Genomic DNA, 62108 nt, shown 5'->3' on the forward strand with positions numbered 1-62108 from the left:
AGTGGTTTTTCTTTGTCATATGTCACCAATCAAGCGTCAATGGCACGGGCGTCGATGGCGTTATTTCGCACACAATGCCGTATACGCCCTTCAGGTCTCGCAAAACAATCCAAGTCACTCCAGGCACTGTGCGACTTTGCATTGAAAGCCTCGCCGGGGTGTTTACATTACGCCACACTACGTAGATGTGCCGAAGGTTCTGGTTTGCTTGAGTTCTTCATAAAATACGAAGTGATAGTTGTAGTAATTATTTTATGAAGCCCCCTACGTCATCGTTCAAATGGCAGCGTCAAAAACTACGTGAGATGAGTGCTTTGCGGAGCTTGATTTGTCAGTAATCATTTGCACTGCTTTCAACAAATTAACTCAAGGTTTCCCTGTTTGCCATTTCAAACGAGTATATTACTTCCTGTGTTTACTGTTCTCAAACAAAAGTATTATCTAAAGTCATTATTTGTTAAAGTTACCCCCTCTTTTTTTTATTCGAAGCGCAGGCCATTACGCCGGAGACGGGTTATGACCGAGCCACAAAGTGCGTGGAGGCGCTGGCCAGTGTCGGCTACCACGTTCGGGAGGGGTGGCTTTCCTGTATAGCGTGGACACCTCGGTAGGTAGATGATGGCGCTTTGCGCAACTCCGCTACCTAAAGCTATAAATACACCTAGCTATAAAAACACCTAGCTATATATACCCGGGTGCTATAAATACCTTAAATTTGTGGTGTAAAGAACACATAGAAGACACACGAAAAAAGACAAAAAACACTCGAGTAATTAAGGAGAACCATTGGCAAGACCACTAAGGAAATTAAAATGTTGGCGTACAAAACTTACGTGCGACCCACTCTGAAATACGCGTCTGCTGTATGGGACCCTCACACATAAGCAAACATTAAAAAAATAGAATCCGCACAAAGAAAATTCGTAACGTTTATTTACAACGCTTACAGTAGAGGCACGTCCCCTTCAGCCCTCCTGGAAAGTTCTAAATTGGAAAACTTAGAGCGCAGTCGCGTCTGCGAAAGGCTGCAAATATTTTGGCAGACCTATCACAATAGCCTAAGCATCGATGGAAGGAGATATACTCAACCATCAAAATCGCGAGCAACACGGTCGCAACACAGCAAGAAAGTTCAAGGATTTTCATGTAAAGCAACTACTTTCCGAAAATAATTCTTTCTTCGAACATTACGTAGCTGGAACGCCACGTCCGATGAAATGGCATCATCCCCAAGTGTTCCTTCATTCATGAATGCGATAGCGAATCTGCCTTCCATCTTTTGATTCCCGTGTTTTCGTTAATAATAATGTAGCGAAGCCTCCGAACTATGAAATGGGTCGAACTCTTGAGTACCTTCTCGTGGGAATAGTCAACAAGGATGCCGCTCGCGTTGTAAGTCCGTGCTTGGCCGTGACTGTCGCCACAGCGTATGATCGCTGGTTGCCGGCTAATAAACGCCTTAACGAATTGGTGGAGAGTGCTGCGTTCGCTTTCGATGCCCTTGGAGCTTCGATCACGTACCCTACCATCTACTATGCCCCACAACACATCTCAACAAACGCCTCCTACCATGCCAACCCCTAGTCCCGGTGTCTACTCATCTTCACTGACGCCGATGGCACTGGCGTGAAGGACTGGCTCGCCATTTACGAGCGCGTGAACGTTCCCAACAAATGGGACGAGGATGGCATGTTGGCGAACTTGGTGTTCTACCTTGCGGGCACAGCGAGTGTGTAGTGCAACAACCACGCGTCTGATTTTGCAACCTGGTCCTATTTTAAGACAGCTGTAATCAACGTTTTCGGCCGCCCTGACGTTCGTAAGCGGCAAGCCGAGCAGCGCTTATGTGAACGCTCTCAGCAGGCTGGTGAGTCATACACCAGCTATATTGAAGATGTCCTGGACTTATGCAAGAAATCCAGTCACACTATGTCCGAGTCTGACAAGATCCGAAACATCATGAAATGCATTGACGATGATGCCTTTACGATGCTGCTCACCAAAAACCGCAGCACATTGGTTCAGGTCATCACATTGTGCCAGAACTACGAGGAGCTCCGCCGACAGCGTTGGATGACCTGTAGCTCCCCACCACGAGCTGCCACGCTTGCTGAGTTGGAGGTCAGAGTTGTGGTCAAGTCGCATTGACGGCAGACCTCAAGTTTTTCATCCGTGAGGAAATCACGCGCCAGTTCTCTCTCCTGCCCTGTGCCAACCCACCGGCTGTTCAACAATCACCCACTCCCCTTCTCCCTCCCATCCGCCGAACAAATGAGCAGGAGATAGTAGAGGTCATGCGTGCGTATTACCCCCAACAACCTCCGGCTCCTGCGCCTCTGAGTTACGCCCAAGTGGTCAACAGGCCGCCTCAAGTCGTTCCAGCAACCACCGCTCTGACTTACGCCGAAGCTGCCACTCGACCTCCGTCCTTTGCAGCGGATATGCCCGCTACGTATGTTGACGCGACCCCTCAGCCTCAGCTTCAGTCCACCATGCAGCCTCTCCAGCCACCATTCTGTCCATCGGCTCTTGTGACATGGGTGAGACGTAACCCGGCGAACCGATGGCGCACATCCGACAACCGGCCCATTTGCTTTGCCTGCGGTTACGCCGGCCACGTAGCACGTTATTGCACTCGCGTACAGACGCCCCATATCTCGTCGCCTGTTGCTGGCCAGATTAGGCGTACCTATCACGAGGAAACGCCGTCTATGCCACCGCCAACTCGCCTAGCTTCATCTTCTCGTAGGTCACCGTCTCCACGACGTCGTTCCCCGTCCCCCATGCGACCAAGTTCAGCTGCTCATGAGCGGGAAAACTAGTCGTCGCTGTCACAGAGGCAAGTACTGCGATGCTATCGCAATGTGAAAGCCCTCAGAGCAGCCCCTCGAATGTCAATGACGTGCTTGTGGACGGTGTTTTTTCATCGGCTGTTATTGACATTGGAGCTGCCGTATCAGATATGGACGAAGAAATTTGCCGCTTACTTTGAAAAGTGACGACGCCACTTTCTGGGTTGTCCCTCTGTACTGCTAGTTCGCATCGTATTCATGCTACAGCAGGGTGCACAGCTCGCGTTGTCATTCAGGACGTTCTGTATGTCCCCCAGTTCATAATCCTTCCGGCATGCTCCCATGACGTCATCCTGGGATGGGACTTTTTCTCCCGCCACGACGCCGTCATCCATTATGCCTCCGCCGAAATTGAACTCTCACCCTTCTCGCGTTTGACGCCAGAAGACAGTCTCTCGACACTGAGCAAGATTCCTATGAAAGACGATACTACAGTGCCTTTAAACTCGACGACGGCTGTGTCGGTGTACTGCACTTATCTTTCTTACACAATTGCACTCGTTTCGCCATCCGACCGCGCTTGTAGCAGGAAAGGGTTGCTAGTATCTTGCGTGACCGTGCAAGTCTCCCAGGGCAACGCCGATATTTTTGTAACCAACCCATCCCCGTAAATTGTTACATTGCTTCGAGGGGAATGTCTCGGCAGAGTGGAACCAGTCGACGACACACAATTCCTGGACGTACCCGATGACTCGCGTTGTCTCAGTTCGCATACCATCAATGCTGTTTCCACTTCTGATCCGTCATCTGCTGATGTATTTTGCCTCTCCATTGCTGAAAACCTTACGGTGGTACAACGTTCCCAGCTTCTGAACCTGTTGCAAGAATATCTTTCTTCTTTTGATGACAGGCGAAGTTCTCTCGGTCGCACGTCTGATGTTACGCATCACATCGACAATGGTGCCCATCTACCTTTACGGTAACGTCCATATCGCGTGTCGCCTGCTGAACATCGGGTAGTTAACGAGCAGGTCAACAATATGTTCCCACGCGATGTTATTCGGCCCTCGAAGAGTCCATGAGCTTCTCTTGTTGTTCTTGTTGCGAATAAAGACGGTTCTGTGCGGTTCTGTGTGGACTACAGACAGCTCAATAAGATCACTCGCAAGAATGTTTATCCACTGCCGCGCATCGATGACGCGATTGACAGCCTTCACGGAGCCAAAGTTTTTTTCTGCTCTCGATATGCACTCGTGGTACCAGCAGGTACCCATGGCTGACGACGCTCGACCCAAGACCGCCTTCGTCACACCCAACTACTTTTACGAGTTCAACGTCATACCGTTTAGTCTATGTAATGCACCTGCGACCTTTGAGCGCATGATGGACACCGTTCTGCGCAACTTGAAATGGTACACGTGCTTGTGTTAAGTCGACGATGTCGTTGTCTTCGCTCCGGATTTCTCCACACATCTCCAACGTCTGAAAGAAGTCCCACGTGTGAGCAGTGCCGGCTTGCAACTAAATCTGAAGAATTGCCGCGTTGCAGCACGGCAACTCAGCATCCTAGCGTACGTCATGTCCAAAAATGGCATTCTTCGTGATCAGGACCAGCTTCGGGCCATTGCCAAATTCCCCAAACCTGCGTCCGTCAAGAACTGCGTAGTTTCGTGGGCCCGTGCTCATACTTACGACGCTTCTTACAAAACTTTGCCATGGTCATACTGTGGGCATTCGTTATGCACTATCGTCCCAGCGATTAGCGACGGACACGCAGCTTTACTCATCGATCCAGTCCTCCACGTCTTCCCCGCAAATACCGGCGAAGAGAGGGTGATCACGCTGGTGGTTGTGTACGTAAACAAGAGTCGCTGCTGAAGACGGCGGGGGAGAGATGACAGCAGCGCCGGCAGGCTCGTTCTGTGACATCCTGCTAGGCAGTGGGCGCAAACGGTGGCCTGAACGAAGCTCCAGGGAGTCGAGCGAGGTGGGGGATGACCAAGGACCGAAAATCAACCTCCACCAAGTACGACGTCTGGGTCGATACAGCGTTTATTCAGCCCAAGGACTCAGCAGCAAACGGCCAGTCTGAGACAGAGCGCGCACACACACGAAGATGATTGTGGTGGCACCCAATAAAAATGAGGATAGAGACCCAGACGGATGATGATAAATATGATAATGCATATATGAGAAGAAGCGCATAACGAACGCCCACAATACCACCGCTGACGAAGCTCCTTGGAAGTAATGGGCCCCTCAATTCGTGGTCATCCGAGTGCGACGACACGTTCGCAAAGCTCCGGCATTTGTTGACGTCTTCTCCTATTCTACGCCACTACGACCCTACGGCCCCAACAGAGGTGCACGCGGACGCCAGTGGTGTAGGCCTCGGCGCTGTCCTGGCACAGCGCAAACCCAGATTCCCTGAATATGCCGTAACATATGCAAGCCGTACACTCACGAGAGCCGAGACAAACTACATCGTCACGAAGAAAGAGTGTCTGGCGATCGTGTCGGCCCTTACAAAGTTTCGACCTTATTTGTATGGTCGCCCATACGATATCGTCACCAACTATCATTCACTATGCTGGCTGTCATCAATTGAAGAATTCCTCAGGTCGTCTTGCCCGTTGGGCTCATCGCTTACAAGACTACGATATGCGCGTGCTGTACCACAACGGACGCCAGCGCGCTGACGCCGATGCCCTCTCGCGCTCCCCTCTGCCTGAAGACGACGTGCCCTGCTCAGTAACCTCACTTGCTGTTTCTGCTATCAATGTTGATATCATCGCTACCGAGCAGCATAGGATAATTGGATCGCCCCACTGATTGACTTGGTCTCTGATCTGTCCGCAACACCATCCACGCGTGTCTTGCGTCGTCGAGCTCACCATTTCGACATCCGTGACGGCCTCCTACACCGACGCAATTACGACGCCGATGACTGGCAGTGGTTATTCGCGATACCCCGCAGTCTACGGTCGGACATATGTAAATCTTTCTATTCTGATCCGCAATACGCACACTCTGGTGTATCCAAAATTTACCACCGCATCTGATAACGCTACTTCTGGCGCGGCATATACCACTACGTGCAGCAGTTCGTCTGCTCTTGCCTAGCTTGCCAACGCCGCAAACCGTCCGCACACATGTCACACGCCGGTCTGCAACCGTTACCTGGCCCTGACTGTCCGTTTGGGCGCGTAGGTATGAGTTTGTATGGACCACTTCCTCTGACGTCGACTGGTAACCGCTGGGCCACCGTTGCCGTACAGCATTTAACACGATTCGCCGAAACCGCCGCTGTCCCAGCGGCTACTGCACGCGATATTGCGTTCTTCCTGCTGCATCAATTCATACTGCGCCACGGACTACCCCAAGAGCTTTTCAGCAATCGAGGCCGTGTGTTCTTGTCGGAAGTCGTCGAAGCCATTCTGACGGAGTGCCACTCTGTGCACCGTGAATCTACTGCTTACCGCCCGAAGACGTAAGGCCCCACCGAACGCTTTAACCGCACCCTCGGAGACATGCTTTCGATGTACGTCGCCGCCAACCACACGAATTGGGATACTATACTGCCCTTCGTCACCTACGCCTACAACCCCGCCCCTCAGAGCACGACTGGTTTTTCACCTTTCTTCTTGCAGTGCGGAAGGCACCCGTCGCACACCATGGGCACGATACTTGTATACACGCTACATCCACCTGAGTGTGCACTTATTTCCGAGACCGCCAGGCTCGCTGAAGAGTGCCGCGAGCGTGCCAAGACTTTTATGACGCATGAGCAAGAGCGGCAGAAGAGTATTCATGATGGATCCGCCACTTCTGAGCCGACGTTCCTTCCTGGTCCGCTTGTACATCTGTAGCTGGCCTCTCTTCCAAACTACTTCCCAAATACGAAGGCCCCTACCGTGTCATCAAGCGCACATCTCCGGTTAACTATCTGATCGAACCCGTCGAACAATCTTCGGACATGCACCACCACGTGCGCGACATCGTCAACTTGGGGCGCCTGAAGGCTTATTATGACCCGCTGATAGTAACAAGCTGTTAGGTCGCCAGGTGGCTCTCTCTTCGACCCCGGGGTAATTGTAGCGAAGCCTCCGAATTCTGAAATGGGTTGAACTCTTGAGTACCTTCTGTGGGGCAACCCAACAAGGACGCCGCTCGCGTTGGTAGTTTGTACTTGGCCATTACTGTCGCCATAGCGAATGCTCGCTGGTTGCCGGCTAATAAATGCCTTAACAATAATAATATTACTATTCTTGGCACTGAATCCAAATTCTTGTGTGTGTATGATTTGTATGGCTTTGCTATATTAGGCGCTAGCTCATTTGTGTGTTGCTTTGTGCGCACTTGTTACGTTTTGCTCATTGTGTCAATTAGTCATTTTGTTAGTTTTCACTGATTGTTTTGCTGTATCCGTCGTTCGTGCCTTTTTTTAATGCAAAACTCGATCATTCTGTCCAAACGGGGCGAAAATCGTTATAATGATTCATGTTTTCAATGTTTCTAAGTTAGAACTCTACTAGATTCTTTGCCCCTTCACACATTGTTTTTGTTATAAGTCAATCGTGCTGGTTTCTTTCATTATAAAATGTAATGTCAAATTCGTATTTATGCACCCACTCTTGCCTACGACTTCGAATAGAAGTTGGCAGTTTTAATTTTAAAAAATAAAAATAAATAAAGAAATATACAGTGACTATAATTTTGCCCACTCTGCATGCGCCAATGATTATCTCTGAGACCATCGAAAGAAAAGGCGTCATTGAGACCATCGCATTGGCTATGAAGTCGCCAAGAAGGAAAGTGGGTATCTGCTAGTGGTCGTGAAAAATAAGTCCCAGTAACAAAGGTTTGCCAGACTTGTGACGCTTGGGGATGAACCCATCACTGACGCCACCTAAAGAGCAACGATTGCGGTGAAGGGTGACCTATCGGATGATAAGCCGGTGAAAATAAAGTTGAAAATAATATTTCCTAACGTTCAAACCTTACAGAAGACGAACGCCTGGTGGGCAGGAACGAAGAGGACGTTATATAAGTGCGACGGATAAAAATCAGACGAGACAACAGACCAAAGCACACTGAGTAAAATCATAAATGAGTAAAATCATAGCGGCAATTTTTCGAACAGACTGATATTTCTTCCTAAATGTCCACAGGCTGCATGACGAAGATAGCTGCTGTGCGATTTCACACATTTTCTAGCGCTACATATAACTAATTTTCGGCAAACTCCCTGGGTAAAATTACACGATCTTTGCCTGAACGTTGGTTATGTCTTTAAGTACTTGTACCATTCAAAAAAATATAAAACAAATAAGCAAGTACACCAAGTTTTCCTGGCTTCAAGGCCCCGTCCGGCGTCAATGTCATCACAGTTGTTGAGTTGTGCCTAATATTTATTATGAAGTTGGGCTCTACCTAGATATCCTGTTTGCACAGGATGCGAAAAAATGGCCAGGTGGTTTCGATGCTTCGCTCATTTGTTATGCTGAAGAAAAAGGATCTTTAACCTGTTTACGCAAGTGAACGAACTCGCCGGTCTTTTTAGCCGTTCCTCAGTCACCGAACGCTCCAGAAATTCAGGCGCACCCATTTTGACCATTTCATTTTGCCAGAAAAGGTAAGCCAGCGCGCATATTGAGCGTTTCCCATTTCAAGTATGTGTTGTTTCGGAAGTACGATATTGCACACAATTAAAAGTTCTCGCGGCGCAAATCAAATGCCAAAGTGGGCTACACGTGAAGATATTGGTGCGTGAATGACAGAAGAGGCACTCTTCTATTGCACCATTTAGATCATTGGAACATTTATTCATTTGAATGTTGTGCAATTTGAATAGCCCTTTGAACACCGTTACGTGATACGAAAGAGCCGTTTACTCGTTACTATTTCTTATTTTTTTTGTCAATCCTAAACCGCCAACTATACGACTCTCTTCAAAAGAGATACGTAGACACTTTGTAAGCATAATTATACTCTCGTTAAAGAGTCCTCAGGCACAAGAAAATTCATCAGATCCCACGTACCTGGGAATCGACGTTATGCGAATCTTGCGGAGCGAAGGTGACCATGTTGCAATTTTGTTATTGAGTGACGTGTCATGAAATAGTGCTATATATAGGTACAGATATCTCACGCACAGACATATGTTGAAGAGTTGCAGATGTTTATATAACCAGTTGTTTGCACTTGCGCAACGATGCCAACTGAAACATGGGTATTTGCATCACCAGAAGCTGATATGAGGCGCTGATGCTCGCGCAGATGCTTGTTACAATTGACGTTGACCCGAGAAGACGGCTGTATCAAAGCAGTCTACATGTAATGTTTATAAAATTGGGTAGGAAGCACTGCAACCACTATTGACGTTGCACGAAAAATAGCGTCTATTTGAAAAGTAGTTCCGAAAACTGGCGTAGCTCTGTGGTAATATGTTTTTTATTGCCACGCAGAATGCTTGGGTTCAATTCCAGCTGGGTCCCTGACATTTATTCTTTGCATTCGTCGGGTCGACGCTACCGATGTCGGGTATTTTTTGACGACGTTAAAATTGCCCATGTGTGCTCCCGTCATTCCTGTGTAGATAGTAAGTGTCAATCACCTGTGGCACATACACGTATACCAGCGGCACATACCCGCCCTTGAGTGTGTATCACTGTCCGGCAAGAAGTGTTTGACGACATACGTGACGGGATTGGGACATTATTCATGTCTTGACCACCCCGATATATTTGTCAAATGATCTTAACCTCTCATGCTAATTTTCGTTCAAGCCACGTTAAGGCGGTGACCATGAGAGCACCCAAACGTAAGCGGCTAGATAGATAGATCGTTAGATAGATAGATAGATCCTTGTCATGATTTTCATGTAATGACTAATGACAGATGTTCTTCATACAGTCATGTTATGTCATGCCAAGTTTGGTATTGATACCATTATCCAAACGGCCAGGAGATCTGAAAGTCGTAGGCGGCTAGATAGATAGATAGATAGATAGATAGATAGATAGATAGATAGATAGATAGATAGATAGATAGATAGATAGATAGATAGATAGATAGATAGATAGATAGATAGATAGATAGATAGATAGATAGATAGATAGATAGATAGATAGATAGATAGATAGATAGATAGATAGATAGATAGATAGATAGATAGATAGATAGATAGATAGATAGATAGATAGATAGATAGATAGATAGATAGATAGATAGATAGATAGATAGATAGATAGATAGATAGATAGATAAAATACTTTTGATAACGTTTGCCCACCGACCGACCAATCAACCCAAATCATAACGAGTACACCGAAGAAGCGAGCGGAGGAAGCAGGTCTTGACGCTACACGAACCTCTTCTAATCGCAAAGACGCCGAGAGGAGAAGAGTATAGCTTGACGGTTCGGATACGTCCAGTGTGTCTGAGAAGGTCGCCAGCCAGAATACTGCACAGGAATTACGCGCTCTGCATATTAATGCAGCTCAGCGGTGAAGCGAAATACTAGGAAATCGTGCTGAAAGTCCAGCTTATGGAAGCCTTTGCGGGGGCGGTCCGCAGAGTGTTGTAAACAAGGAAGGAAGGAACATGAGGGAAAGGAAAGGCAGAAATGTTGACCAGTCTTCAACGACCAGTATTCTACCCTCACTGGGGCAGAGATTAGAGAGTTAGAGAGAGAGAAAGAGAGAGTGAAAGAGAGGAGATCACGGGCACACAATGTCGCACTTCACGGTCATCGTAGCAATTTTAGTCTTTAAACATTGGTGCAAATCTGTTGCCTTCAAAAAGCTGTGGACTGCTTTCACCGCCTTCACCCGCAATGAACTCTCTTAACGTCTTTCCAGATTAGTTTGCGCCGTCATAGTTCTGCGATCCATGTTACCTAGCATGACTGCAGATGATTTTCTTTGCGCATTCAAGGGAGAAAGTCGTAGAAGATGTGCTGTAGTGTATCCTCGCTACCACAGTTGTCACAGAAGGGGCTGTCAGCCATTTCAATACGAAAGGAAAATCACTCCGTCAAAGCCGCTTTTAGCCATAGGCGGCAAAGTATATTCGCATCATTTCGGCGTAGTCCAGCGGGTATCTGTACACGTAACGTGTTCAGGCTGTAGCAGAGTTGAGTGCGTAGCCTACTTGTATTTCAACTGGAGGGAGTGACTTCCCATGCGACCAATCGAAGTTCGCCAGCAGCATCGGTCCTTGATAGCGGTATTATATGAAGCCTCTTACCTGAAAGCGCTGATTGAGCAGCATTGTCGCTACGTTTATTGCTGATGACGCCGCAGCAGCTTGGCAGGCACTGTGGCGTGGCGTGGTGTCCTTTCTCAAATGTGGTATGAATGAGATACCGAACATCAGAGACCAGCTGTTCGTATGGCCAGAGCCATGGGGCTGACTGTAGAGATTGCAGAACTGCCATTAAATAACTGAAGTCTGATCAATGTTGAGTCTGTTCGTGGTTGACTGTACGCGAAATGCAGCGCAAAGAGCAGTAAACTCTGCAGTCGTTGATGACGTTGGATGGTGTGTCTCGAAACTGAAGGTAATATATCTTTGGCGGGGACGACCACTGCTCTGTCAGTATAAACACGTGCGCGATTGGCGTATTACTCGTTCAAGAGCATCGGGAATAGGTATTTCAGCAATTCATCTTCATTGTTCATACGTTTACTTTATGATGCACCAAATGACGGTGGGTATAGATGATTTCAGGTGAGAAGATAAAGCGATGTGCCATGCGTTCAGTGTTTGTTCTTTCGTCAGCTCATTCACGGAGCAGTTCCCGCATCATGATGGACATTATCACGAACCCGTGCTCACCACAACAAATGCGTTGTTTAACCTTGCAAACAAGCCCCATATAGGCTCCTTGTTGCTTGTCTACCAAATGTTTTTTGAGCAGCATTGCCAAGCTGGAAGATCCTTTCACTACACATGTCAATAACCACAGCCATTCAACCAGCGCGGACGTGAAATGCTGGGGTAATTTCCCGCATCCGGATTTGCCTTTGCTAAAGCAAAAGGTGTTCCCGCTATAGTAACTTGCCAGTTTACCAATAAGTGATGTCAATGCTCGATTCCAACCATATTACAATAAGGCTGCTCACGTTCACTTTTATCGCGCTCTGTCCTAATAGAGGAAACAAAAAAGATCAGCGATTGAAGAGGCAGCTGTGCCCTTTGTTTAGTATCATGCATGCAAACGTACCGCAGAACATTTGTTTTCGTAAAGAAGCCCGATACAGTCAAAAGAATTCCTTCACTGATAATAGAGCCGCACAACAGGCTATGTTCTCCACATATATTTCCAGAAAGGAATACAGCGTCATTGTATCGATAACAACGTCAAGAAAATGAACAAGTTACCATAACAAATAGGCTGATGGCGCAAACTCATATGTCATGAGCGCATAGCGTTGAACCGTACCAACTAAGTGGTTTAGGATATGAAGGTGAGAATGGCGACTGACTGACATGAACTTTCGTGATAAGCTGAATAAAGTAGTATGCGCTTGGAGCCTCCTTTATGCCAGTTAAAAGCACGTAAACATCATTGCAACAGTCAGAGTTGCTTCACTGATTTGCCAGACATGTGTTCAATACGAATAGATATCTCGCATAAGGCTGAAAGAAAGTACCTAGCATTATAAAAGAATCGCCAAACTCAAACAACGAATCTGCCAGCTTACGACAAAACCTCAACTTTTCAATCTTTGGAACGTTACGCCTAGCGCTGAAGTACAATAGCAGCAAAGTTTCGGTTTTCCGATTTCACAGGTATACCACTTTCTTGAAATTGTTGACTAAACGCACGCCACATGACTGACAAATCTGACGAAGTTTTGGCCATCCGATCATTGCGTGGGCCACCAAAAATCAGCAAAATTGCTTTTCAGGAGCGAAGCTTTTTATGGCGTTACCCGTTCGCTCCGTTATTGTTTGTAACCACCGGTGGCACACACCCATTTGTAACCACCCGTGGCACATACCCATTTTTAACCACCGGTGGCACATACCTGCCCTTGGGCACATATCCGCACGTCCACATGTTACGAAAAAACACAGCATATCCACTGAATGAATGATGATGAGTGGGGTGAAGCGTCCGTCAATACCTCCGTGTTTCCATTCGTGCGTCCGTCCGTCTGTGCGTCCGTGCGTCAGTCTATCCGTACGTGTGCCCGATCGTGCGTCCGTTCGTGCGTCCATACGTGTGAGCGTTCGTTCGTCCGTCCGTCTATCTGTCTGTCTATACGTCTGTCCGTCCGTCTAGTGAACACTTCAAGTACCGCCATCTCTCTTCCTTTTGTTGTATATTCATCATATATAAGTACCGCCATTCAGCGGACAATGCAAGAACTAAACGAGAGTATGTACCACATTTCTGCTGTCAGCGCTTTGCTAACACCGAGAGCGTGATAACGACGCCGTGCTATGTTTTCCGTGAAAGTGAACATGTGGATATGTGCCCGAGGGCGGGTATGAGCCACAAGTTAAGCACAACGACAACGGGGGACGCACAAGGCACGCCATAAGGAACTTCGCCCCTAAAACGTAGGGCGGGCGTCGTTATCACTCTCTCGGTGTCAACAAAGCAATGACAGTAAAAAAAAATGTCGCCCCGCCGCGGTGGTCTAGTGGCTAAGGTACTCGGCTGCTGACCCACAGGGCGTGGGCTCGAATCCCGGCTGCGGCGGCTGCATTTTCGATGGAGGCGGAAATGTTGTAGGCCCGTGTGCTCAGATTTGGGTGCACGTTAAAGAACCCCAGGTGGTCGTAATTTCCGGAGCCCTCCACTACGGCGTCTCTCATAATCATATCGTGGTTTTGGGACGTTAAACCCCACAAGTCAATCAACAGTAAAAATGTGGTACATACACTCATTTAGTCCTTTGATTGTCCGCTGGATGGCGGTACTTGTATATGATGAATATGTGATAAAAAGAAGCAATATGGCGGTACTTTGAGTATTCACTAGATGGAGAGATGGACGCACGGACGGACTTAAACACAGACAGACAGACACACGGACGGATGGACAGACGAACGGACGCACGCACAGACGAACGCACGAATGGGCGAACGTATACGGATGGTTTGATGCATGTACGCATGGACGAATGCACGAACAGACGCACGAACGGGCGCACGCATGGTCGTACAGACGCACGGACGAACGCACGGGCGAATTAACAAACGCTTCACCCCACTCATCCTCATTCGTTCCGTGGATATGCTGTTATTTTTTTACATGTTCTAAGGAGAACCATCTGAAAAGCTTATAAACGTTCCACTCTTTTTTGATTGAGCCGACTAGGGCTTATGTTTTGCAATAAAAACGAAAAAAGAACTGAAGACGAGGGCACTATGCAGAATGTGTGCTGTGAGAGTTTGAGGTTTCAGCTGCTTCAGATAACTCTGTAATCTGTTACTAACTACTGAACACTCGTTTTCTTGAACAATTTGCCCAAAAATGTGGCTTATACTTTGTTAAAATCGGAATAACGTTGAGAGCATGTAAACTCACAATATAACGCGCATTAGCCAATGAAACAGACAGTGTAGTTTTGTGTGTATGCAAAATTGTTTAAAATGACACTTTGATGCAGTTCCAACGTCGTCCTGCTCTTCTATGTAATGTTTCCTCCTTTGCTATACTATAAATGCCACAAAATCTAAACTTAGCGGTAGGCAGAGAAATATGATCACTCCTTACAATCACCGTCAGCCTAACTACGCCCTGTGAATGGCAGAGACCTCTCCCATGTTCCGTCAGTTATCCCCATCCTGTGCTTTATGCGGCCCTGCTACTCCTTTATACTTCGTAGTTTTTATCTGCCCACCTTATTTTCTGTCTTTCTATCACGCGTTTGCCTTCTCTTGGAATGCAGCCAGTTACCTTTGACGACCAGCAGTTATCCTAAATACGCGCTACTTGCCCGGCCTTTGTTCATTTTTTCTTCATTTCAACGAAGACATCCTTAACTCTTGTCTGTTCTCTGTCTTACTCTACTCTCGTCCTGTCTTGTAGCGCTACATCTATCATTTTCCTTATGATCGCTCGCTGTGTCGCCCTTTTTTTAAGCTGAACCTTTTTTGTAAGTTTTCAAGGTTCTGTTCCGTACGTAAGTACCAGTAAGATCCAGCTGCATCTACCTTCCTCTGGAGGGATTATTATTGTTTTGACAATGCTTGCCAGATGTGTTTCATCCCATCCTTATTCATAATGGCCAAGTAGTACATGTTCATGGCGGGGAGGGCATGAGTTACTCCTTTTCTGAAGCTATTCCTCTACACTTGATGAGCTTAGAAAGAGGGACTAATAGAGATGTGTCACCACCCCCAGGTTAATAAATGCAGTTTATAGAACAAAATATTCAAATTTTATATGATGTGTACAGAAACTCCTTAATACAGTAGAAACTTTGGTCAATATAGCACGATAAGTCTTCAAGATCTTTGATAAAAGCGCAAATATTAGTATTGGCGGTACTTTCGAAACAGTGATGTCTAAAAATATTAACTATGTCTTCTAGGTCACGCTATGGTTTTCTTTCACTAATGGAGGAACATATTTATAAAAGTGCCCTAGAAATACCATGCACCTTTTAAAACATTTACACGATGGTTGTCTGAAAAAGTCAAATAAACACATGCCACTGTTAAGGAAAGGAGCATTGCATATCAATGTGCCCACTGCAGTGCACTTACTGCATGCTCTGCAAAAACTAAAGAAAAGTTTAAGCAGTCTTCTACAACGAAATGTAAGTAGACGGGAGGAAATGGGGATTTGCTGTCAATTCTGTCATCGTCGAATATTGAAATCCACCTGGGAAAGAGGACTACTCGAGACAGTACGTTATCACGAAATCTCGTGTTGCTACAAGAGACTCCTGATGTGACTGAGTGTCTAGACCTTCAATATTATGACATTTAACCAAGCAATGTGCAGTCAGTGAACATGTAAAGTTTACGTTCACATCACCACAAGAAACGTTCACTCATATGCGAACTTAGTAATTGTAGGCTTAAGTGCACTGCAGCTATCCTGTTTAGAGCACCTGCATATTAACTCTGTTTGGCGAAGCAAGATATTCGAGAAAGAGTGCCCCTATTCCTTTTTTCTTAAATCAATAATACATGTTGAGTTAGTCTAGTAATCAGTTACTGACGAGACATTCTCTCGAACACTGCAGATGAGAGCAATGATCAAAGATGGCGTGGTCCACTCTCCGTATCCAGACGTCGAGCCTGTCAAAGACTCCACCATTTTCGCTTTTCTGAAAAGGAGCATACGGCGTCACAGGAAGAAGACTGCTGTGGTAAAGTGGATATTTATTTTTTTTAAGTGTCGACGAATGAAACAATAAAAAAATTCTGCACTTTTTATGGGTTTCATAACAACTAATCTCTGCTGAAACACTCGATACAGATGGTTAACCATTGAGACTGAAAAGTGCAACTCCCACGTTTATTAGCGCGTTTATTCTGATGGCTCTGTAAAGTTCTATTATTATATAGCGAGGTTAGATAGTCACTTAATTTGGGTGTATAAAAGTATTTAATTCACATGCCAGACACAGTACTCTGCATGACCACAATCAAGAAAGATTACAATGAGCTGTTCGATGTGTTTAGTAATGCGTCAGTCACAATGGTCAGTCCGAGCCCTGGTCAGCACTCGTCTTGTCAGTGTCTCCTGCAATAACGGTGTGTCATATAGTCTAGGTCTATCAAAAGGTTAACTTCGGGTGATCATGTCATTCTGTCGCGGAGTCATGATGACACAGAGTCAACAAAGTTTGCGACAGTATCGCGCCGTGATCGTGACGCGGCGAAGCAGTTTTGGGGTGTCGGCTAGACGGCAACCAGTCTCGTCCAGGTGCGTCGTGTGAACGCCGTCCATCACAGAAGCAGATATGCGCCACGAAAGATAAGTGCCCCTACTAAGTACACTCCAAATTAACGCAACAATTCGCCCGACAAGTTGCCGACAAAGTGCAGTGAAGCTGAAACATGTTCTCCTACACGTCATTAGGAAGTGAAACCACACTTGGAGGGACGATACGAAGAAGGAAAACAGTATATGCGTTAGCCCTCCATCAATTTCTTGGTAGTGGAGCCGCAAGACTTGTTTCTACACGTTTCTATATTCTCCCTGGTTTTGTGTTAACGATTGATTGACCGCGGCGGCAGGTTTTCGCATCCCCAGTAAACTATTTGAATGAATTGATTAATAAAGTATTTAGAAGAGGCTTACTAAGTATAAAGAAGGAGACAGGATAGGGCGCTGGCGCCCCATCCCTTTTCCTCCTTTTCTTTCCTTATCGGAGTTGCGCCACAAATATTTTATTAAGCGATGAATTTCCAAACTCGCCCAAGAAGCAGAAGCCACGCAAGAAGCAGCACTCTTTGAAAGGATTGTCTTGTTTAGCTCTCGCTCCACAAATTTTAGCTCTCGCTACGCAATCGCACCTGCTCATTTTCAGAATTGGAGGACGTGCGTTGAGTACAGGATAGGGTAGCCATATTTGTGGCTCGTACGTTGTGAGAGTTCAGCCCACATAGGACGGTGCAATTTGGGTTTTCACTAGTCATACACGACTTCACTGTGAAGTCGTATGTATGAAAAGCCATCCGCAATAAACTTATTTTGCGATGTAGGAGAAGCTGTATTTACTGACACTATTTTTTGTCGGAAGCGACGACACGGTCAAAATGCGCAGGCAGGTTCACACCATGTTCGCTGGTATAGTCATAGCGCATTGCCACGCGGCCGGTTGAACCGTTAGGCTAAATAACCAGAAGTATAGTACTCACGCCGAAGCCTTCATCGCATGGTTGAATAATTTATGATTGATATGTGGGGCTTAACGTCCCAAAAGCACCATATGATTATGAGAGACGCCGTAGTAGAGGACTCCAGAAATTTCGACCACCTGGGGTTCTTTAGGTGCACCCAATTCTCAGCACACGCGCCCACCACATTTTCGCCTCCATCAAAAATGAAGCCACCGCCTTCATCGCATGGTTATGATGATGCACTTGTTAAACGTATTTTCTTCCAGAGAAGATATCGCTAAACACATGAACTGCTCTACTCCCCTCACTGTTTATTCCGAAATAAAACAACTTTTTTATTATTGTTAGCCTCATATATTTTCAAGTAGAGTCATATAGACACATATAGAAAAAGAGATTATTTGTGAGCACGACGACTCCTTCTAAACCTTAAATATAGCCCGATCTCACCAGTTCCTTTCACTACGCCACCACTGCCGTAGTGCATGCCGGTAGTTAAAGTACTGAGTACGTTCAACTGCCTACAACTGGTGCATCGGCGAGCTGCGTTAACGAGCTTTGAGAGCCAAAGTTGCGTTAATTGCTCTCGTTGGGCTCATGTGCTGTGTGCTGGGATCCTATAACAGCAGGCTGAAGCAAAAGGACACTGATTTTATGTTTGCTTAAAGCATGTGAAACGCCTACAAATATGTGTGCGACAGCTAACGAGCTACCTCAGACTTTCTTCTTTATCGCTTGTGAATGAAGTGTGTATAATATATTGTGCTTTAGCATTCGAGTTTTGCGTCGCAACAAGCTTCTTGCGCAATCAATGGACTGATCGGAGACAGCAAAACTTCACATAACGTGTGCTCGCTTCCCTTGGTGCAGTGATCACCGCCAGCGGTGAGAGATTGGAGGCAACGGTTTTTCCGAGCAAAACACACATCAGTTAAATATATACAATTTGACTGCCATTGAGTATGGAACCCGGGGCGTTAACGTGGCAAACAGGTATTCTACCACAAGGCCACGATGTTACTTGCACTGCTTCGGGAAAAAACACTACATAAATGCCATGTAGAGGAAGGAGTCTCCTTAACGCATTGCGTTGTGTCGCGATGAAAACGAGCCCATTTGGTGACTTGTAGGCGCATTTGGGAGGCCACTAAAGTACGTCAAAAAAGGCCGACATAGTGCAGCCATCGCCGCTCAAAACACACAGGAACTTCCAACCAGTTCTAAAATGGACAACTATGTCCATCTAGCGGGAAACATATCATGCCTTTCGAGAGGCGTTGATCAAGCAAACAGCAAACGCTTGATAATGTGCTGTCATCTGTGAGGCATTGTGAGACTCTTTTGGACTTCAGAGATGGCGAGCGCATGTCGTGTATATTGGACGCCACGCGACTCCTGCTTTAGATCAAAAACCTGTATGTACAATTCGCGCGCGCGCGTGTGTGTGTGTGTGTGTGTGTGTGTGTGTGTGTGTGTGTGTGTGTGTGTGTGTGTGTGTGTGTGTGTGTGTGTGTGTGTGTGTGTGTGCGTTTGTGTGTGTGCGCGCGTGTGCGTTTGTGTGTGTGTGTGTGTGCGTGTGCACGTGTGCGTGTGCACGTGTGCGTGTGCACGTGTGCGTGCATGCGTGTGTGTGTGTGCACGCGTGCGTTTGTGTGTGTGTGTGTGTGTGTACGTGTGCGCGTGTGCGTGTGTGCGTGTGTGTGTGTGCGTGTGTGTGTGTGTGCGTGTGCGCGTGTGCGTGTGCGTGTGTGTGTGTGTGTGAGAGAGAGAGACTGTGAAAAACGTGCCTCCACTAGAGCATAGCGCCTTTCTTGCAGAGGGAAGTGGCCACACTGAACGGTCACTGCATTACTAAAGGTACGTCGCGCTAGAGTGGTCAGAATAGGAAAATGTAATGAGCGGCAAGCGGTGCCTACGGAGCGCACTGAAACCTCCGAAGAGGAGCTGCGGGGGGGCACGCGCAATCGTTTATACGCCCACTTCTCCCACAGCATGCGGGACTGCCAATCCTAAAAACAGCCTATAGAAAGTGACATAACTGGCCATCGATCGCGCTATTTCCAAAATTAGCTCCAAGACAGCAAAAGGCTTGGATGGCATTGCGGCAGGACTCGTGAAGTGCCTTGGTGAACGAGCCCGGGAACACCTGGCGACGATCTACACAGGCATCATTCAAGGGGACCCGATACCAGCTGAAGGCTCGAAAGTCGTGTGTGTCTGGTGCCGAAACGAAGAGGAGACGCGAGCTTCTTCCGTGACCACAGACCCATCTCAGTAACCAGCGTTATGTACAGGGTATTCGCCCCGGTGCTGAAACACTGGATGAACGGATAGGCAGAGGCGAATGCGCTCCTCTCTGAGCTAAGAAATGGCTTCAGGGAACGACAACGCCTGGACGACAACCTGTTTGTCCTCACACAGTCCATTGAGATTGCAAGAAAGGAGTCCCGTGGCCTGGTGGCCTGGTTTTGGGTGTGGCAAAATCATACGATAGCGTTCCACACGATCTACTGCTCAGCCGCATGCAGAATATCGACATGCCGTCAACGCGTCTCTACAGCAACAACATCGTGATTGCGACTTTTGGCCACACCAGTATGGAGTAAGTGTCGATTCGCCGAGGTCTGAAACAAAGGTGTCCGCTCTCCCCGCCACTGTACATGCTTCTACTGTACATGTACTGTACATGTACCGCTACTGTACTGCACTGCAGGGCTAGAGCGGGACCTCTTTGATTCGGGCCTTGGCTTTGCGCTACGATTCCAATATGCCGGGTCGCCACAGGTCTGCTCGGCTCTTCGGCTCTGTCGGCCCCAGTGCCGAATTTGTAACGCCCCTGTATATATGCTGTACATAAACCTTGTTTAACTCACCGTCGTCTAGTCCGCTCGTCTATCAACTCTGCGCATAAGCAGTCGCGAGCTGAAAAACCTACGCTACCAAACAGCGGGTGACTTTCCCGGCGGAGTTCGAAGTAGTGGCGCCTTTGGGACCATGTTGGCGTCGCCGTCTTTCGAAACAGTGATTGCAGCAGTGAGATTTCGAGGCGCCCTTCGTAACGTCGTCGGAGGTGCGCGTCGCAACAGACACTACCTGGACTGGTCTTCGCGGATGACCTGGTGCTCTTAGTGGAAAACACCAATCAGCTGCAGAACCTCATAGACATATCCGACTACCAACTGGCATCGCTAAAACTGACGTTCAATGCGAAAAAATTGCCGGTACTACGTTTTTCCGTGCCAGCGGACGAATGCGAGCTGGTGCTACCGAATGACCAGCCGATCCCTCGCATCCCCGAGTACCGATACCTCGGGGTGACACTTTGTGATAGAGAGCGTTACGACGTCCACGAGGCCAAGATGAGGCAGTCGTCACAACGAGCAATCGGCACCCTACGAAAGTGCTGCCTGTGGGGTTTCAACCGGTATGTAATTGTACGCGAGATATGGAAGGCGGTACATGTGCCTTGCCTGACTTTCGCAAACGCTGTCCTGTACCTATCAACGAGCACCCGCGAATGGCTTGAGCGTGCGCAGAAAGAGGTGGGCCGCATGGCCCTCAGCTGTCATGGAAGGGTGGCCACGGAGGCAGTCCAGGGAAACACCGGCTTGTCATCATTCGAAGCCAGGGAGGCGTGCAGCAAAATAGCGTTTGAGGCCCGCCTGCGGTGTCTTAGCGGCTCGCGGTGAGCCAGGCGCATTTGCCGGTACCTATCCCTCAAGGATATTCGGACCCACTGGTCGAATAGAGTTCACCGGCTGCGTGGGAAATTCGGCATCTTCGGCGAAACAGGCAGTGGCTCACCCGAAGGCCTCGCTCACACCACGTCTGGTGCGCACTCAAGTGCGAGAGGTAGAAAGCGCCAAATGGCGTTCAGGAGTGCTGCGTAAGTCTACCCTGCGGCTGTATGGCAAATGCAAGGCTGAACTAGGCAGGGAAAAATTCTACGACAACAGCGTAGGCAGCACTCTGCTGTTTGAGGCACGTGCAGGAGCGTTGCGTACGCTCACGTACCGTCGTCGTTTCGATCAGGACCCACAGGTTCAAGCTGCTATCTCTCGCTGCTACTCCGAAACGAACGAGGCGGCTGAGCACCTGATTCTGGATTGCGCCCGTCTTTCTTCACGGTCAGCAGAGGGCCCCATTCTGCCTTAAGCACTTGGATTTGCAGCAGAAGATCATGACGCCAACAACGCCACTGCCGTGGCGACAACAAAGGCTCGTCTACAAATCTGGTGGAAGGCTACGATGTGACAGGGACTGACAGGACAGACACGGCACTTATATAGGGCAAAAAGACTTATGTGAAAAGTGTGTGTCCCGCTGTCTCTTCCGAAACTTTCTATCTCTCGCCTTCTTCTTTGTTTTTTTTTCTTTTCTTACCAGCTAGGTCACACTATCCGTCACCACCCGATTAAAAGGGAACAGCCAAATATCATCATCATCATCATCATCATCATCATCATCATTATCACGTCACCCAAGGCGGCGATGCGCTGCGCAGAGACGTCATTCAACAACGCGCGCGGGCAATGTGAAAAATTAAAAAATAATTTATTGCTCATGGATGCCTCAAATGGCGACCGAGAAAATATGTTAATTAGCTTCTGGAAAACAGGATGCCTATGCGGGTGCACGACTGATCTGAAATATCGTGAGGTCGACCGGATGCTGAAAGTGAGCACGTGACGGCACTGAAACATTTTATTGATATCAATTGGTAGAAGAGTGGAACGATGAACTCAGCGGTGAGCCGTTGCTTGCAACACTTTCCACGGCGAACCATCATTTTCTCGATCACTAATCTGTAAATAAAGCTCCATCAATCAAAACGTCATACTCAGAGGTGAGAACGACGAGCGGTATCTGGATGAAATCCTTAAATTTTCTGCACACAGGTGATACAGCAAATTTCCGAGAAGTGACTCACTATCTGTTTACAACAATGCATTCTTAATAATTTGTTTCACGTCCTTTTTTATCCCCTAGAAAAACAAGTTTTATAGTTCACAAGCGCCCACAGAACATCGGGCTGCAAGTCTAGGTGATGCACCTCACCTTCAGGTACCTCCTCTTTTCACGGGAAGATGCTCGCTTTTTGTGGATTACCTTTGTGTAAAAACGCAAAGGGGTCAGCAGAAAAAACTTGTTTACTTGATTGTTGAGGCTCGAGCCATGTTGTGCGTAGCCCAGTGTAACATGTTTGTTTTTTCTCAAGCAGGAAACAAGCTGTTCCAAGCTGTCACTCTGAAGCTCATTGCAGCTAAAGCACTTCGAAAAAGTGATTTCAAAGACGTCTACAAATGCGAAGAGCTTCTCTAAAAGTCCTACCCATTGGCGTCCGCACGAGGGGGGCAAAGGGGGCTGGCCACCCGGGAGGGGGCCGCTAAATCTGTGCTGTACATTGACTAGGCAGCGGGGCACTCTTTTAGTCACCTAGAAGGGGAGAGCAAAATATGCTTCATACACTGATTTAACAGAAATGAGCCACCTTGCAATGAACCTTCGCCCCCCCCCCCCCTCCCCTGAACGGCAAACACGCCCATGGGTGTGCCCCTTTCAATGCGGACAGTTTCGCCCATTCACAGTGTGCTCGAAGCGCCGGGAGATGTACCTCTCGCCGAAGTGCAGCTCGCACACAGCCGAGTTTTCTTGAAGCAGCTTGTCAGCGCGCGGGATCGCTTACCGCTACTGCACTAACAGAGCTTCGTCCTTTGGAACACCGAACAAAGCATGCTTCTGTTTAGCTGACTTGTAGCCTATAGTGAACTCCGAGACGAAGCAATGACTTCGTTTTCGCGCCATGAGAGTGCATACAGAAGCATTGGTGTCAGAGTGCCAGCACAATTTTTAAAAAAAAAGGACGAACGCGTCCGACGAAACTGTGGAAAACGCGCAAGCGACGTGATGATGATGATGACGAGGATAAGTGGCTGTTCCCTTTGAATCGGGTGGTGACAGATAGTGTGACCTAGCTGGTAAGAAAAGAAAAAAACAAAGAAGAAGGCGAGAGATAGAAAGTTTCGGAAGAGACAGCGGGACACACACTTCTCACATAAGTCTTTTTGCCCTATATAAGTGCCGTGTCTGTCCTGTCAGTCCCTGTCGCATCGTAGCCTTCCACCAGATTTGTAGACGAGCCTTTGTTGTCGCCACGGCAGTGGCGTCGTTGGCGTCATGATCTTCTGCTGCAAATCCAAGTGCTTAAGGCAGAATAGGGCCCTCTGCTGACCGTGGAGAAAGACGGGCGCAATCCAGAATCAGGTGCTCAGCCGCCTCGTTCGTTTTGGAGCAGCAGCGAGAGATAGCAGCTTGAACCTGTGGGTCCTGATCGAAACGACGACGGTACGTGAGCGTACGCAACGCTCCTGCACGTGCCTCAAACAGCAGAGCGCTGCCTACGCTGTTGTCATAAAATTTTTCCCTGCCTAGTTCAGCCTTGTATTTGCCATACATACGCAGGGTAAACTTACACAGGATACACTTACGTGCAAACGTGTGCCAGCGCCATCTGGCGGTTTCCTCCCAAAGCGTTACGCGCTAGCCGGCGTGTTCATCACACTTCCCTATTCCAGCCACTCTAGTCACGCTAGCACGCGCGTTTGTGTGAGTGCATGCACGTGTGTGTGTGTGTGTGTGTGTGTGTGTGTGCACGTGTGTGTGTGTGCACGTGTGTGTGTGTGCACGTGTGTGTGTGTGTGTTTGGGTGTGCACGTGTGTGTGTGTGCACGTGTGTGTGTGCACGTGTGTGTGTGCGCACGTGTGTGTGTGTGTGTGCACGTGTGTGTGTGTCTGTGTGTATGTGCACGTGTGTGTGTGCACGTGTGTGTGTGTGCGCGCACGTGTGTGTGTGCACGTGTGTGTGTGTGTGTGTGTGCACGTGTGTGTGTGTGTGCGTGTGTGTGTGCACGTGTGTGTGTGCACGTGTGTGTGTGCACGTGTGTGTGTGTGTGTGTGTGCACGTGTGTGTGTGTACACGTGTGTGTGTGCACGTGTGTGTGTGCACGTGTGTGTGTGTGTGTGCACGTGTGTGTGTGTGTGCACGTGTGTTTGTGCACGTGTGTGTGTGTGCGTGTGTGTATGTGTGTGTGTGTGTGCACGTGTGTGTGTGTGCACGTGTGTGTGTGCACGTGTGTGTGTGCACGTGTGTGTGTGTGTGTGTGTGTGTGTGTGTGTGTGTGTGTGTGTAAAACTAAACGCATTATTAAGTATGCGCTTAGCGGTTAAAGGGCGGACGAGGGGCCGGATTTCGCTATCGCGTATAACCCCTAAAGGCGAAGCTTAAGGGTCCCCCAATTTTTTGTCTGGATACTGTAGCTCGCATCGCTTGCGTGTTGACGTTCACTGAAGATGATCTTTACTCTCAAGACGATGGGAGCGTGACTGCTTTTTTTGTAACTAATATTCATTTCTTCAAGCAACGCAAGCTGATCAACACGCCGAGAACTCCTGGCCCCACATGAGCACAATCTACTGCTTTCTTTTTAAACGCGAATCATCTGTTTGCATACTGCGGGTACTTTATGGCGTCTATCTGCGTATTTCTTTGTCTCTCTATAGGTCTGGGTGTTCTGGTGATCAACCCCTCAATTCGGGGTGAACCAAAACAAGTATGAAAGGGTGAAATAATTTGGTGAATATCATCAGCTAGCCGTGACATAAATAATGTCACAATCCCGCCATATACGTCGTCAAACAGCGGCATGTAGCCACGAGCAGGTATGCGCAATTGGTAGGCGCATATGCACCACAAGTGATTGGCAGTTTCTAAGTAGCAATGTCGACAACAGAGACTAGTAATTTAAATGCGAGAGCATTAAGAAAACAACTGCCATCAGCAGCGTTGACCAGACGAGCATCAGCGTCCGAGCAATAATCGAACCCAAGCATCCTTCGTGACGTTCAAGTACTCCACCGCAGAGCTATGCCACATCTTGCCACTGCTTTGGAGAGATACAATACATACGCGATGTTGGTGAAATGTCAATTGTGGTTGCAATGCTGAGGGTATACTATTTTATAAGCATTACATATGTACTCCTGCAATATACCCGTCTCGTAGGGTTAACGCCAGTTGTATACGTTGCGATGCATCCACGGAATTCATGTAGCCGTATCTGGGGATACCATCCTAGCGAGCACAAGATTCACACATCAGCTTATCGCTTCTCGTGTTGCTAATGTTCGAACGCTCGTGTTGCTGTTGGCGTTGTTGTTAAGATGTAAACTGGTTAAATAAAACATGTGCGGCTGTCCAGCGTATGTCATTATGTTCAACATTTATAAGAATATTTGACGCGATTTCGTAACGTGTTGCTCAATAACAAAAATTACAACGCGTTCACCTCCTCTCCGCTTGCTTCGCGTAACGTCAATGCCTAAAGTACGTAGTATCCGCCGAATGTTTTTACTCTAAGAGTTTGAATGCAGTTTCACCCCCGCCGCGGTGGTCTACTGGCTAAGGTACTCGGCTGCTGACCCGAAGGTCGTGGGATTCAATCCCGGCTGTGGTTGCTGCATTTTTGATGGAGGGGAAAATGCTGTAGGCCCGTGTGCTCAGATTTGGTTGCACGTTAAAGAAGCCCAGGTGGTCAAAAGTTCAGGAGCCCTCCAACACGGCGTCTCTCATAATCATATACGGTGGTTTTGGGACGTTAGACCCCACATATCATCATCAGGATGCAGTTTCACCTGAAATAAAATTGAAGGTAGTGAAACATTTTGAAGGACAAGTCTAAGATACGTACGCAGTTTTCCATGGCGCAAAAACATATTTCGTGCCAACGATTGGTGGAAAGGGCCAATATACATGAAGGGCGCACCACGCAGCTGCACCAGCCGCTCTCGAAGAAGCACAATCAAGATGGCGGCAGTGCGGCTTTCGGAAACTTGAGCATCCGCAGATAGTCTGGTGAGATCAGCCTGGTGCAACTCTGTCGCGCTTTAATTAACACAAGTACAAGTACGAAAGGAAAGAAATTGTAGAGAGGCTCGTTTACTGCATCAGTATATAGTTGTACAATCACCAGCATTCATAGAAACGGATGCATGCCGCGTTTATTCAATAATCGCACGTACTGTTTCGCAGAGAAAGCTGTTCATGTACTATCATCGCAAATACCGTTGGTTTCGCTGTTTCGCCACTACGTGTACCCTGGAGGAAAACTACATGCAGAGGCAGAACGTATGGGAGGATGCGCTGTTTACTTCCTTCCAGCTCCAAAACTGCCGTCAACCTCTGTTTTGTGTGGAATACAGTCGGCTGACGGTTCCCGCCCACTAGTTAATTGAGCCTAACAAAGGTGTATAGCTAGCTTATGAATAATTCCTGAAGCTCATCTTGAATAGGATTATTTATACACAGGAAACACTAAGAGAGAGTTCAGGAAAGGATTAGTGTTTTCAGTGGTAGTTACTGAGAGTGCAGTTTCTAGGTTTTTTTTCGTTTGTTGTGTTTGTGGAAAACGGCCGCCTTTACAGAGATGCGGACATTTAATATTACAGATTTGCGACTCCGACGCCATTACTCACGGCGAAGTTCTGGAGCGCTTGGAGCGTTGCGCTGCCGTCTACCAATTGCACGGAATCGGCAAGGGGGACAGAGTATACGCACACGTTTCGAACAGCATCGACAACTTCGTCTGTATCTGCGCGATACCTCTCACTGGGGCCACCCTCGTCACCTCCGATGTTCTCTTCAGGGAAGGTAACTGGAGACATAGGTGACAAGACGGATCGGTTAGAAAATTTTCCGCACATAGCGTCGAGCTCAATTCCACAACGAACACGTCACTACAGTTCACATAACTGAGGGCCATGATGCCCCAGTTATCTTCTGTAATCTTCTATTTTTTTGGATTTATCCATAGCATGCATGCCTGATAGGGGAAATTTTCAGAAAACTAAACACTTAAAAGTGTTGGTGCATTTAGAAGAACTTCTTCTGGTAGCTGACAAAGACAAATGCCACCCACAACCATTGCTTAGAAGCCTCACATGCAGCTGCTATAGGGTGTTGCAGTTATTGCAGACAGTGATAACTCATGTCAGGTCAACCCTTGACTGCATGCTACGGTCCCTCCGCTTGTTTATATTGCTCGCGCCACTTACATTCATGCGCCTTGTAACTTTCACGTGTATTTATCTTATTGGTTGATGAAAACATACACTCGAGAACTGAAAACAAAAACAAGAAATAGCAGCATATCTTGACGTCACGTTTCGGTGCGCGATGCTGGTGCCTTGTTCATAATGAACCAAGACAGGACGGTCTTCATTATATACAAGCGGGAAGACGTAATACCCTTGGGCACGACTAAGGGAGATAACCCATGGCCAAAATATTGCATTAGAAATGCTTTATATGTTTATTTATTCAGCTTTCATACGTTAAAAAATATCTTTTCAACTGAGTGCAGACGTTAACACTTTCGTGCATTATGTTTGTAAGGAGCACATAAAAGTCATTAGAATGATTTAGCTGACATCAGCGAATACCCCGCCGCTGCCACACTCCTCCACAACATAGTGGCATAATTACGATCGAGAGAGGTTTCATGATACGTGCTCACTCATGCTTAAAAGTATTTGAACACCTTAATAGGAGAGAAGCAGGGATCAGGCTAGGTGGAGAAAATCTCAGCTATACAGCTAAACCTACGTTTTGCAAATGACATATTGCTCTACAGTTATGAAGGCAACGGTTCGCGAAATACGAGGCGTATGATTTTGGAACTAGGCCTAGGTAATGTTACGGCAGACCTAAATATTACTACAAAAATAATGCACAGCAATCCAGCGGAATTCGAGAAAAGGTTGAAGCTTGGAAACCATACATTAAGGTGTACATGAATCCGTGTAACTACGAGAACCACTAACATCAGACCCTAATGACAAAAAAGAACTATATACATGAAAAGTAATGGGCTGGATCAGATTCGACAGACACCCCCAATTATTTCTCTAAATCTGCCAGTCATTAATCATAATGTATGCTATCAGTGCATACTGCCGATTCTAAAATATAGAACTGAAGCATACAGGGTAACAAGGCAAACTAAGACAAATGTAGGCGAGGACGCATCACGCAATACGACCGGAAATTAGAGGAGTAACGTAAGGCTATCAGAGAATGCGTCACGTATCCGTCAACATTCATTGGTTTCGGATATCCTGATAGACATCAAGCGAAACCAGTGGACCTGAGCTGGCTACTTATTGCGCAGAAACGACAACCGATGTTCAGCGAGACCAGCAGAATGGCTATCAAGGAATGGGAGATATTGTCGAGGAAGGCATTTGAATATAGGGACGAAATCATGTAGTTCTCCGAGATAAAACGGAGTTAGTTCGCACAGCACACAAATCAGGGTCAACTGTAGACGTAAACAGGCTGAAAAAAATGTGGTTTTTGATGATGACGATGATGATGAAAGACAAGATAATTCAAGGAACCAGCAGGCTACTTTTGTTCTACGAAGTTCTGAGTGTTGATTCTGATAAGCATACGCTTTGATGACAAGGTGAACTTCTTGCCTGCCTTTAGGGGAACTTTTGGCGAACCTTCAAAATTCGGATGCCACTCATGTGTTGACCGACACCACCTTCGCGCCGTTGTTCAACGACATCAAGCGTAAATACCCGTTCAAGGTAAGGAATCCGCTGTTAATGTGACCGTAGCGTGTTTAGTTGCCTGTCGATTGTCCGTAGAGTTGCTCATAGCAATTTCGATTCAGTCGGAGATATTGTCCTGTTGGAAACGAGCACACTTCACTCGTAACATATTTTCTGACGTAAAGGAAAACCCCCTGTGCTTATCATAAAAATATTCAGAGGTGTGAGAGCACATTCAGATAATACTGCCCCTACAGAATTTTCTACTGGCCTGGGCTGAGTCGTAATAAAAAGCAGAGACTCGTGATATTTACTGAATTCTAACGTGCTGATTTAGTTCTTCTATGTGTTAAAAAAATCTTGTTCCATCTAGGGTATGCTCTCAACTAAACCATTTCCGGGATTCACCTGCGTCTCAGATTTGGAGCACACCGGCAAATGCCTCAAGTATGTCGAACCGGAAGCGCATGCAGACGACGTGATAATCATGAGTCACACATCTGGGACAACAGGCACATCGAAGATCATGGAAGTGCAGCAGCAGAGATTTCTCGAGCAAATGTGTTGCAGAGAGTAAGTATTGCGGCTTAAATTACTCGTGCTGAGCGTCTGGGATCAATATCGTACACAGTCTATGTGACTCGTACGCCATTCGTGTGGTGTTTATCGACATGCTACCATGCCGGCTGCGTAACGCCATCATCGCTGCCACGCTGCACTAAGCAAAAAAAAAACAAACCTGGCGTTATTCCTAGACATGTCCTAGTGTCTAATTCCTTCCATTTAAAATGCTCGCAATGCTCACTGCCAAAATAATTGCAAGCTTGGTCACTTCCATGCAGTCATTCGTCTCCTTCCCTAACTTGTGACACACACATGTAGCCAATCTTCTTCGCGATTTTTCCCTGGACCCTCCGCTAGTCTGCTTGTCTTATTGTAAAACATTACGATATTTTCTAATAAGGGCCCTAAATGGTTTGGGGCCCCTGAAAGAATAGTCTCAGGACCACTGCGCAGGCGCGAGACCCATACAGCAATTGGCTTTTTGCGTTGAGAACGCTATTTCTAGAATTTAGCGGGAATGCCAAGCCTGTCCTCAAAGAATTGCGCTAAATAAACATGGTAGTACCGCTTGAAATGTCGACTCTCAACTAAGACGGAATGTAACTATAACTTGAGGAATGGATAAAGTTATGAGATAAAAAAGCATACATGCTCTAAGTTGTCGCTACTTGATATCCTCAGCATACAACAAAGATTATCAGACAAATGGTGCATGTACTTAAGATAGGTTGTCGATTTCAGAGCTCGAAGGTCCAACGCAGCTAGGCGGATAGAAATTCGATTGTATTGGCTGATAACGGCAGGAATGTAGACTCATTGAATCGATATATTTACCAGCGAACTCTCTACCACTATAGCTATAAATGAAAATGTGAAGGAAACCTGTATCAACAACAATTTTCTATTCCAGCCTTCAAATTTTTTTCGTAGTAGTTTCCCTTTCATGCCACCACGACGTTCCGACGACACTCGCACATTGAGCGTAAAACCCTATTCGAAAATTCTTACCTCCAGCTTGACCCAAATCAAGCAAACACGAAGCTGTTTAGGGGCCAAAGCTATTGTCACTGCTATCTGAAAATTCACTATTAGGAAGTTATAATACTGGGAACCCCAAGCATTTTCATCCCCGATCCGTCGCATTCTTATGTACTGGGGCTGGCGAATAGAAGACAGCCTGAAGGAAAGGGGGGACGGGGAAGAAAAGCCAGGAAGGTCAACCATTTGCCTGTCCGGTTTGCTATTCTACGCCGAGGGAAGGGAATTAAGGGATGAAAGAGAGATAAAAAGAAGGGAACTTAAAAAAAGTACACGTGAGCTGAAAGTACACTGCTGCATTTGTCGGTAATATATCTTATCAGCATACGCTAGGCTTCATAATTGCCTAGACACCTCTCTGTATACATCATATTGGTGAGCACACCTAGGAATATAGTGTCACGTACACCTTTCATTGGACCCACGGCGACGAGGACCCACGGCGACCCCTATAAATTTAGAGATGCTCAGGTGAAACAATTGTCGGCAACTTAAACCTGGCTAATCTCGTGTTTACAACATCACAACCACCACCACCACCACCATCACCAGTAAACGCTGGACTTGAGGCGTATCACGTTCGACCTTGGGTTGTCCGGTCAAGGCGCCTGCTAAAGGCTTGCAAGCACTGGGCATAGAATACAGAGTACCTGTTGCACAGATTCAGCGCGGGTTGTGATATCGGCCTGCCAAAGAACACGCGAAATGAGTATAAAAGTGATGGAAGCACTATAAGAATTGGTTTGTTTTTTTCTGGCAACTGGTCTGTCGGAGACTAAGCATTCATGCTTGCCGATGTGCACTGTGAATCTGCATGTCACTGCGACTTCGGCAACGGAGCCCAAGCTGTGTCAGTCATGTCCATGCCTTCCACGGCCTTCTGGTTTGTACCGGCTTTCGCCGATTCGTGTAGTCACCGATTCGGTTATGTAGGGCAAGGGCAGTGGGCAGAGAACAAAAGAACTCAAATTTTTGAGGACGCGATGGCTTGTGGTCCCCAGAACTGAAACTATTATTAGTGGCAACTGCATGGTGACAAAGAATAACCTATTGGTGACTAAGAAAAGGAGCATTCCTATTTTGACTGAGCCAATAGGTGACCTCATCGTTTGACAGCAGTGGTGTATCAGAACATATTCGGGGCTTAACCATTTTCGGGTCTTGCAGAACAGCCACCAACGGTCTGTTAAACCCTTCACGATTACTGCGTTCCCTTCAGGAAAAACGACGTCTTTAAGTATCCAGTGGGCAAAATCAAGTTTTTTTGGAGGATGCGGGCCACCATTTTTACGCTCCTGCATAAATACACACAGAACATAAATAATTAACCGGATTGCTGTCGCAACAGATCACGCTGCGCTGTCCACTATCACACAAGCACATCCGCATACTAGCGTTACCGATGTTTCGGACTTTTCTTGGGGGGCGTTAGCTTGGGCTAGATGGTGATTTAGAATCGACATATTTGCACAGCGCAAAACCGACGAGGACAGTTGAAAGAACACCACGCAATGCCTCAGTTGTGTGCTGTCATCTGCCCTCGTTTCATCGTCCCCGCGTTTAATGCTCACCCCGTTGCGGTGGTCTAATTGCTAAGGTACTCGGCTGCTGATCCGCAGGTCACGGGATCAAATTCTGGTCCTGCAGTGGCTGCATTTTCGATGGAGGCGGAAATGCCCTAGCCCCCTGTGCTCAGATTTAGGTGCCTGTTAAAGGACCCTAGGTGGTCAAACTTTCCGGAACCCTCCACTATGGCATCTCTCATAATCACGTGGTGGTTTCCGGACACATCAATCTACATATCACATATCAATCTGCGTTTCTTTCTCGGGGGCAACTTGCGCAGCTGCCGCGCCTGAGTTGTCGCGCGACTACAGAATGCGGTGGCGAGCGCTCAGCGAAGCCACGTGCTGCGGCGTGGGGCCGTAGCTAAAAACACCTGAATATATTGGTGCTAGCTAACATTGTTTGCAAGCATGGAGCAGCTTTATAACCAAATATTATTTGCATCTCGGTACCTTCATTTTGTCGGCCGATAAAAAGAATCACAGCATACTCACGGAGTGAATGATGATGAGTGGGGCGAAGCGTCCGTCAGCCCGTCTGTGCTTCTGTCCGTCACTCGTTCTTGCTTCCGTCCGTCCGCGCGACCATCCACGCGTCCGTTCGTCTGTCCGTGAGTTCGTCCGTGAGTCCATTCATCTGTCCATCGGCCTTCTAGTCTGTCTATCCGTGCGTCCATCTAGTGAAAACTCCAAAACCACGATCTCGCATCTCGCATCCCCTGCGGCACATATCCGCTACACGCGTCCGTCCATCCATTCGTCCGTCTGCTTCTCTGTCTGTCCATCTACGCGTTCGTCCGCGCGTCCATCTGGTGAACACTTCAAGTACCGCCATCTCCCATCTCGCATCCCCTGTGGTACATATCTGTTTGCGCGCACGTGCTGCCGAATGTGCTGAGTTTATCTCTCTTCCCTCTCTGTTCTCTATCTTTCGCCTCCCCCATCCCCCTCCCATGCGTGGGGTAGCAAACCAGCTACCTATAGGCTGGTTATTTTCTCTGCCGTTCATTTCCTCCTGCTTTCCTTCCTTCCGTTCTAGAACGGGTATGTACCACTGTTGGCTACATACACAAACGGAGGATGAACAGACCGACACCCTAAGGAGCTTTGCCTCTAAAAAAATGAAGGTTATTTCACGCATATATTGAAATAAATTTTCAATTTCTACTCTAACAATAGAGAAATATAGTGCCTCCTAACATTTAAAATTGACTTAACTCACGCATGCCTGTGCCCGCATAGTGAAAGGTACGGTAATTCTTATTCTTCAGCTTAGTTGTCTATACGGTTAGCCTTCTCCAGGTGTGGGTCTCCTACTTTCTCTATCACCTCGGCACGCTGCCTTCTCTCCGTTTCCTTCTGACGACAAAGCCTGGTTCATTTCAGTCTGTCCGACAAAATTTCCATATCTGCCCTTGAAACCCACCGAGCCACCCTTTTTACTGCCTACCAATCAGGGGAAGTTTATCTTAATATTGAGGAAGACGAGATTAGTATTGAGGAAGACCAATGAATACAAGCTCGTCATCCTCAATTTCCTGGCAGCCGGATTTGCTGGCAGTGCAGCATGAACCAAGGCAGCATGAACAAGCAGTTTTTAGGGGTGAAGCTCCTCTTAGTCTAACATTGCCATGTGTCACGCGTAACCGACAGACGAAGAGACGAGAAAGAAAGGAGACAGTATCTCCCGAGCAGTATAATAGATGGTGCTGTCTCATAGAAGTTAGGTTCGGACTGTCACGGTGGATGGACGTGTTTTTTGAGCGCTCCTGATCGACTGCGCAGATAAGTTCTTTTGCATAATTTGAGCTTGTCTATAATTATAAGGCAGCAGTTAAAATTCCTGTAACACTTATTTTATTGTACGGCTTTTTCGGGCGTCAATCACCAGGTATTTATTATTTAGTGCGGGTGTGTGTGTTTGATTTTTTGTTTTTTTTTCTTTTGCCACCCCGTGGGGGAGGTGCGCCTACATTGAACACGCAAATTTTTGTAGTGGAGCTTAAACTTTCTTTTTTTCTTCTCATAATGCAGGGCTCGAGTTTAGTAATTATCAAGTATAGGGACAATTCGTGTCACAAAGACATGGTTAAAAAGACTGAAAAGTGTTCAGGATGTGGAGTGGGTTTAAAGGTGAACCAAAGTGTAGAACCGGATAGAGAAGAGGCTGACGCGAAGTGTAGGCAATGTGAGGTCGAGAAAAAGATGGAGAAAATGATGGTTGCCCAGAGTTAACTGCTGATGAGAATCACCGAGCTCGAGACTGCATTGGCGACAGAGCAAGACAAAACGAGGGCAATGGGAGAAAGACTGAAGTCCGCCGAGGAAGCACTAGCGAAGCTGAACAAAGAAGCGGCCTACGGAGAGAACAGTTGGAAACCAGCAACCAGAACCGTGGAGAAGGAAGAGCAAGCAAGTTTGGAAAAAACAGCTTCAGCCGGTTCAATTGTCGCAAGGCCTAGCTTCAGCGAGGTAGTGGTGGGGCTGGGAGGGGACAAAGCAGCTGGCGTCACAGGTGCAAGTAGCTCTAGGTGCAGGACGCTCCAGCTGAAAAGTCACAGCATGTGATAATCGCCGGGGACTCGAATATAAATCGATGCACAGAAGCCATCAAAGAGAGGGTAAGAGGTGACAAGAGGGTTGCAGTAGGGGCGTTCTCAGGACGCAAGCTGGAAGCAGTCATGAGGCAAGCGAGCGCAAAACTCAAAAGTACAGCTGACAGACAAAACCTCGTGATAATTTCAGGCGGTTTAAACGACGTCTTAAATCAAGATACAGCCGGACTAGTGACCATACTGGCGAAAGGGGTCGATGACATGCGCACTAATTCTCCTCAGGTACAGGTAGTGATATGCACGATACCGGATCAAGGTACAGGTGCGTGAGGACAACCTACAAAGAGCGGTTGTCAACACAAACCGAGAGATATGGCGGATGAGTCGAGAGAAAGGCTTTGAGGTGGTGGAAATAAACAGAGGGGTGTCTAGGTGGGGTGGTTTTCAACGAGACAAAATTCACTTCGATGGACGGGTAGGTCATGAGGTGGGTTGGCGACTTGCAGGACGCACAGTAGCTTTTTGGGGGGCATGTGCGCCCTTCGGGGTGCAGGATAGCTAGTAACAAAGAAAACAACCAGGGAGACTCTTTGACAGGTGGTATGGACAGATACGATTAAAAGTGGCACCAATATCTAAGATAGGTAGAATCCGGGGCATAAATAGACGTAGCCACGAGCGCCGAGCCAATTCAGACATAGGGTATATTAACATGCAGGGTGGTAGGAACAGGCTGAAGTGGGAAGAGATAGAAGAACAGCTAAGGAAAGAGAGGCCGATGGTATACGGTTTTGTAGAAACACATCTCAGGGACACGGAACAACCTCCGAACAATCCGGACTACGCGTGGGAATATTGTAATAGAACTGAAGGCAGCAGAAAGGGGTTGGTATTGGGGCATTCATTCATAAGAGTACAGATTGGCAAATGGTCAAGCAGGAGTGCAAGGAACATTTATGGCTAAAAGGAAAAGTCGCAAGTCAAATGACACTCCTTCGTTTCGTGTACTTGTGGACGGGAGCAAAGGCCACAGAGGAAAACCAGGCAATTGTAGAGTGTATATCAAAGGACATTCAGGAGTTAGGAAGAGAGTGCGAGATAATTATACTAGGAGACATGAATGCGCACATAGAAGAGATAGATGGGTATACAGACCCGACAGGCAAAATGATCATGGATATGTGTGAAAGGCTTGATTTGATCATTTGCAACAGTATCGAGAAGTGTGGAGGGCAAATAACATGGGAGGTAGGAAGGCTGCAGTCGACGATAGATTATGCACTGATGTCACATAAGTTGAATGATAAGCTCAGGGGAATGCATATAGATGAAGGTGGCTCCAGAAGTCTGGGTAGTGATCACAAACGTATCAAGCTAAGTTTTGGAAGAGCAGTGAAAGTGCGAAGGAGACAAGATGAGCAACTACAGGAAAATTTTTAATCAAAAAGGCAAATTGAAATAGCCACTAAACAAATTGAGAAAGTAATGGCTGAGGATAATAAAACAGTGGGGACATACACGAATCTAATTATACTGTTTGAGCTAGAGCTTTCTAAGGCACGTGACAAGTCAACCCGGTAAAGAAGACACAAACCCAAAAGTTGGTGGGATGAGGAAGTTAAGAGAGCCATAGGAAAACATCAGGAAGCCTCTAGGGAACGCAGACATGCTAAGCAGTGGGGTGAACCGACAGATGATGTTGAAAAAAAAAGGGAAACCTTTCTAAGCTGTAGAAGGGATGCATTCATTCTGATCAAGGAATTGATTAGAAGAAAGGGAGCTCAGTGGCTGGCAGAAGTACATAAAAAAGATAGAAAGGCAGCTGCGAAATTTTGGAACCATCTAAACTCCATTAGAAAGAAGACAAGCCTGGAGCAGAGGTTTATAACTACAGCTCAAGGTGCTAGGCTAGAAGAAGACCAAGCATTTGAATATATAAGAACCAGGGTGACAGAAAAATTTCAACAAAGAAGTACTTTATGCACCACAATAGACAAGGACGAATGAACTGGTACAATGGCTCCATGTTCACAACAAGAGTGGGAAAGGGCTGACAAAAGGGTTCCTAGTAGTACATCAACAGGCCCAGATGGCATTCCAATTATGCTGATAAAGACGTTAGGTCCAAAGTCTATACAACCATTGAGAGAGGCAGTGAGCAAAATAATAATCGATGGAGAAGTTCTTGATGGATGGAAGCTTAGCAGGATGAGCACGATCTATAATGTAAGGGGGGACAAAGCTGACATAAACAACTACCGTCCCATAACAGTGACATCAGTGGACTACAGGCTGGCGATGCAGATTATAAAAGAAAGACTGCAGGGTTGGATAGAGGATGAGGGGGTGCTGGGGAAACTGCAGAATGGGTTTCGGAAAGATAGGAGGTTGGAAGACAATCTGTTCTCACTGACATAGTGCATCAAAATAGCAGAAAAAGAACACAGGCCCCTGTGGCTAGCATTTTTGATATCAAGGGAGCGTACGATAGCGTGGTTCAAGAGGACTTGTGGGGAATACTGGACACACTAGGCGTGGAACATGTAGTCACTAATCTTTTAAAGGATATCTACAAAGGTAATAAGGTAATTATAAAGTGGAAAAACAGGTATCCAAACCTGCAGCGGTAAAACGGGAACTTAGGCAAGGGTGTCCCCGGTCACCCTTATTATTCATGATGTACCTACAAGGATTATAGGCCAAATTAGAGGGAAGTGGACTGGGCTTCAACCTCTCTTTCATCAAACAAGAAAAACTTATTGAACAGGCACTACCAGCATTGATGTACGCAGATGATATAGTGCTAATGGCCGACAACAAGGAAGATTTGCAGAGATCGGTAGACATCTGCGGTAATGAGGGAGATAAGTTAGATTTCAGATTCAGTAAGGAAAAATCAGCAGTCATGATTTTTAATGACAATGAAGGTAGTCAGCTTAAAATAGAAGAGGCTATGCTAGAAATAACAGATAAATACAAATATATGGGCGTATGGATAAGCAATGGGGCCGTGTACCTAAGGGAACACGGAATATACGTGTCGAGTCGACTAAAGGTAAGAGGAATGCGGCGGTAATGAAAAACAGGGCACTGTGGTATTACATTAGGTATGAAGTTGTGAGAGGAATATGTAAGGGGTCATGGTTCCTGGTCTGACGTTCGGCAATGCGGTCTTGTGCATGAGATGAGAAGTTCAAGCAAGATTAGAAATTAAGCAAAGTGGAATAGGTAGGCTTGCTTTAGGAGCTCACGGGAATACACCAAATCAGGGAGTACAAGGTGATATAGGATGGACATCATTTGAGGGCAGGGAAGCTAGCAGCAAGATAAAATTTGAGAAGCGATTGAGAGAATTGGGGGAGGAGCATTGGGCTCGGAAGATATTCAGTACTTGTACATGAAGAATGTCAATACAAAATGGAGGAAGTGAACCAGAAAATTGACTGGTAAATACTTGGAGAACAGCAGGGGGCCTAACCAAAAAGAATTATCGGTTAAGAAGAAGGTGAAGGAAGCTGAGACCGATATGTGGAAAATTGGCATGATTAAGAAGTCCGCACTAGAGATCTATCAAAGTTTTAAGCAGGAAATCGCCAAGGAACAGATCTATTATAATACTGGGGTTAGTTCTTTAGTGTTTGAAGCCAGGGCGGGAATATTTCGAACCAAGACATATCGGGCCAAATACAAAAAGGTAGACATGGTATGCAGTGCGTGTGGAGAGGAAGAAGACACTGCCGAACACTTGATAATGTTCTGTAAAGGGCTTCACCCTATAGTTCAGGATGATGGCGCAGAGTACTTCAAAGCACGGGGGTTTAGGGACAGGGAGGGCAAAATAGACTTTAAGCGGGTAGAATTAACTATAAGGAGGTCATCTGATTGGTGGCTAAAGTCAAGGCACGAGTGAAAATGAAACCCTTCACTTTAAAGTACGAGTCCTTCACCTCACTAGTTAAGGTAAAAAAATGAATCTAGTTTTTAGTTCATTAAGTATTACGGCTTGGTGGCACTAGCCACCACCCGATCTAAAGGTTACAGCCATATCGATCCATCCATCCATCCATCCACATACGTACTGAAGTTGAGTGAGGATATTCTAGATGGCGCTGTACCGCTACTCTCCGATTGGCTGCTACGCGGGCTGTTCTTGGGTACACGGAGAACGAGTGCCTCTCTCAGTCTCCTGCATAGTCGCCGTAAGTTGCGTATCGTTGGTGGGGCATGGACGAAGCAGAGGGGCGGGCGTGTTGAAGATGCTCTCGCTCGGCTTCTTTGGCACGCATCTCGTCGGTGTTACACGCGCGCCGTCTGCATTCTCAAACGGACGCATGCATGGACGAACAGACGGATGGGTGGACGGACGCTTCGCCCCACACATCATCATTCACTTCGTGGATATGCTGTGATTTTTTTCGTTCAGCTCAGCTAACACCAAACTCGTTAAGAGAAGCATCATTACACACTGCCTAGAAAGCGATATTAACGCATCGTGTGAACACTGTGTAATGGACAGCCAAGGAAGCAACTCTCTCAGCTCTAGGAAGCCGGCTACCTGGTGCCCGTCCACGTGTCAGTCACCGAGGTCCTGATAAAGAATTACTGGCCCGCTTATCAATGTCGTCGTTCCAACGCAGATGTCGCACAAAAGAAAAGAGCTGTTGTGCCGTACGTGCACTTGATCGCACAAAACATAAAACGCGTTCCGTCACGGGCTAATGTACAGGTAGTTTTTTCCCTCCCCGTACACGCTAAATTGATTTTGCAGACTCAGTATTCCAGCAGCACACAATCTTTCGGCCTGCGAGATAAGGCACAGGGTTCAGCTCATGGAATGTAGAGTAGCGGTGGTGTATTAGATTACCCTTACTTGCGGAGAGAAATTCGTTGGACAGACAAGGCACTGTTTAAATGACAGGTTGCGAGAGCACTTCAACCTCGTAAAGAAGAATGTGGATGGCTGCCTCGCGACACTGCAGAGCTTAAGGGTGCACCCGACTTTTTTTATAAAACACCAAAGTGTTATTAGCAAACGGTGATGAAGTCGCCGTGCTAATAGTAGAAGCAGCCAATATCGCAATGTGGGGTGATGATAGTGCAAGCACGGCATCCTGTCAGAAAAAAAATGCATCTTTAGAACATGCATTAGTTTTATGACTTTGTTTCACCTTTCTTGTCAAATAGAGAATTATGAGATAAAATGCTCTTATCTGAACATCTCCCGTACAAAACATAATAACGAAAAATTGCATCTCTGTGCATGATAAGTGGATGTAGCGTGTGAGCATCACCACGTATACGTGATTCGGTCGCAACATATCATTTCGTAGGAAGTTGGCGCACCCATAGTGTCCGGCATTCTCGTACGTGGGTTTCTTTGCGTTAAATATTGACTCAGAAAAATCAGTCGCGACATTTCAGAATCACTATTTAGCAGCCTGTATACACAGAATTCTGCTATGTTAATTTGTTTCCGTATTTTTTTGCGACATAACAACACGCTAAAATGTTCTTTGCAGGACGTTAGAGATACTAACACCAGATGACGTGGCCATTGGAGGCGGCAACGTGTCGTTTTTCTTCTTCTTTTCATTCGTTTTCAACGTCTTAACCACGGGAGCCACTATTGGGCTTCTCAAGTCTGCAAGCATGCCGCACCTTTTCGAGGCTTGTAATCGTCACAAGGTGAGGATGGAGATTGACTTTTTATTTAAGTGCGTCGAAAGGGAGGTTGCAACCTGTGTGTGACTGGCACTATTTTTTTCTTACAGTCAAGTTCTGATCGTGAGCTCGACAATAATCACAATAATGACAGCGAAACATAAAATTGCGCCGTCACACAGCCAATTCCAGTGCTGCAATATAATAGTCCATACAACACCAATGTTCACGAATCATACCTGCTCACACTCGTAAAACGACTATCATGATCACAGAACTGTCATGGTGACTTTAGGAGTTATTAATTAGGCGCAGCTTGTTTTATTGACACCGACGAACTCTGATTGCAATGCACTATCTACGCTGAGAACCCACAGCGTCATTACTCAAGAGCTACGGAGATCTATTGCAAAACTAGTGAGATCTCATTTAATTTTGTTTTTCGTACTTTTTATTTATACGAGGCGACAATGGGTGCCCAGTGTAGTTATTCAAAAATTAAGGGCAGTTTGCTAAGATTATTTACTCGTCCGATGGAAGGTTTGTCTTCACCGCACCATCTGTTCATTTCTCAGCAAGGTGCTTAAGTTATTGTTCAGGCTCAGTGGTAATATGCTAGACGGGTAATGGACGTGAAACTGTCTACGAGAATTTAATCAATGCCTCCGTCAGGTGGGAAGTGTCGGCTGTATTTGGACTAGAAAGGCAGAGAGGTCCTCAGCTTTTTAAACTCATGAGTATTTGTACCTACTTTGTGAACCTGCACTGATGAGAGAGGAAACGCTCAGAAAATGGTGCCAATACTTCACAAACTACCACACAATTTGGACGGCATAGACGATCAGCTTATGAGTAGGCTCAGCATTAGGACCATTGGAAACCTTGACAAACGAACCCGAAAGCTTAAAATTGACCGTGCATTTGCAAGCTGGGTATACGCAAAAAAGCTTACCGACCAGCTCAAAAGGATAAACTTTCCAAGAGGCAGACTTCGATGCAGAGAAACGAAAGAAACTGGTACAGCAGTACGACAAGTGCTTAAAAGCTCATGGTGATTATGCAGAAAAAGACACTATGGTTGTACTTAGCTAATCTTCTAATAAGAACTTTTACTAACGAATTTTTACTTTCGGGCGACCAAAGGCCCTTACTTCTCATGGTAGTCGCAGAAGCTGATGGAACGTAATAAATTTAAAGGCAGTGTTTTAGCAGCAGTTCGTTTACCGGGTATAAGCCCTTGTTTCTGCTGCTCTGTTTTACTCCCATTTTTGCTTCCCACGGTTTGGGCTAAGCGTAACGTGCATATAAAAAAACGGGCTTCGATTAATACATGGCTGCTAAGAACGAGATTACAATTTTAGTAAAGATCAGAAACATGGTCATGATCAAGAGGATCAAAAGTCTTGCAGAATATCGAAGCAAGCTCTTTAGCACGTACAACTGTATTGCAGTGGTTTTTCAAAGAAAGATGCGTCCAATGAAAAAAAAAACAAGAACTGAGACTGATATCACATTTTCTATTCGTCATATGTATTGAGGAATATAAACTCATTCGTATGGATAACGTTATCCACATGTATATATGTCATGGTGACGTTGTGGAATAAGCAATTGTTCTTGTCCCTTCGTGTCGTTATTGTGTGCGGCATTTCTATTTTGTAGCTAAATCCTGTCATGATTTTTTTTCACTATCAGGTGAACCTAATAAATGGAACCCCTCAAAAGCTGCTCAAAATTGCTGAAGCTGCAAAGGCAACCGGCACGACCCTGCCGACGGTCAAGAAACTCCGCACCCAAGGAATTTTCCTACCCGAGCGCATAGCGGCCGAGGTAGTGTCCGTCTTCGCGCCTGACGAGCTGCGAGACTGTTACGGTATGACCGAAGTGAGCGGCTTCCTGGCTGTGCCACCCAAAGGAGAACTACCACAAGGAAACGTAGGATTCCCAGTCTGCGGTACAAAGATGAAAGTCAGTTTCTATTTTACGAGTGTCACTATCTTCATGGTATACATCGAAGCAGCAAGAACTTGCCACTTCGATGCACAATTTGTTCAGTGCATCGATTTTGACAGTTCCGTTTAAGCTACCTGCGTACGAGTGTGCAACACTCTTGGCAAAAAATGGCACACCGAATCATAGCTGTGTTAATAGTTAAGTAACGTAAGGTCATGCATGAAAACTCGTGTTTTCATTAGAACTTGCACCAGAGAAACCAATGTGAGGACACAACATTATCATAGGGCATCTGTGAAGTATTCGTTTTATCCTATATCTACATTTTTTGTTATGTTCTTTAGTTTATGTGGCCCTGCACCTGAATGTTGCCCGCTGAATTTCAAATAGCAAGTCGCTCCTTAAATTTCACACTGATATGAGTGACAAAATCATTTTGGAGAAAGAAGTATGCAAACAAAACCTACTGAACACAAAAATTTTAAATAAAAGCAGACGACAAGAACCGCAATACCATTCCGTATTTCACTCACCCAGGGACGTGTCAGCCTGGTTTTTCTGGTTCTAATCGAATGCGACTTGAATTTTGCTGTACCTGAACACTAAAAAAACATGGTGGTATACGTTTCGGCCGTAGCACGGCCGAAACGTATACGTAAGCGTATACGAAACGTAAATTGTAAGCTATAAGTGGCCGCGATGCTTTTGGCGTAGTCGGTGCCACACCAATCAATGCTGACCAATGAAAGGCGAGATTAATGGGTCAGAAAGAATGGGTACGATGAAATTCTCCTTTGCGATATAGGAAAGAATGAATTTGTTTTGGTGCAGAGAGGCGGATTACGCTGCATTCATGAATGCTGTGCTCCGTGTAAGCTACCGGGTAGACTAGAGTTCCTGCACATGCTATTGCAGTTAGTATAGGGCCATTCCCCGCCAACTCTCCCAACCAGCGTGCTCGCCAAAAGTAAATTGAAGTCACACACATACTTATATATATATATATATATATATATACATATATATATATATATATCTGTGTGTGTGTGTGTGTGTGTGTGAAAAAAAACCAACTTAGCGGTTGTCTTAATTTTATTACCAACGGTTTCGATTGGTGGACCAGTCTTCGTCAAGGTTTGCGAACAAGTCTTGCAGAATATCGTAGCAGGCACTTTAGCAAACCCCAAACCCTGACGAAGACCGGTCCACCAGTCGAAACCATTGGTAATAACATTAAGACAATCGCTAAGTTGTTTTTCTTCTCTTCCCAAGTACGTTTCAGTAAATATATAAACTTCTTTAGTATATATATATATATATATATATATATATATATATATATATATATATATATATATATATATATATATATATATATATATATATATATATATATATACATATATATATATGTGTGTGTGTGTGTGTGTGTGTGTGTGTGTGTGTGTGTGTGTGTGTGTGTGTGTGTTTCGGGGGGGAGTGTTTGTTCTAAAGTATATTCCCTCTACATTTTGGGCGGGAAAAATTATGACCACCACATCTTGAAGTTTAAGAAAACGCTGGCAAACCAGGCACGAAAAGCAATTCCCTATATATTGGCTGTATCACGCATTATTTTATTCCTTGCTTTTTTTTTTGTTTTCACGGCAACGTGCTTTTTTATTGTAAAACAGTTGTTGGTGAGAGCTTGAAAATTTTCATTCTCTAGAGCACAGAGAAAAATGAGTAAATTGTAGTGTTTTTGAGAATTTGTCTACAAAGCACGACAGTCAATAGAATGCACAAATTACCTATGTCACACTCTCAATAAAACGTACTATATGCAAACATATCCTGGTGTGTGGTGCATAGGCTCTAAAATAAAATCCTGCACTTGGCGAAAACGCCACTTTGGTTCAAGTTGAGACGCCCGTATAGCATCCTAAGGTGGTTCAAGAAAACATCAGGAGGAAAACGCGTGCATTCAGAATAATGGTGACATTGTTCTAGGATTTGAAAAAAAACTGTTTGAAGTTCAGTCCCATTATTACATTCCTTTACTAAGATGGCAGTACAAGCCAACTGAATTCGCTGAATAAAATATAGTGGTGTGCTTTGCTACCACGAAGTACCACGCGGTAGCAAACCAACTTTTGATAGATGTGGTCGTATAGCATGCCTCAGAAAGCTGTGATTGTTGAATAGGCTTACCATTGCGAAGTTCTCTATGACCGCGACTGAATAAGTGAACGCACTTTCGGTGACAGTCTAGTCATATAGAGCTTCACAAATGGCATTATTACCTTCAGTCCTCTTTGGGCCCCTTTTTAACTGCTTCAAGAATCCAGTAGCTTTCTTCGCATTTCCCTAGCACTGTCTCCTTGAATACACTGAATGCGCATTTGATTCGCATCACTTTTGATTTGATTGATTGATATGTGGGGTTTAACGTCCCAAAACCACTTCATGATTATGAGAGACGCCGTAGTGGAGGGCTCCGGAATTTTGACCACCTGGGGTTCTTTAACGTGCACCCAAATCTGAGCACACGGGCCTACAACATTTCCGCCTCCATCGGAAATGCAGCCGCCGCAGCCGGGATACGAACCCGCGCCACGCGGGTCAGCAGCCGAGTACCTTAGCCACTAGACCACCGCGGCGGGGCACATCACTTTTTCACGTGGCTTACTTTATTCACAGTTTGTTGCACGTATGCGATTCTGCTCCATGCCTTGCGCATCACGAATGCAGTAAAGCCGAACAATTTAAAGTTCTTGTACGCGCCACGTTGTCGACAGGCGCGATGCCCTAGAGCCTTATAGCTGCAGCTATGCTGCAAAACTGTAAGCTTGTCGAAACGCGTGTGAATAAGTGCATTGTATGCAACCGCAATTAGCCGACAAAAACGCGATTAAAACATCGTGTTGTATTGGTGTCTTGCGCGTGAAGAATGTATTTGCTGCTAAGTCTGTAACGCAATGGCAGACCAAAGCGCAACTCTGCGCTCTGCGCCCTGCGGAAGCATGCACAATGACACTTGTGTAGACCACTTGACAACTCCTACTGTGTCAGTTGCGCAGAAATCGAAACGGTTAAGCAGAAATTGGCACTCTTTTTGCAGCTCTACCAAGTGGTAAACACATTACCACTTGTGAACTTTTCGTACCGACTACATTGCAAGCGTGCGCAACGTAATGTTTATTTCTAACCAAGCAAAACGCCAGCATATTCCCAGCATGCGCCACAATTCTTAAAGCGGAAATTCTCGGTGTACGACGCCGCAGTGGACGATCTTTTGAAGCCAATAAAAATATCAAGCACTTTGTCCTCGCTGCTCTCACTCCACCGCGGTGAACTAAGGGCTAAGGTACTTTGCTGTGGGCCCACAAATCGTGGGATTGAATTCCAGTGGTGGCTGCATTTTCTATGAATGCGAAAATGCTGGAGGCCCGTGTGCTCAGATTGGGGCGCAGGTTAAGGCTTGTCCAAGTGATTCCCCAGGTGACGGGAATGTCCGGAGGCCCCTACTACGGCATGTCTCATAATCAAACTGTGTGTGGTTTCGGGACATTCAACCTTACATATTAATCATTCTCACCACTCTCCCCCGTGACACGGCAGTAATAAAACTATAGCTACAAAACTGCCGATAAAAATGTCATGCCTAATTTGGGACACCGGTGTTCCTTTCGAATGTGCAAGCCTAGAGAATACTCAAAAGACAAAAGAAAAACTCGGGTATTCTAAAACAGCGTCATAAAGCTAAAATAGATGCTGTAAGGTTTCCTTTGCCTACAAGTTTAATTCGGTGTGGTCTCTGTCTACATCTGTAATCGTGTTCGATAATACACTTCAAATCAAATCCACCCTTTTTTACGCAGGTAGTTGATCCCTATAACAAAACTGTGCTGAGTCCAATGGAAACTGGTGAAGTACTCTTTCAGTCTCCATACGTAATGCGTGGTTATTACAAGAATGATGAAGCTACGAGAGACTTCATCGACCCCGAAGGCTGGATACACACAGGTAAGCTACGTGAATAGTTGAGTTTCAATTTGAAAATCCCCACAAGGTGGGCTTTCTTACCGTATATATGCAGTAGTGTAGAATATCTTGACCACTCAAACAAAAAAGCAGTTACTAACGCGTTTTGTCTGGCTCTGCATTTAAGTATTTTATTGTAGCAAATATACCACTAACAAACCTGAGAGACAACAACGACAAGAAAAACAAAAGTAACATTAAGTGTTCTTTTTTACCTGTATTACAATAATTCTCACCTAAATTACACACAACCAAAAATAGGATTTTTTTCTCTTGGTTTCATGCTCAACGCCATCAAGTATTCAGTAGTTTTCGAACATATGAATTACCAGAGTGAATATTGGGAGCTCTAATACCTGAACGGGGGAAGAACTAATCGTAGCTTAGCCATAAAAAACAGATTAAAAAGCCTATTTGCTTAGGACAAGATGAATCGCTCAAGCAGTCGTAATTCGGAAGATATACGTTCACCAACAGTTCATGTAAGACATGCAGTGAGGTTCATTGCATTAACTGGTGCTAAGTGGTAGTGCAAATGAGAATCCTTTATGCAATTGAACTTGCATATGTGATGTATCGCTGTACTTCGAATACTTTCAGCACAAGCTAAGGTGACAAGCGAATCACCAAAAAGTAGTGCTGGTTTCTCGAATCCGTTGTAGAAATCCTGCTTTATACTGCACTATAAAAAATTGCTCTCGTATACCTACAAGACTGCACTGTGTGGCTACCGGCACGTGCTCACAAAAATTCATGTTATTAGCTTACAATATCACTGCGTGGCCCTTCATGGGGATGAGAGTATATAGTGGGATATTCGGAAGAGCGTCTAGGTAGATTGAAGAAGACGATGAATTACGTTGTCTCGCTGTGGGGTGCCTTGCGAAGTCGGGGATATGTATGTATGTTCATAATGGAAAAAGTCGCGCACCGACCTACTGTCTATGCATTATTTTCGCTGATCTGCGTGGTAACTTTAATTTTTGATGACGGAGCTCAGACGCGGGCTCCCCCTTGTGTGTCTCTTCGCGTCGTTCCTATGTTGATATAAACATGCAATGACTTTCAGCACATAGCACTTAAATATACTTGATCTTTACATGTCATGAAGGCTGTATTGTAGGAGTAGATATGTCATGTACATAAAATTGGATAGCCATCGCTGCATCCCCTATTGACGCTTCACGATCATCACGGTCTGTTTCAAAAGCAGTTGCAAGATCTGGTGTGGATCCGCGGAGGAATGCTTGGTTGCCACGCAGAATGCTGGTGTGATTCCTGTTGGGACCATGGCATTTTTCAAAACGATAGTCTTTCTTGGGAACCTTCGATGCAAAGTTGTAGTGTCTGTCTGTGTGTCTGTCTATCTGTACATTTGTCTGTTTGTCTACCCTTAACGGTGTCCTAAACGGCACCGAAGTGGCCAAACGATACTCCAAGCGGCCGATCCCATCCGCAGCACCCACCAATATTGCTCAAAATTCAGCGTTCATACTTGTGTGATTGTCAATTAAAAAGCAATTATTGCGCATATCTGAGGCACCATACAAACACGTCAATATTCTGTATGTGTGCCTCTGACTAGAAAAAGTGTACATAAGTAATTATAAAGACCACAGCAATTATCGCGTTGCACCAACCAGGCAACGCTTGCACAAAAAGGCAAGTGTTTCCGACGCTTTGCTCAGACGACACGGTCGTAGCACCTACCCGTCGCCTTGCGTCCTACACCTTATCACCTCCGAGACGAGTGCTGTTGCGAAGCGCGCCTCCGACGACGTTGCGAAGGGCGCCACGAAATCCCACCGCTGCAACCACTGTGACAAAAGACGGCGACGCCAACACGCTCCCGAAGGCGCCACTGCTTCGAATTCCGCCGGGAAGGTCACCAGCCGTTTGGTAGCGTAGGTTTCTCAGCTCGCGACTACTTCTGCGCAGAGTTGATAGACGAGCGGACGAGACGACAATGAGTTAAACAAGGTTTATGTACAGCATATACACAGAGGCATTACGAATTCGGCACTGGGGCCGACAGCTTAGAGACCCGAAGAGCCGAGCTCTCCTCTCTAATACCTAGTTCACACATAAACATCCGCTTTCTACAGCGACCGAAATTCCCCTGCCGCCGAAACGCAGCGTCGTTCGCACTGGACGCGCCCCGCACCGCCGAATATGCCATCTACTACGGGGCAAAAGCGGGGTGGATGCGCTGTCACCCGGTTGTTGTCGCGGCTCGCAAACGCTACTGCGCTATCCGGCGGTGTATACTTCGACAACTCTCGTACGCAAAAAGCAAGAAAAAACAGTACTGCTTACTTTGCTGACAAGTGGCTGTCTTGTAATGCACGAAGAGCAGAAAAACCACCGATGCCAGCGGCGTCGGTGGGTTCGTTTTGCTCTGCAAGACCACAACAAGCTCGGTCATGCCAACAGCAAGCTCTTTCACGAAATACGGAGGCGAAGTAGGCTCAGAGTAGGTTAAACTCCCGTTGGTTTCAACATTCAGTTACGGGCACTGCGGCAAAACAAGTGAGTAGGGCTTGGCCGCCATTTTTCAAAATTTCTTGACTGGCGCTCCTATTGGTCCACGGTGACCGATTCGGTGGCAGACGCCGCAAAAATCAGTCCGAGAACGATAGGCATGGAGAGGGCCCTTTCGGCGGATCTAGCCGCCGCCGAACCGGATTCGGAGCACTTTCAGCGGCAGGAATACTGAGTGTGAACGTGGCCTAACACATAGGTCTACTGCTCGCGGCACACCACAGCGCTTTTTTATATGCACCGGGTGGATTCTTTGAGTAACCATATGTCCAACCAGAAGCGCCGCTGGTCGTGAGGTCAGAATCCTCCAATAGAGTCGCCGCCGGGCCGCGTCATTTTCATCAAAACTGGAGCCGCTGCGCTGCATGTGGCTGCATCCAAGGACGAGTGACGTCGCCACGCATTGCGTCAGACTCGCCAGACAGGAAGGCGCCGATTGCTTCGACAGGCTCGCTGGCTGAGGTGACTCACTGTGCGTGCGCGGCAGAAAGGCACCGTCACAGGCACCGTCGCGTGATGTTGCCGTTGAGTTGTTCGCGTCAGGCGGGCTCGCGTGCTGGCCTTGACACAGATTTCTTTTTTCAGAAGCATGGACGTTCGCTGTGGACTCGCGGGCATAACAGCACCCCCGCTGCCAGACAATGCGCCGGAAAGACGAGCTGCTTCCACGTGGCTCGGATGTCAGGCGCGCTCGTTCACCAGGTCCCTCCAGGTTCGCCTCCATGGCCAAGGGGAGAATGCAGCTCTAGACTCTGTTCCGGTAACACATCCCATTCTTGAGGACGGATCCCTGCTCCACTGGCTTGTCACCACAACTTGTCGGCCAGCTTCGCTCGTCGCTTCTGGCGATCTTTGGTCTCAGCACTTGTCGATGGTTCTGCAACCTGTCAAGAACGGTTCGACAACAGACAACACACGACACAAGCAAGTGCCCCCGGTCACCCGACAGAACACCAGACAAAGTATATTACAACATATACCTAGCTACGTGTTCATCAAAATTTTGTTCCCTCTACATCAAGAGGCTCATGTGGGACACAAGACTCTTAAAATGAGAACTCAAATTTTTACACGTACAACAACGTAACGAAATATAATAGAACAAAAAGTTGGCTCCTTGAGCTCACTCTGGACGAGAACGCTCAGCTAAGGCCGTGATGAGGACAAAATTTTGCCCAGAATCGCCAGCGAGAAAGCGAAAGGTGGAGAAGGTACTAGTTAGAACGCACGGCTCAATGAGCCTGCATTAGCGTTTAGCTTTCCTCTTTTTTAGCGAACGTCAAAGTTTGCTGTTGGAGTATCAAGCTCCATCTCAGTAACGGGCCACTTTTAGGCGACGATACCAATGCAGTACCAAGAGCAGCTCATACTTGCGACGTTGCACAGGGAAACAACGATACGGCTTGCTACGGATTGACTCCTCACCAGTTAGCTCGATATCGTGTTCGATCACCGTCGTGTTTCCGGGACGATCCGAAAACACGCCGTCAAACTCGGAAAGAATCCTTCTCAGGTCCTCCTTCTAGATTTCACTTAACCTAGGCTCTAGGTTCAACTGCTCCAACATTACTTCCGATCCCCTTTCTATTACATCTCTAGAACTCAAAATTTCTGCTCCCTCTTCCTCTGAAGCATTCAACAGCAGATTTATGACCGCTTGACGTTGAATGTGTGGTTTCATCAAGTCACTGTGGTAAATTTTGTTCGGCCACCTACCTAATTTAACTTCATAATTGGTATCAGAAAGCTTCATGGGTGCCTCCCATTTTTCCACGGATGTCCCCGCTCTCTGACAAGTGTCGCATGAGCGTACAAAGTCTTCGATATCCTTCCAGCATTTCGGCCAATAAAACTCAAGGGAAACTCTAGTCTTGGTCTTTTTTATGCCTAGATGCCCGGCCCACGCGTTTTCATGTGCCAGTTTTAATGATTGGCGACGATACTTTTGTGGCACCACGAGTTGCTCATATTTGCGACCTCGCGCATTTGTGTAGCTCCAATATAGGAGCCCTGCTTTCTCAAAAAAAAAGAAACATTCTTGTTCTTTTTTCCCAAGTTTACGCTTTCCATTAGCGCTTTAATCGAGAGGTCCTCACGCTGCTCTCGAATGAGCGTTACTCGATCAACCCTCGACAGCTCGCCCCAACTTTCCGCTACGGGCGATACCGTTGCATCCCTCTCGCTCTGACTCAATGGCGCCATGTCGTCTATTCCTGCTACGGAAACCGCGCCAGTAGCTTCGGCGACGGGCCGCACGAGTGACTTCTCAAATGACTCACATTGAGAATTCCGTGTCTGAGGTTACGTCGACTCGCCGCCAAAGTCACACAGATCTGCTGCTTTTGAACTTGTTTCACCACATTGAACAAGATCAAGCTCCCGCGAAAGCTTCCGTGCTTGCGATCGCGTGAAGGTCATGTACGCTAAGTTGGAGAAGAAGGATTTACCCTGCTCTTTGAGAAGCTGCTCTGAGTTGTTAGAGAAAAGATAAGGAAAACTATCGGGAAGCGCGACAGACACAGCCGCTTCGGTGCGAAGCTTGCCGAACGGGCCTTCAATGACAACCGTAGCGATTGGTAAGCAATCACTCTGCTCCTCGGCGAATTGCCTAATCCACGCGCATTCTCCTGTAAAGTCATCCGGAGACACCAACGAAGGATGGACAACGTCCATGGTTGCCGCTGAGTCTCGAAGTGCTCGACACGTTTTCCCATTCACACTAATTTCTTGGAGATACGGCTCCAACAACCGCATGTTCTTTTCCGATTCTCGGATTGTTGCAAAATCAAAATTTTGCTTACAAATTATGGCGATGTGCCCTTCCTTTTTGCAGTTGTAACAGATTAGCGGCTTCCATGATTCAAACGCCCGTGTGGTATCAGTGCGTTGTTTAGGAACCTCACTCGATTTCTCCGCTTCCGCTTGCCCTTCCCCTACAGTGTCCCTCGTAAGAGACGGGTCCTTCTTGAAATTACGTTGCGGAGCGCATTTCCGTTGATCAGGTTTCTTTGAAAAGCCCTCTTTTATTTCATCCTTTTCAACGCGCACTGCCCTGCTATGGAACTTCCGGCGAGTATAATACTCCTCAGCTAACTCTGCTGCCTTGTTTAGCTTTACTTCACCAACTTTGTTCTGCAGCCAAAGCTTGTTATCCTCCTCGATGCAGCGGTAGAATTGCTCTAATGCAATGCATTCTACCACTTTATCGCGATCGTCAAAAACACCTTCGCCCTTGAGCCATTAAATTAAATCGGCTTTATGATGAAACGCGGAGTCAACGTGTGACTCATTCCCCTTTTTAGCATACCAGAACCTTTGCCTGAAAGCCTCGGGTGACAACTTATAAAGTCTCAAGAGCACTTCCTTAACCTCGTCATAGCTCTCAAACGCTTCCTTCGACAAGCAAGTTATAGCGTCGGACACTTCGCCGGGGTGAAGAGCTAACAGGTTCTGCGTGTAAAGAGACCACTCCAAAGCATTTCGCTCACAGACGTGTTCAAACTTGAGGAGATACTTCGCCATGTCCTCGCCTACCACGAACGGTTGCAGTTGGTCCCGAATTCTATAACCGCTGACCTGAACTGTCGGAGAAGCTACGCTAGGCTCCTGCGAACACTGTAGGATTGCCCATTCTATTCGTTTCAACTCGAGGTGCTCCTGTCTCTCGGCCTCCTCACGGCGTTCTTGCCTTTCAGCTTCTTAACATTCGCGAACTTCTCGCCTTTCAGCCTCCTCGCGGCGTGCTTTGATATCCACCCAGGCCTCATCGACTTCCTCAGCCGACACTCCTTCATCCTTCATGATCTCAAGGATCGCTTGTTTTCGTTTCGCACGGCCCAAAGTAATGCCGAGTTCCTCACAAATTTCGATGAGTTCCTTCACTTTAAGGTTCTCCATCGTTCACACTAGCTTCTTGCTGTTTGCCCCTGTTAAGAATCCACTTGCCGTACCCACTATAAGCCTACTAGCAAGACGCGCAAGCAATTTTTCACACTCCCGTGTTTACCCCCTCTGCATTAACTTTGGTTTCAAAGCGTGTCGACTTGGCTTGAAACAATCAAAGCTCACTTCAATGCTTCACACAACCCTTCTCTAAACTACTACAACCTGAGCTAGAGTAGTCTGGTGAACTGAGGGGAAAACATCAGGCACTCACCGCATCGATGTCGCTGACGCCGGCCGATCCCACCGCTGCCACCACTGTTGCGAAACGGACCGATCCCGCCGATGCCACCACTGTTTCGACGCGCACCTCCGACGACGTGACGAAGGGCGCCTCGAAATCTCACCGTTGCAACCACTGTTTCGAAAGACGGCGACGCCAACACGGTCCCGAAGGCGCCCCTGCTTCTAATTCCACCGGGAAGGTCACCAGCTGTTTGGTAGCGTAGGTTTCTCAGCTCGCGACTGATTCTGCGCAGAGCTGATAGACGAGTGGACGAGACGACGGTCAGTAAAACAAGGTTTATGTACAGCATATATACAGAGGCGTTACAAATTCGGCACTGGGGCCGACAGCTTAGAGACCCGAAGAGCCGAGCTCTCCTCTCTAACACATAGGTCTACTGCTCGCGACGCGCCGCAGGGCTTTTTTATATGCACCGGGTGGATTCTTTGAGTAACCAAATGTCCAACCAGAAGTGCCGCTGGTCGTGAGGTCAGAATCCTCCAATGGAGTCGCCGCCGGGCCGCGTCATTCTCATCAAAACTGGAGCCGCTGCGCTGCATGTGGCTGCACCCAAGGACGAGTGACGTCGCCACGCATTGCGTCAGACTCGCCAGACAAGAAGGCGCCGATTGCTTCGACAGGCTCGCTGGCTGAGGTGACTCACTGTGCGTGCGCGGCAGAAAGGCACCGTCACAGGCACCGTCGCGTGATGTTGCCGTTGAGTTGTTCGCGTCAGGCGGGCTCGCGTTCTGGCCTTGACACAGATTTCTTTTTTCAGAAGCATGGACGTTCGCTGTGGACTCGCGGGCATAACAGCGCGCAGGGCGCGCGCGCTTCGTTTTCTAAGATAACTGCAAGATAGCGCTCATGTCTCACATGTGACGTGAGTTGATGTGCTCGTTCGCCTCCGCTGCACGCTTGAAGCACTCTAACGCATCGCACCGCCTCCAGTATACCATTCACCGATTTTCTTGCGCAGAACATGAAATAAACGTTTTGTTCACTCTCTCCAGGTGCAAGACTATCGTCTTTCGATGACATTTGCAGTGTAACAAGCAGATGCGGGGCCAATTTTTTTCTTTACATTCGGCGGTTCAACCCAGCCGATGACACCTTTTGCTTAACGCTTATGCGTTAAAATTACGCATGTAGGTTCTCGCCGTTGCTCGGTAGATATGAAGTGTCGATCACCTGTGGAACAGAATCACCCATAGGTATGTGCCTCTGTTTGGTGGAAGGTGTTTGACGACGTACGCGCCAGGATTGTGACATTATCGATGTCATGACCAGTGAGTCGTATTTGTCAAACCATCTTACCCTCCATGCTAATTTTGGTTTACCCTAAATTAAGGGGCTGATCTCGAGAAGCGGCCACCAGGTACTCCCTGTCGTTCCCTACGTTGGAGACACCTGCTACCCGCTACGCGCGTCCTGCAGGACTGAAATAAAGTTTTTTTCATTCCATTCCATCTCGAGAGCGCCCAGACGTAGACAGACAGACAGACAGACAGACAGACAGACAGACAGACAGACAGACAGACAGACAGACAGACAAGCGGACGGGTGGGCAAGCGGGCGGGCGAGCGGGCGGCAGGCACGCAAGCAGGCAGGCAGGCAGGCAGGCAGGCAGGCAGATAGATAGATAGATAGATAGATAGATAGATAGATAAGATAGATAGATAGATAGATAGATAGATAGATAGATAGATAGATAGATAGATAGATAGATAGATAGATAGATAGATAGATAGATAGATAGATAGATAGATAGATAGATAGATAGATAGATAGATAGATAGATAGATAGATAGATAGATAGATAGATAGATAGATAGATAGATAGATAGATAGATAGATAGATAGATAGATAGATAGATAGATAGATAGATAGATAGATAGATAGATAGATAGATAGATAGATAGATAGATAGATAGATAGATAGATAGATAGATAGATAGATAGATAGATAGATAGATAGATAGATAGATAGATAGATAGATAGATAGATAGATAGATAGATAGATAGATACCGAAAGTGCTTGTAGAGCACAAAGAAATGCTTCGCATTCAATAAGCTGCCATACACAGCATTTACCGAACGAATGCAAACAATAAATGTCAGTGTCCCAGCAGCGACTGTACCATGGCATTCTGAACGTCAATCAAGCATTCTAACAGAGGTCATGGAAGTACTTTTCAGGCTATGGAAGTACTTTTCAAATAGACACTAATGTTCGTGAAAATTCAGCTGTGGTTGCAGTGCTGGCTATCCAATTTTATAAACATTACATATGTACATCTATGCGACAGCCGTCATGTCGAGTTAACGTGAATTGTAGTAACGATTGGTATGATTGGTATGCGGGGTTTAACGTCCCGAAACTACCATATAATCGTACGAGATGCCGTTGTGGAGAGCTCCAGAAATTTCTACCACATGGGTTTTTTTTAACGTGCACCCAAATCTGAGCACACGGGCCTACAGCATTTTCGCATCGATCGAAAATGCAGCCGCCGCACTGCCGGGATTCAATTCCGCGACCTGCTGGTCAGCAGCCGAGTACCTTAGCCACTAGACCACCGCGGCGGAGCTTGAGTTGAAGTAAGGCGCCAAATGCTGAAGTTGCTCATATCCATGTTGCTGTTGTCATCGTTACCCAACTGTAAACAACTGGTAATATAAAACACATGAGACTCTTTAGGGTAGGTGTGTGCGTGAATTTGTCCACATATTTAGCGCCATGTAATAACGTCTGGCTTTATAAAAAAGCATTAAGATACATTCACCTTCTTTCCGCATGTGTCGTATAACTGATTTCCAAGGTACGATGTATGTGCCAATTTTTTTTTACATTGCGCGCCAATGAACAATACTAACAACTTCATAACCTTTGCGGACGCAGCATATTGCCGCCACTGCCCTCTTCATCCCAGGAAAGCACATGAAGGGGGCAAGTACATGATGAGCAAATCTGTACCACCATGGGCGCACACCACTCGTTATTATCCTAGCCACTGATTCTCCGTCTTGTAATCAGTTTTAAACATGCAATGGTCATTTCCACAAAAGCAATCGCCGTTATCTGGCAGTAACTAAACCTTCAACATTCAGTCTCTTTGAGCACTATGGATGCACCGGTCCGTTGTGACCACCTCACAGCCATTCATCTGGTTCACCTTTGTGTTGCCATTCTTCATCGCCTTCATTTAGCCACACCATATTCCTGGAACACTCGGTCTTACAGCGTCTGGACATAATATTGGCGCCCTTGCCCAGCAATATTGTGTTGCCTTTACTTATACAATTAAACACTCTCAACGTACATGTTGATCGCATTTCTGTCAAAGTTCTCATCGACACAGTCACTGGCATCTCTCTTGTGAGTTCATATTCTTGTGGTCGCTTGAAGAAGATCCTCACGTACCCCCCTTGACGAGTTTTTCACAAATGGCGGATGGTGGCACCGTTCCGGTAGTAGGGATGTGTACAACTCAACTTCCCATCTTGGGTGGCCATTTGGTAGTCATTTTGACTATGTTTGCAACGTAAACCTCCCCCCCTCCTCCCTTTGTACTTGAATTAGAATTTCGTGCAATCAACCTTGTCTGATTTATAGCACCACTCGCATGCACCACCCTCAGCTGCTGCGAATTTATGAACCCACTGAAGTACTACTGTGGCAATTACACCACATTTCGGTACCAACAAATTAAGCCAAATTACCCAAATTTAAGGATCATAGGATAAAAATATTGTTTAAACATGACATAAAAAAGCAGGCCAGCCTCGCTTACCATTCCCTCCGGTGTAGTAAGGCGGGCGGATGCAAATTTTCGTGGCAATGACATCAAGATTCCGCGACCAGAATTACATTGATTATTAGTACCTTATTTTCAGTACTTACTTAACAACGTGCAGATGTCAATAAACCATTTGGAATTGGCACATTAGCAGAGAGTCAACGTGAAAAATTTTGGCGTCATAACTTATGCTAGGAAACCAACGTACACTAATTGAACTAACCACCATAGGTGTCCTTCATACTATCATGGTACTATTTCTTGACATTTATTCGATGCTAGGAGCTTTTCACTCCCCGGCTTGCAAAGACACATCTCCGTACTAACACAATTACTCTTCGTTCCATAACAAGAGCTTTGAAATCATCTGCACCAATTGAACAATATTATTTCGTTTTCAGAAAAGTGCATGGTGCAAGGAGATTTACTGATTAATGCCTCTAACACAGGTGACCTTGGCTATTATGACAACGATGGTAGGCTGTTTCTGGCTGGCAGACTGAAGGACACCATGTTCCGCATGTCTAAGCACATGAACCCAGCCGAGATGGAACACTGTCTGTACGGCCACTGGGCCATCTCCGAGGTGGCCGTCCTACCAGTTCCCAGGGAGGACACTGACGACGACCCGGCTGCTATAGTCGTCCTCAAGGAGGGCGTTGCTGAAGACCAGAAGCTGGCTGAAGAAATAAAAGCGTACGTCGCTGGTGGGTTGAAGGAAACTTGGCATATTTTGAATTTCGGATCTTCATCTCTTGTGGGTATACCTAGATGCAACCTAAGAAAAAAAAATCTCAGCTCCATCGAGAGCCATGGCTGTCCCTCCGACATGGAAGTTCCATATATGCTCCGTTCAATAGCGAATCTTTATTTTCGTGACGTCAAGTACATTACCAGTGTTTCAGATAGTTGACTTTCTCATGGAGACCTATGTTTGTGTGCCTGCTTTTGAATTGGAAACTTCAAGGTCCTTGTATATATTGTCAGATAGCCTGACATTGATGTAACTGATTATACACTTTATAACTGACATTCACGCTGAGTGAAACGTAATTTCTTGGTTAGTAACTAGGACCGTTGTATGGTTAGTATGCATGGTATTTAGATTAGTCGACCAGGAGTACCAACACTTCGAGATAAAACCGGTTAGCACAATTGTCTTTCACAGGCGAAGGCCTGGTGGGTTGTGGTTCTGTTAAAGCTTACATTCTTGCTCAGGTCATAACTGACTGTAACCGAAATATTTACTGAATTATTTCCACCTCTTTACCAAAATCACTTTTTTTCTTAGCCATGAGTGCTCTCCCCCGTCTATTTAAAATCGAATGTCGATATGCTTATCAGAGTTTTCTCTCTAAATTTCCCCGTATTATGATAAGAATGTGTTGATTCTTTGCCGTTCTGCGCTGTGATTTCGCAACTATCGCAAAATGATTCCGCCAGAAGCGAACAAACATGGACTATGAAATATAACTTTTGAACCAGCATTTCTGTTAGCTAGAGATCCGGAGAGCAGGACCTTCTATAATCGAAAGTAAATGTAGCCAGCCAATGAGGGGAGCCGTAAGTAGTCACCAGTAAAAAAGTGAAAAAAGTATAGTGAAGCCAAAGAAAAAGCAGTATTCATCAAACAAGTCGTTCTCACTGCCTAACAAAGAGGCAGACGGTGTCCTCTCGCACGGCGTTTGGAGTGGTTGGCAGGACAAGCGGTAAGAAAGATTGCCAATGAAAGCTGCTCACGAAACTTTCCGTCATCTGATATGCCACACCACTTCAAGGAGAGTATCAACGAAGGCGACGATGCTATTGTCAGGGGTGGGTTATTTATCGTTGAGAAATGACAAATTCGTGTCAACATCGACGGCTTGATAATTTTCTGGGGTAATTCGAGACTTTACCGTTTTCTGCATCCGTGGAGAGAGAGACAAAGAGAACAAAGCTTTATTATCACATGAGGCGGGGCACTGCAATTGAACGCAGCACCTATTCCAGGGCTCCGCTAGCCCTCGCCATCTTCTCAGTCCTCTGTACCAGCGAAAGCCGACTTTCAAAGGCCGACCTGGACCGCACCATCCCCCACTCTTCCTCTGTGTTGTTCGTGTTGACGCATTCTCCATCGTGTGGTGTACACCCACACGCAATCTGAAAAAGAGTTCATGCGATGCCTCCCAACGGACTGTACGCTGTGAGTTAGAATACATATATTTCGAGGGGAAGGTCCATTAATACTCCAGAAATCGGATTCTCTCGTAGAGAACGCATTGTCGAATGCCAGTAGTGCTTGCCGGGTTATCACTTAGATGCGTTTTAAATGTCCACTGCACTATAAAATGTCTTGCAAAATTGATGCAATCGAACGTTATAAAGAAAACTACCTCCTTTATTGAGTGTTACTTGGCATAAATTTCAGCTTTCTCTTTTTTTATGTCGACACAGAGCGGCTGGCACCATACAAGCACCTTCATGGGGGAGTGTTCTTCACAGATTGTATCCCAAAGACGAGCTTCGGGAAAGTCAAAAGACGACAGCTGCCCGATATGCTGAAATCGCTGAAGAGAATGGACGATTCATCAGCCTAAGAAAAGACAGGTTTCCGAAAGTACTGTCGCAGTGTAAATTTTTGCTGTGGCAACTACATCAGAATAAATCACTTGCAACACGTGCTGTGCAGTTAGCATTGTACGGTTTCTGCTAAGGAAAAACCATCAACTCTGAAGAACCACCCTCAATAAACAGCAATGCAAAAGTACAGAACGTCTCGTCAAGTTCCGTGTCTGACAATTCCGTTCCAGTTGTATCATGTAAACTATGTTTCATTTCAAATAACACATATTTTACATAACAAACACCGCAACCTCTCTTCCAGTATATACTACTGGACTTCAGTGCCACATGTTGTGCCCATACAACTTTAGTTAAAATATATATATATATATATATATATATCGCAGACAATAAGACCAAGGAAAGTATAGGGGAAGGTATTAGACCGCATTGTAAATGTAATGAAAAATAAGTGTGGGCAAGAGAAACCGAACCACCTGCGACCTTCGAATAACGCAGGTTCGGTTCCTGCCCACGGCAAGAGATCTTTTCACCCACTTTTATTTCTTCACGTTTACATTGAAATTCGGACTAATAACATCTCCTATACTTCCCTTGGCGTTATTGTGTGTTACATCTCAATAAAATATTGTGTCAAACACGGAAAAAACGATACCTTAAGTATATACTCTCTCCTACATATCTTTCAAGCATAAATTTCAATTGCTTTCGAAAGACTAATTATGGACTTATAAGGTGTAGAACCCTGCATAGTTTTGATCAGGCGCCTCTTTTTTAACTCATGCAGCTGCTTTTTATTCGCGTTTATTCTGCAGAAACAAGACTGTAAAACACAAGTCACTTCCTGAAGCTTCCGTGACCAATTAACTCAAATTTCGGCCTGCCGGACTCATGCAATCACTTCAACTGTAAACCAGCAGATATTTTATTGAACACTACATAGCAGTAATGCAAAGAGAGGGCACGCATTGCTTAAGAAGCCGCAAAGTTCAATTCCATGCAACACGAAAATGCTTCTGTGTTTTCGACGGCTAGACTGCGTCTTTGTCCCTTTCTGTACTCTGGTCTATCATCAGTGAGATTGACAAGGCTACGCATTGTGTCAACGCCCACCATTCGCGTGGCACCTAACGTTTTGCTGCCAAGAGACAATCAAGCGGAAAAGGTTGGACGCCTGCTCTCGTTTGACAAATCAGTAAATTTTCCTTCAAACTATTCTATGTGGGCGTTCATGATTCCATGCGTCTTTTCATTTCCATCGTTGTGCAACATAAAGTGGCGTGATGGCAGGGCTGACATTATGCCAGGACGGCAACTAATTGCAATAGCTGCATCGGCAGTGACTGACGTGGCTGACAAAATAAGTGTGGCTCTTAGAAAGAGATTACGTCGTAGCTCTCGAAACTGATCAGTGTTCAACAGTCGAACAGCAGGCACTCTATAAGGAGCGCTCTCACTTGAGTGTAACATGACTTTGATGACTATATTGTTTTTGCTGAATTTAAAAAATATTACATTACAAACAAGTGCGTTTTATTACCTCTAACTTTATTGAAACGAGCTTAAAAACGACCCCGTCTAATGTTCTAAACCAAACGGTTCCTTTGATCCAGGAACATAACGCACCTCAACCAAAAATTGAATTCATCGCATTACAAAATACCTGGCAGAAATGATTCGTACGGTGGCGTATAACCGGTTTCATGCGTCTTGAGAAACTCAGCTAGTTACTGTGGCTGGTACGAATAAGTGACTAAAAGGTAAGTTTTCGTCGGTAAACAATAAGCCACGTACCAACAGGCTGTGTAATGGAAATTCCGCTGACATGTCAGCCCCACGCTTTCATTTAAGTACTTGTTCTGGCCTGTCCAGAAAAGCACATGTGGGCAGCTCGTCAAGCGTAGTTTCTAATCTTTAGCGCAAGTGTAACATACGAGCAGCCTTTAAAGGCCATGTCTGACATAGCACTTGAAAACCGCGTAATTGAAAATGCAACATCTGCGCTCGCACTGTCCAGACCTTGCGTTATTCTTTATACTTATTTATTTTATTTTTTATTCATTTATTACTGTAAGCCTTTCTCAGGCTCATACAGGGTGGGCGGGCAAATATACACAGTCGCGTACAAACCAGGCAATATTGCACAAAGCAGAAGAAACAGAATCACAAGATGATGGTGAAAATAAAACTTGAACGATGAAAGCAATTGTACAAAATCATGGACAGGCCACAAAACATCGAGGTATCAGCAGGGGGTACAGTGATCAGTGCGTTCGGAAGCACTCACAAACATCAAAAAACAAAAGTTGCTTTTAGTCTTCATAAACCAGGCTTTCTATATTCCGAACAAGTGAATCTGCAGAGGAAGGATTAACGCATTCACGTGGCAATTTGTTCCACTCTTCCACTGCTAACGGGAAAAATGAATATATCTTTTGCGTGCCC

At 46.2% G+C, this 62108-nt stretch overlaps 1 protein-coding gene across 1 annotated transcript; it reads left to right on the forward strand.

Moving 5' to 3' along the window:
• The first annotated feature begins 20152 nt into the window (after window positions 1-20152).
• Window positions 20153-59677, forward strand: LOC119165102 (uncharacterized). The gene is made up of 9 exons (XM_037417292.2): window positions 20153-20217; window positions 20686-21221; window positions 29161-29264; window positions 29602-29801; window positions 40470-40635; window positions 42307-42579; window positions 46425-46569; window positions 57548-57805; window positions 59535-59677. The coding sequence occupies exons 1-9, from the start codon at window positions 20153-20155 to the stop codon at window positions 59675-59677; spliced, it is 1890 nt and encodes a 629-aa protein (XP_037273189.2).
• Window positions 59678-62108: the final 2431 nt, after the last annotated feature.

The sequence above is a fragment of the Rhipicephalus microplus genome, chromosome 8, assembly GCF_043290135.1.
Source record: "Rhipicephalus microplus isolate Deutch F79 chromosome 8, USDA_Rmic, whole genome shotgun sequence".
NCBI classification, from domain to species: domain Eukaryota; kingdom Metazoa; phylum Arthropoda; class Arachnida; order Ixodida; family Ixodidae; genus Rhipicephalus; species Rhipicephalus microplus.

Coding starts and splice junctions, on each gene's coding strand:
- LOC119165102 (XM_037417292.2), top strand. CDS start 20,153: ATGCCGTCAACGCGTCTCTACAGCAACAACATCGTGATTGCGACTTTT. Junction 20,218..20,685: donor TTTGGCCACACCAGTATGGA/GTAAGTGTCGAT, acceptor ACGTCGTCGGAG/GTGCGCGTCGCAACAGACAC. Junction 21,222..29,160: donor GGCAGTCCAGGGAAACACCG/GCTTGTCATCAT, acceptor GCCTGCCTTTAG/GGGAACTTTTGGCGAACCTT.